The sequence below is a fragment of the Sylvia atricapilla genome, chromosome 7, assembly GCF_009819655.1.
Source record: "Sylvia atricapilla isolate bSylAtr1 chromosome 7, bSylAtr1.pri, whole genome shotgun sequence".
NCBI classification, from domain to species: Eukaryota; Metazoa; Chordata; class Aves; order Passeriformes; family Sylviidae; genus Sylvia; species Sylvia atricapilla.
This window is the reverse complement of record NC_089146.1, coordinates 20,210,142-20,281,017: the sequence shown is the minus strand read 5'-3', so window position 1 is coordinate 20,281,017 and position 70,876 is coordinate 20,210,142. Positions and strand designations below refer to the sequence as shown.

Genomic DNA, 70,876 nt, shown 5'->3' with positions numbered 1-70,876 from the left:
GAAATTAATCATTCTGTACTTAATGCATGTTTGGGAAGATACACTGCAAAGAAGGTTTGGGACCAAAATGCTGACAGAGGACAATTTAAAGAAACATTAAATAACTATATTCATGCTCTTCAGTTCAAATTCTGATTTGCAACTCTATCTCTTTTATTTTTGCTTCTGAACCTACTATCGTTCCTTTTCTGACCCTTACCTCCAACTGAAGTTTGGCTGCTTCCTCTTTCTGCCTCTGGCTGGTTTGAGACCAGCAGAAGGGCTTTGCTTCCACTCTTGCTTTCAGTGTTGGGTGCCTCAGCAGTTCTCGGTATTAACTGCGCTGAAGGGGCTGCTAATGTAGAAACACAGCCAACACATGGCAGCACTCAAAGTATTTATTACAAGCTGCTAAGAAGCTTTTTCTGAGCATATCTAGAAATTATTTTAGAGAAGTGTTGAATGGCCAGATTTCAATAAATTTAAACGGGAGCAACAAGACTGAAACTCATATATTGCCTGAGCAGTCTACTCAACACAATCCAGAATAAACAGATTGTAGCAAAAGTTCTGAAAAAAACTGGCTGGAAATACATTTTAATGCTGCAGTATTACCACCGTGTATATTAAATGAACACAAAACCAGTTTTTGATTGTCCTATTAAAAAACCCAACAACATATATTAATTATCCTTGCCTGTTGTTTTTTAAACTTGTAGATTAGGGAAATAATACTGTCAAACTTTTTCCAATAAGCAGACCAAAAATGTACTTTTTTTATTAAATGGTGAGGTTTTTGTTGTTATAAGCATTCAAACTGAAAGAGGATACATGAATCTACATTGTGAAATTGATATTTTCTTTCTAATTTAATTGAAAGAAATATCTCACCATTTATTGTGCCATTAAAGAAATACATCAAGTCTCAACAATTAATATTTGGCAAAGCTGAAAGCATTATGAAGTGATTCACATGATGTAAATATTAAGCAAACAAAACTCCATCATCTGTCACTTTATGTTGTTCATACTGTAAGGGAAAAAAAATTAAAAATAAAAAAATTAGCAATAACTTATTTTTATGCCTCTCAAGCTAAGTTCAGTGATTGTTCTATGTGAAGTTTTCTTAGACTTTGTATAATTGTGATACTACTTGCTGCTTCATTCTTTGCTTGGTTTCCACTGATTTTGGCCAGATGAATTGTTGTAATGCTAGTTGGTTCTCACCATCTTCCTGGAGATCCTCACATGTGGTTGCCATTATGCATTAAAAATACAAACTTCCTTCACCAAGAAAAAGGCTCATGTCCAATAAGATAATGATTGCTCTATGCAGAGTACAGCTACCTGCACAAACTGATAACAAATAGCATGAACAGGTGCACAATTTAAGATGATGGATATCCAGGTTTGGAACATAGAGCAAGTGGTCTTCTAATGTGGCCTTACCACATGAGAGGGGGTGCCTGGGTTTTATGTGGTGCTCATTGCCTGGTCTTAAATGGAGTTGTAACATACAGCTTTTGAGTAATTCAGATGTCAAACCACCTGCTCTAGCCAAAATATTGGGTACTGTTCAACACTGCAGTAAAAAGCAGGATGGCAGCAGGTCCAGCCAGCCCTTAGCTTAGCACTTTGATTTCAAAGGCAGCATTTGTAGTATATAGAACTGTATACACCTACCTGATTATTTTGGCCTGCTAACTTCTGACTCCATAGCTTCTGGACACTGATACTGAGCTAACTTAGTTAAAGCTGAAATTTTTCCCCATCTACTGCTGTCATTCCTCTCACAGCAGGATCAGTGTTGCTTTAGTTGAATTATTACCTGCAGGTTTTTAGAGTAGGGCAGAAACAGTTTTCCTATCTGAATGAGAGGTAATTATAAATAAGGTCTTTTTCTATATTATCTTCACCACATCTCACCATCCTCTGTGTAACTGCAAAATCCTCTACAGACTTTGACCCCAATGTAGTTTTGTTTGATGATAAATGTAAATGACTCACTCTGAAATTAGGAGTCTGACTCAAGTTCTCTAAAGCAATACACTGTGTTCTAAACTCACCCGTTTATCTCAGTATGGTAACAGAGCCATTAGGAGCTGGATGCTATACATGTATACAAAAGACAGATACATGCAAAAATATTTGAAAGTCTGTGATCTCAAGAAAAAGCAGTGTCCAGAGTTTAATGAATCACAAGCTGTGGGGGGCAAGGTTAGAAACAAATGTCCTTTGCCTAGACACTGGGATCTGAATTTGCTGTTTAAAACTGAGTTCCATAAACAGGTGCCAGCACCCACGTATCTAAACAAACCATGAGCTTATAGGTAAGTGTATGGCAAAATTCTAAATGAACTCTATAATGAAACAAGACTCTGCCCAGAATAGTTGAAATTTAACGTCCTATCTCCAAGTATGCTAATTATATTTTGTGTATAAGTAAACATTTGTACCAAAGGCAAACCAGTGGAAAATCCTGCTTATTGGGCCACAAGGCAAGTTTTGTTAGATGAGTCTTCCCTCCTGGAAGTCTCTGGCAAAGTTATTTTAACTGGCACTGTAGCATGCAAGGTTGTATCCAAAGAGTTTAACAGGTGTATTTGTGAGCGTGTGAGCTCCATGTGTTTTCTCTCTGCTGAAAGTCAATAATGCAACCATGGAAACTAAAAGATAAGTACTGACACCAGGCAGGAGGAAAAAATCTTCCATCTGTAGTGGTGTTAACCTGAAAGCAGACATGGGGCAAACACTGCACGATTGTTTGCAGATTGAGACTTTGGTGATGGCTGCACAAACACCCTGTGCAAATGCATTCACACAGGTTAGATTTTTCAGTGTAGAGGCTGGTTTCCATTTTGTACAATGAGAAGCATCACAAAATTGTTGACAGTAAACAGCCTCCCAAGTATCACAATAATACTACTGAAAAGTTCTCATACTGAAGCAATGAGAATATGCTTTGAAAATACTGGGGGACAGGTTGAGCTCTACTTTCATTTGGCTTCTGGAAAGTAGTAATAGATGAAATGGAAGGCACAGAATTTTACTCTCAGAAGTAATGGGAAGATGGAAACCTTTAGAGTTATTAAGAAAGTCAATTAGATTAGAAAGAAATAGACTGTAAATGTTACTGGGCCACACTTAAAAGTGTCACTTTTCAACAGAATAACATTTTATATCTTGAAAACAGTTTGCTTTTGTAGTTGTGTTGGCTAAGCATATGCAATAGTCATAACATTTTCAAGACTTATTGTTTCAAATAATTTTATGATATTTTCAATTAGAGTTAACATTTAAAGTGCTTCACAGCTTTTACATTTGTGACCATAAAAAGATATTTGTGCACTTGCCAGATGAAATTTTTTTTAATATCATGATCTTTGATGTGAAGCAGAGATTTGGCCCTTTAAGCCAAGCTGAAGGCAGGCTCCTCTCACACAGAGAAATCTGGTATTTAACTCCACTAGTATTCTTCAGGGGGAAAAAAAGTGAACACAAGCCTCAGGGAATGATGATGGTGATGACTTTTAATGTTATATGGGATACTTGGGTGTTATTACTCATGCTGATATCTTGCTCTGTGGAGTGGCAGAGGCTGGGAACTCTGGAGAACTGTTCTCCATTGCTGGGAAAGGGATGATATAGCTTTTCTCAGTATTGACCTCACTTCCAAATTAGTTCATGAATTCACACATTCTCAAAATAATCTGTCCTTAGTGAGAAAGATGAAGAATATGATGCAGAAATGGAGTGAGCTGGTGAGGTGGTATAAATATTGTGAGGATGGGCAAACGGCTCTGGAATTGTGGTAAGAAGAGGAAATATCTGGGAATCTAGAGAAGACTGACTGACGGGCAAGAAACAGTCAAATGTAGGGTAGGGGAGAGAGAAATTTTAGAAGGGTATTCAAATTGAGTTTATATGAAAAAAAGGAGTTGAATACATTGTAAAGGAAATATTGACAAGGGTATCCATGTTTCTGTATGGAAGCAAGCAGTGTGGCATGCACCGCTCCTGTCAGAAAACGTCCTTGCAGTGGTACAGCTCCAAGTTGCAAGTGATGCTGTGAGCAAGGAATGCTTCTAAGAACTCTTTAGGGAGCTCCTGTATTCCCTCTAATCAGAACCTGTTTTGCTGGCTCAAACGTAGTGGGAATGGAAAAACCCTCCTGAGGAGGTTTTCAACATCTGCTCTGTTGTTTTATTCACATGTACCAACAAATGGAAATGGAGTATATAAAAAACCTGTACACTTAGAAAATTATTCTGAACTGGAAAAAAATTATCAAACTCCACTGAACAAATTTCAGTTCCAAATAGTCCAGTTACAATTGGCTAAAGTTGTATTTTAGCCTAGAATTTGTAGATTGCCTTCAGCAATCCTTCTTTTTCCCATAGTTATAAAATATTATAATGAACAAGCCTCCACTTTTTTTAAGTTACCTTGAAACTTAATCTGCATTTTTAAACAAAGTGACTGAACTTTAAAGCTTTTAATTGTTTTCTACTTGTTATGAAAACAATCAGGAACTATAAAATTTAGTTTGGGGCAGATATATGATGCAAGTATTCAGCTTTCCATTTCTGGCACATTTCCATACTTCTATGCCACTTCTCCTTTTTTTCCTAACACCACTACCCATGAAAGTGATGTCCACGTATGAAACTCTGTACCCATGTTATTGCAATAATACTTTGGCATAAGGTAACTTACTAAGGGTTTCTTATTAATTTGGTGTGCTTCAGCTGAGACTCTTTTTAAATCAGGGGACTGGTATAATCCACACTGGGCAGAATGTCAGAATAAACACTCATAACCATCTCCTCTGATCCTAGACTATGAATTTGCATTGTTCCCTCAGGCCTTTCAAGTTTCTTGATGGAACAGTGGTACTACCTTCCTGCTCTTACTTAGCTGTATGTGTCAGCCATAGGCACTTTGTCCCTTAAGATAAATTGATCCATAAAGATGTTTTCATAGTGTTCAAAATATTCTCAGTTTATGTCTTAATATGACGGGTTTGGAGGACACTATAAAAGGCAAACAGAAACTGGGCCTGGCAAACTGTTTCAGGATTTTTTTAATGGCATTTCTATTTAATTGTGGGCCAATTAACTACTCTGTTTCCTTTCAGATCAAACAAAATCTTCTAAATTTAATAGAGACTTGTTTAATGCTTTCTAATGTTATATATCTGACTGAGCTTTTCATTACCCAGGGAAACAAACATGCTGGTCAGGTCACCAGGGAACAGTGATGATATTTGCTCTCTGCCTTTGCACGGGATGTGGAGAGGATGAAGGTGCAGCCCTAACGTTCTAACAGTTCCTGTATGATGGTCTGGGAAATCCTATATATCCATTTGGCTGTGTTCTGCACAAATCACCAACCATATTACTCATCATAGGATCTAATTTCGTGCTGTTTGGTTTAATTTTTCCCTTTTGGTTGCCAAATTTTGAATATACATCCAGCCTTATGTGTCTCCCACTGGTGACATCTTCATTTAAAATACATAGTTACTCAACTGTAGAGATGTCTGTAGTGTGAAGCTTTGGACACTTGGCAGAACTGTAATACATAATGCATATTAAAATTACAGTCATTAATACATATTGTTGAATACTAAAACAGGAATATTCAATTCTCCCCATCTCTGTCAAAGTGTATGAACCCATATAATTTCATATGTCATTCTGAGTCCCAAACCACATGCAGTCCTGTTTCCTAAAACACAAAATAGGATCAATGGTAATAGGTACAAAATACGTGGCTGATATTTAGTAAGGAGGTATGGAAGTAAGAGGATCCACTAAATATTTCACACCTAAAAAATCACATTAAAAGTATGCTAGTAAGAGGCAGAATCAAGTCAAACAATCAATCAATCGGTTGTGGAACACTGAATTCAGGCTGTCTTTACATTCTAGAAATCACACATATGATTTGTAGTCACCTGTGAAAACAGTGGTTTGAGCAAACTGCCTGCCATCAGGCAGTACTGAGTACTCATCTCTTGCCCCTTTTAGTCAGTCCAGAGAGACAGGCACTTCTAGGGCACAACTTGTCTCCTCTTAAGGTAGATATCTGAAATAGTCAGAAGAATTGCCCTCTACAGGATTTGTTTTTCTCCAGAAATATGAAAGGTTTAGATGCAGATGGCAATAGATACAGGCATTTGATGCCAGAGAAGGGAAACCCTACTTGTGGCATGGCCAGTTGTCCAAGACAGCATACAGACCTTGCATGAAGGACACATAGTTATCATCCTTCATTGCCCCTTCCCACTAGTCACTACTTTTGATCCCTGTGCAGCACCAACGAATCAAAGAAGTCTCCAAAACAAGTCTCACTGCTTTTAAGAGCTCATCCATATTGCATGCTACATCAGGCAGTGAATATTGCATTACAGTATCTACTGACAAATGCACCAAAACTAAAGCAGATCTCAAGTCTATGCTGTCATTTCAGTCCTTCTTCCTACAGTAATAGGTACTTTTTATTGGAGTGTTTGTATACAATTTTAGAGAGACAACATTGATACATATACAAATGAGTTATTATATATTTACACACACTTCACAGAGCTCTTGTCACATTTAAAAACTCCTTTTCCCATCTTTTTGTCCATCCTTCCAGTTAATTCCAGTCCAGTTATCTCGTTATCTCAGGTTTTTATTCTCTCTCTTGCCCATTCATCCCAAGCTTTTTGCTATCTCCTGTCTCTGCTTGCTCCATTATACTGCCTCCCCTGCTTGTTCCACTGCACTGCCTTCCCTTTTCCTTGATTGTTCCCCAGCCTGGTCTCCTTTGATTTCAAATTGATAAACTTAGACGAATTTTTTGATCATAATAATCTACAAGTCTTTGAGTTTTTAATGTCTCTCCAACCAGCCTGCAGGACTACTGCAGCCAGTTTTGAGACAGTTGCTTTATCCAGGCAGACAGTTCTTACATGTATCATTTCCCTGGAGGTTTCTTATGCTGCCGGTCTTCAGTCTGAGATATGTCTCCATTTTTTTCTAAATGCCTCCTTTTCCTTCTATATTTCCTTCTGGGTTTTTAATTTTTTGGGAGTTTTTTTCCCTCTTGTTTGGTTTGCTTTCTTTAATAACCAACATACAGAACTATTTAGAACAAAAAGATGAAAACATTTCCAGTCCTAGGTCAGCAGAGTCCACAATGACAGACTTCAGTTGAAGGAAAATCCCCTCTGATAGACAATGAAACAACAGAAAAATGCATTGTCTCTGCAATTCATACTTTAAATTTCTGGGGTGTTCTTTCAAATATATGCAAACTAATTTTTCAAAATTTTTCAACTCTAGACAAGTATTATAGATACCATTCCAAAAGAAAAAGTCCCAAATTCAGAATGTGACTTATTCATGCTTTTAAAATTAGCAGCTATAAAATTTTAAGGGTAAATACATATACGTAGCCTTTTTCACAGAAATAGTTTCATTTGAGTTGACGCTTCTGTCCAAAAATTGGTCTGAGGCAAAACTGTAAAATTTTAGCCCCAGCACTTCAAGTTTGGCATAACTGAGTAAGGGGGGGGGGGGGGGGGGGGGGGGGGGGGGGGGGGGGGGGGGGGGGGGAAATAAAAGGAAAACTGGAGAGATCAGTGTCAAGTATCTCAGTAATAAATAGCACCGTCAGCCCCATCTGTAATTAGCATGAGACATCACAACCTGTAACTAGTAGCTGGCTTGGACCCATCTGCACTCTGTCCCTAAGGATATAGCAAGAACTGCAAACCATAAACTGTCATAAGACTAAAAGAATATTTTAAAGTAAATATGGGACCTCATCTGTGACTTAATTTACAGAATCACTGAAACCACTTTGCTTCTGGTTTATTTGAAGTGGCATTTTACTGAAACAAAGCCAACTCTTCCATTCCAGTGCCAAAATGGAATCTGGTGGGGACTATGTATGAGAAAGGAAGTTGTGCTGTAGTTGTGCTTTTTTGTAGTCATGCTGTAGTTGTGCTTTTTTGTGTGTGTGATTCCATCTCCTTTAGAGACTCTGATATGTTTCCAGGTGCAGCTACATAGTAGGGGCATGAGTAGTGCTTATGAGGAAACATTTTGTGGCATCCTGCCCTTGAAGGTTGATAGATATCCAGGGAGTTAATGCTTCTTTCAAGCTGCATTAACTCCTGCAGGATCCCCTTGGCAGCTGGTGCTGTGCAGCTGCAGGGAGCCTGTCAGCGTCAGTACAGTTCCCGGGGGGGAAATTCTCATCTGTTATCCATGGAGATATTTGTTTCCCCATGTGGGATGGTCCTCATGCTTTCTGTGCCTATTGTGTTTTGGGTTTGGAAGTTTCTCAAGTTGTGTTAGTCACTAGTCAGCTATCTTTGAAAATGCAAGCTTATTTAGAAAATTCTCCGTTTATATCCAGGTTTTCTTTGTTTATTTTGCAAAGTTACAAACTGGACAGGTACCCCCTCATGTCCTCTCACATATACCGAGTCAAAACTCTGGGGTTTTGGCATGTAGTGGATGCAGTTAATTTGTTTTTTTATTTATTTTTTTATAAAAAATATACCAACAGCTTGAAATGAGTGGAGATGATGTAAAAAAAAGTGTCGCAGCACCCCACTCTCCAGGACCGTTTCTATGGTTTTACAGTCACCGTTTCCTATTTAAAAAAGCCCCACAACACACCCGCCCACCCGGAGCAGGGGAATTGGCTGGCTGCAGGCAGTAGGCAGCATGGCTGACTGTATCCAACACAGACGGTACAGAAATTCAGCTGAAGGAGGGATGGTGATCCCCCCGGTTTCTTCCCGCCCTGATGGTAAAGCCCGAATTTGGCTCCATCGCTGCTCAGCTCTTGGGGGACAGCAAGGGCGGGATGTCGCCAGGCGGGGCTCCGCTGTCCCTCGCTGCGGGCTCTGAAGGGCGGGTTCTCCTCAGCAACCCCCTCCACTTCTGCCTCTCCTGCCGCTATCTGCCCCAAACACCTGCTCCTTCCCTGCGGAATCTCCCGTGTGACCGGGCCCGGCTGAAGCTGCCGGGGGCAGCTGTCCCGCTGTCGCAGGCCGTGTGTCAGAGGGGCTTTGCGGGAGTCTCCGGGGCGCGGGCGGCGGCGCTCCCCCTGCGCAGCGCGCTGCCGCAGCCGCCGGACCGGTTGCTTGGCAACCTCCCCTGGGCGCCGCGCCATTGCGGAGCCGGCGGCTCCCGGCCGCCTCCCCGGCCGCCTTTTCGCTCGGGCTCGCCGCTCCGGGCGACGCCGCGCTCCCGCCTTCCCTCGCTGCGGCAGCCGGGGGTGCCGAGGCTCAGGGCGGCGGCCGCACCTGCGGCGGGGCGGTGGCGCCCGGCGGGCTCCGCCCTGCTTCCCCTGCCTTCGCCTGCCTTCCCCCGCCTTCCCCCGGGCCTTCCCCGCCGCCTGCTCCCGGCTCGCCGCAGCGCCCGGCGTGTCGGCCTGGCGCAGCCAGGTTACAAGGAGCGGGTGGAAATGTTTTGCGTGGCAGTGAAAGCTGCTCGCAGCAGTTCATGGAGCTGGAGGACTCGGTCCGTGGCCCTTCGTCCCTGGCTCGAGGGAAGCTTCGCCCGGCTTCCCTCTTAGAGCCTGACCTGGGCTTACGTAAGCGATAACTGAAAAGGCACAGCCTTATTCATATGTTGTGTTTGCAACAGAAGACAGTAAGAGGCTATAAAAGTGGAATCACAGATACTTCCCACAGTAATTTGACAGTAAGTTCGGAATCATGATTTATGTTGTTCATTCAAAACTTCTAGACAGACGTTTGGGGGATGTTAGAATCTCCCATCTACCTGGTGCCTTGTATCCAGAAGGATGTAAATTATATATGAGTTTTCTGTAACCATGCTGTAGTTAAGATTAATTGGAGATTTCATTCTAAACATCTTTGCATAATGCCCATACTGGGAATGCTAAATTCTGAGTTCTGGTTTGTCAGGAAAGAAATCATAGCATGTTTTATTAACAGCATAAGTAATCAGCACATTCTCCTATTCAGGCATCTGGAAATATCTAGCTCATCCCATATATATGGCACTTCTGTTATCATTGCATCTTTGAATTGTATATTCACTCTCCCCACACAAACACACTAAAAATGGATATATCTCTAGCCTGACACTTACACAAGACTCTACTTGTGGGGATAGTTTCTTGCAATGTGTGTCAGGGCAAAGATTGATTTGAAGAAGAGCCCACTGCAGCTAGATAGCTGAAACGGCCGTAATCACTTAATCAGATTCATTAGGGATTTGGTGAATACTCTTGCATTGTCTTCCCACACTGCTGTTTGATTTGGAGACAGTATTTCTCTTTTTGTCAAGGGAACTTGAACTGTTGTTTTGAACCTTTCTTAGATTTAAATCAGCCTTGTTTTTTTTCCTGTGGTGAAGGAGCACTGGAGGAGATCATTAAAGTCTGACAGAAAGTTTATCTCACTGTATTAAAGAAGTTAAGAATGTATTTTCATCAAGTGGCGAATCCAAATTGTCTAATACTAGAACAAAGAATTGAAGGGCCTCTTATCTGGAAAGACAAGTAGCCTTTTTGTTCATGCACTGACATGGTTGAAAATCAGCAATTTTCCAAAGGCCATTTCTGATAAAAAAGGAAAATGGATTAACTTTAACAAATGCAAGTCATTGCCAATTATTAGTTAACAGGAAGTAAAGATAACAATTATCTGTTTTTTACCAATGTGTTTTTCATACTTGTTTGGAGTACATCTTGCCAGAGACTTATGGGTAGTTTCCTGAAATAAGTTTTAAAGAGAGTAAGAAAATTGATTTGAAGGAACCCCAAACTTTTCCAATATGGGTCTTTGTATATGTTTGTTTTCACATTATATGATCCTTGCTGCACATTTTTCTCAAAATGCTATCCTGCTGTCCATGTTGAAAGGAAACAGGTGATCCTGGTCACCTTCTGGTCTTGGAAGAGCAATCCTGAGGCTGCTGTAACTGAAGGGTAGCCTAATTTGATCCTTGCATTTGCTAGCATTTAGGCATTTTAATAACCCTTTTTGCAGTTTAATTCTACATATACTGGATTCTACACCAAGTACAGGATCTTTGCCAACAATTGTTGACTACACTTGTTAGAGCCCTGTTTTGCTCCATTGTTCAAGCTCTGGAGATCCATTTGTTTGTACTCTGGTGCCTTAAGCCTTTTGAGCTTGCACTTAGGTGAAGCACTGCAATTTGGAAGACACTGAAGGTAGTCAACTAGTCTTTTTCACTCTGAAGTGAAAGGACATCTTGAGATATTAAGACTCGTAATTTCTTAGGTGTGATGGATCAGCTTTTTGATCTTTCTGAAATCTACCGAGTTATTTACCGTTTTCAGCTAGATTAGTGAGCTGAGCTGGCTAAAATGCAGAAATGCTCAGACCAACACAGTGGGAAATGAGCAGGGTGGGAGTGGGTGGAAAATGCGTCTGTCCTTTCTGACAGAACGATTTCATATTGGCTTAAGGCTTCAAGTAACTGCATTTTCAAAGGTGACTTGCTAGTTATATATCCATCTAAAATGTTGGAAAATGTGTAGGAAGCTGTATTTTTATATAACTTCTCTAGGAGCCATTTGGAAAGATTTGTTTTGCAGGAACACCTACTGTTCAAAGTGCACGATTTAGTACATCGATATTGTATGAAGGGACCTCTGTCTCAGCTATGGCTACTGAACAGACAGTGTAGTATTGTATGAAACACACAAACCCCAAGCACAGGAAAAACGATGTTTATTTGCTGTGTAATTTCAGCAGTGGAGCAGTGAAAACAAATCTTGGCAGAGTACTGCACCAGCTCTAAACCTTACATCTTCCAACAGGGCAATCCCATGTTACATAATCTTTCTTGCAGTTCCGTGGAGTGCTAACAGCTTCCTTGAGGCCTGGGAAGAAACATAACAGATGAAGCAGCACAAAACAATGAGAAGCCTACACTTATTAAGACCCTCAAACAATGAAGGCCTGTTACAAGTAGTTTCTTGATTCTCATCCGGATCATTTTTGCTATGAAACTCACGCTCGCCACTGATCTTTTTCTTCCAAGGTCTAGCTTTTCTTAAAGTCCTTGTAAGATTGTCATGTGTCTACTCTGTTAATTGCCTTTCTTCACTGGTAAAAAGTTTTCCTAACAAACCATCATGCTGCAGTTTAATGCCACAACCTGTTTATCTGTATGCCAGATAAAAAGAAAACAAATTCCTTTGCTTCCTTGGAAGAACTTTTTGGACATATAAAGACAGTCATTGTGTCTTCAATCAATCTTTTCAATGAAAAATTAAGGTAGAAAGAGCTCAAATCCTACATCTCCTTGGAAGCTTTCAAATGTAGGATATCTTGAATCCTATGTTTCTTTGGATGTTTTATTTCTGTGGTCTGAATTATTTCCATGTGGTCTAAGTATAAAATGTAGAACTTGCATATCTTGAATTGCATCACTTTTTGAGCCTGTTTTGTTTTTTTGTCAGGACATTTTAAATTCTAATACTGTCCTCCTGTTTACTTGTTGCTGTCCCAATTTCATGTCATCTCAAAGCTAGCAAACATGTTTTTCAGTCACCTAGATTACCATGATTATTTAGTAGTATAGAAAGTATTGTAGGTATCATGGGGGGAAGAGATGACAGGAATTCTTTTGATTCCATGTATTTGATTAAATGGATACTATTTATAAGAAGAAAAAGCTCCACTTAGGTCTCTTTTCCCCTTTCAATTAAAATAGTATTTCATTTTAGAGTATAAACTTAATGTTGGGGGGGGTTAAGATTAAGGGTCTTAGAGTAGTATTAACATATTTTTCAAACTACAGCAAGTAACACAGTAACCTACACTTTGGTCAAAGTTACTTGCCACTCTTTTAATTTTGACAGATTTTATTTAAAGTTTAATTTATTGTTTCAGCAAAGAAATGGAAATATGCCAATGTAATTTGCTCCTATCACAAAGTCATAAGGCATTGTCAAAGACTGAGCAAGCTATTATACAGAAAGGACTAGATGAGCTTGATGACTGGTGTTACTGGAACGAGATGAAATTCACAACTATAAATGAAAAGTCCTGCAATTAGGGACAATCTAATATAGTACAGGGACACACAGCTGGAGAATAAAATGATCACAGAACCACAGAGAATGATGGCAGGTTGCCAGTTGTGCATTTTATTGCTTTACTTTGCCATTGAACAAAGACGGTTTTTACACATTTCTGAGAAAACCTGGTAATCTATTTTCCTTCTAATTTTATTAATCAGGAGTGTCTGTAAATAAGGGCTGCTAGGAGGCCAGGAAAAGATTTTGAGTTTTCTCTTGGATCTGTCTGGTCAAAAATCATTCATCCTCATGCAGAATAGGACACTGAACACTTCTTCATCTCTACCCTCTCTGTGGGCCTTGTGTTTTACCAGATGATTAAATGACAAGGTCCACTTCAAGCATTTTCACGCATGCTACTGTAGAGGGAAGATGGATACCATCAGCGATAAAACTGTTTGTAAAATGTCCCCATGGCTGTAGGTGGGAAACTAGGCAGCAGTTGGAATGACTTATTTCCAGAACTGCCATTCTTATTTTATGTTTTGGGTAAGTTTTTACCATGTTTACACAATTGTTCTTAAACACAGGCCATGTTGGATTGGGTTTTCATTGATACTTTCCATTTGATTTAATAATTTTCACTTTCTGTCTCTAATAATTTAATCTGTTACATTTACTGTAGCTATGTGTAGTGTCTAATATATTTTAAGGATTGTTAAACGCTTCTCTAGATGTATTACTGTTGTTTCCTCTTTAGAAGTTTATATATTTCTCTTTTAGACTGCAAAGCTGATATTGTATTTCCAGTCTAGTCTGTCTCTCTAAAATACTTGTTCATTTTTCCTTACAGCCTAGTTAGACCGTAGACCCAAGCCTCTAAGGCAGTGGGAGGCAACGTTCGCTGGCTACTTCCTTTTTGTCTTTTCTTTTCACTGTCCTTCCTAGCACTGTGCATGTAGATTGTATGGCACTGGTGGAAATCAAAATGAGATCTCTGGTAATTTCAGACCCTTACAATAAGAAACAAATCAGATGTTTTAACTTATTATACTGTTAATTAAGGAATGAAGCTCCTTTTCCATGTTGTGTGGATGAGCCCAGCTTTTCAGGTACTTGATTTACTGTAACTTTCATCTATAAGCAGTTGCTTATCCATACAAATAAATAATCAAAATGCTTTAGTAATTAGAAGCTCCTCTACTCCTCATGTGGATCTGTGCTGTCTCACAATCCTTTTATTTTGAGACTTCAGAACAGCCCCAAGTAAACTGTAGTCCTAATTAGAGCCAGCCAGAAGTTTTCATCCAAAGCTTTTTAACCAAGAAGATTGGTTACATGGAATTATTTGTAAACTTTTTGTTGATTTCTTTGAATCATCTGTGAAAACAGAAAATCCTATCAAATTAAACACTTTCCTAAAAAGGCTTTTAACATTATTTTAAAATACTATGTAATGTTTAAATCAATCAAAACTAAATTGATATTTTTGATGTGGTTCAATTATAGTTCTCATTTGGCACATTTTTTCTTAGTTGCTGAAAATTTAAAAAAACTTATCTTGATCAAGTCAAACTCTTCATTCTCTCACCACAATTGCAAAAGGAAAAAAAATTATCAATATTTTCCCCTCATTTCACAATGACACAATGACATTTCTTCAGCCACTCTATTAATTCCTTCTCTAACATCTCTCACTTTAGACTGACCTTTTGCTTTCTGTAACTTTTCGCACCTTTTTCTTTTTTTCCTCTTCGTGGCTGAAGGAAAGGAGATGGCAGAGAGTAAATGGCTGCCAGGAGATCTGAATGTAGAGATACAGCAATATGTCTTGCTTGAAAACTTTGGAAGAGATTTGTGCATGTGTGAAAGAAGGAGGGAAGGGCAGAAGGTTGATGGTGAGGTAGGAGAGAGATAAAAAAGTGTTATTGGTGCAGCAGGAGGAAAAAGCACAAAAATCGGTAAGCATGGAAAATACAGAGCAAGAAAGAAGTAGGATGGTGTTTTGGTGGAGTAGTGCCTGAAGTGAGTGTTTTGCTGATTTGCCCCAGAGAGTGGCTTCCAGTGCTCCCAACCACCTGCTGCAGGAAGGAGCAAGAGCAGATGACTCCTGTACAGGAACTCGCTGCTGCAGTGAACACTCAGAAGTGCCCTCCTTCCCTCCCATTGCTGGCCGATCTGCATTTAGAGAGAATGCACAGTGAACATATTTATACATTTATTTTAGAATATTTACACAACCTATAGTTTGAAATAATCCAGATTGCTGATAATACAGTTTCAGCACTTGCTTAGGTTGTACTCTGCCTATGTAACCTCCATTTTTTGATTTCTGTTACTTTGCTATCTCTCCTACTTTCTTTTTATTTCACCTTCACAGTCTTAACAGCTATAGTCACATCAGCATGAGCTGCCATGTATTCAGAAGAATTTTTGAGAACCTTGAGACTTGACTGGTTATATAAAATCATGTATTTTAGTCCAAGAGTCTCAGTTTAAGCAAGTGTTCAAGCACGCAAAAATTCTTTACCATTTCTGAGAAGAATTTATGAGTATATATCAGTACCATCTACTGGCAATAAGAGTTACAGCACTTAGTAGGCTTACACAGGAAATGCCAGACCTTACTTCAATAACCAGGATCCTTCAGCAGGAAGTTAGGTGTGGTCTGTAAAAGCAGAATAAAAAAAAAAAAAAAAAAAAGAAAAAAAAAAAAAAAAGGCACAATTTTGTGGATGATGGAATTTTTAACTGCAGTCTTCCCTGATGCCATTCCAAACCCACATAACTGGAAGATTCTTCACTGGTAATGAATTTTTAATTGTTTCCTGCAGTATTAAAACAGAAGTGTGCTTTTTTTTTTTCCCCGATTGTAATTAGAAATGAAATCTAACGGGATTCTGCTGCAGGACCACTTTCATTTTCCTAATGAACCCTTCTGCTGCTGGTAGTCAGTGCAGCTTCCAGCAGCAGTTTGGAACAGACCGTCCATGACAGAATGCACCAGGTGCATTTGCCTGCAGTGGAAGAGCATGCTCACAGGGAAACCTGCAGGAGTTGGGATGTGCATGGATGTTTGTGTAGGTGTAAGGGGATGTATGCATATGGTTGAAAAGGAGGATAAAGCATCATGTTGCAGCTTATTTAACAGCCTTCAAAAATATTAATTTGTTGCGGCTGTGCTGGAGAATGTGTGCTAAGCAAGACTGTAAAATAGGATCAGGCTGATTGTATTCAAACTGTTGTATCATTTTAATCTGATAATTGTTTCTGGGTGTATTGTCTTACTCAGAATTCGTTACTTTATTGCATTTGCTATATTTTTAATGGGTTTACTCAGAAGGACGCTTGAGAAAAATTCTTGTAGACTACAGCAGATAACATGTTTGCAATTTCAGATCAAAGTATTTGCATTGGGAATATTTTCCACTTGTTCTTTTTAGCTGAACTGCTTGAAGACATTAAGAAGAGATGGTCCTGCTCTTTCTAGTGAAATTTGTGAAATATATATACAATTGTTGTATCAGACATAAAAGATCTAAGTGCAGTATGTAATGATTAAAAATCAGTTTTGTTTAATTCAGCAGTTCTTCCAGTGCACAGTGTGTTGCCAGGCAGGGGATCTGAATACAGGTGCTTATGCCTGATCCTTGTTTCCTGAGCTGGCAGTTTGGCGAAGGCAGCATATTTGTGCTTAAAAGAGAAGGATCATCTTGTATTGCTTTCAACCGACCCTTCTGGCCTTACAAGGCAACTGTGGATTCTAAGAGTCATTTCTGGTCCATATAGCTAGAAGGAGGACTGGTCCAAGATGCAGCTTTCAGGATAATAAGAAGCTGCATTGTCTGGAGTCTCACTCCTCAACACTGAACCAAATACTTCAGAACTGTTGATTGCTCACACTGAATGTAGTAGAAAATATCTCCTACTTTATTAATGGGAATGGATAACATTACCCTTGATAAAGGCAAAAAATGTTATTGTATTGTATGTGACTTTTTTTTATCAGCCTGTAGAATTGACAATCCACTGGTGCAAACACTAAATAAATTTTAAACTAAATGTTTTAAGAATTTAAACCTCTGAGACAACTCTAGGAGGCAAGTTGCAAAGGAAAACGGTTTGTCTTGAAATAAAAAACAAATTTAAAAATTCATTTCATGGCAGCATCCTCTTGGATGATAATTAATGAATTTAACAAGATGTCCCACACAAAATTCTGTGATGGTTTATTACTTTGCATTGTTTGTAACTGTGTTGCTCTAAATTTCTTTCTGTGTTTTTTTAATATTTTTAGCACTTTTTTTATGAGAGAGGCTAAACAGTAATTAAGAGGTGCAGGATGAAAAGATGGCACAATCAGTGCTGGTACCACCAGGACCCGACAGCTTCCGCTATTTCACACGAGAGTCACTCGCAGCTATCGAACAGCGTATCAATGAAGAGAAAGCTAAAAAATCCAAACAAGAACGCAAAGATGATGATGATGAAGATGGCCCGAAGCCAAACAGTGACTTGGAGGCAGGAAAGACACTGCCATTTATTTACGGCGACATACCTCCAGGAATGGTGTCCGAGCCCTTGGAAGACCTGGACCCATATTATATCAATAAAAAAGTGAGTGTGTTGTATATTTCCATCAGACTTCAAGAAGAATAAATAACAAAGAACCCTTCAAAGGCATAGTATTTCTATTATTTTTGACCTTGAGCTTCCATATAATAATTCCCCAACAGCTGATGTGATTGGCAGAAATCCCCACTCTAAGAACAGAAATTAGTAATACAAGTTTGTAGGACCTTCTAGATCAGTAGAGATGGACTTGATTTTATTTTTTTTTATAAACCTGGCATGTTATTAAAACCTATAATTTTCAGTCTTTTACACACAGGAGAACAAAAGTAGTAGCACAGGGGTTGTCTTTAGAATAATTACTAATTGCTGTATTATAGTTGTGAAAGGAGCAGGTGTTCAATATGAAATCCATCCCAAAGGTAGCTACACATCTTCTTACTAGATTTCTTTACTGTTGTTAAAAGTTTAGGATGCATTCTCTTGTCACTGCAAAGGATAGGGAAGTATGTAAAGGTAATTTCTCAGGATGTGGTAATGATCATTCTGATCCATATTTACTCTGTAGAGGCATCATATATCCAAGTTAGTCTGGGTGAAAAATTTTTTTTATCCAGTTCTATTTTGTTCTATGATTGTTTTCAAAGAGGAGGTATTTAAAAGAGGGACATAAATAAAGAGGAGGTAGCAATAGCACTTGGAGTGTTGACAGAATGTTACATAATTTAAAAATATTTTATGGAGATGTTAATGTAAAAAAAAAAAAATCCACGTATTTGCTTTGATTTAAAATAACAACAACTGCTGTGGCCAGTGCAAAAGTGTTGAACTTTAGACTACTGTCCAGATGGCCTTGGGTTTCCTCCAGATTTTCAGTCCCTTTGATTTTGGCATAATATATATTGCAGTCTCATTATTCTACTGGTAAAGAAGAAACAATTTTTTTTCTGTTTTCATAATTTTTTTCTCCTGCTTTCTTTTTTTTCCTGTGGAAACTAGCTAGCTATCAAAAACAAGTGAATTAAAAAACAAAACCCCATGAAAGTGAAGAAACTGCTTCAAAGAAAAATGAAGAAAAACTCCAAGAATTGTTATGATTCAAACTCAGACTAAGAGAAAAAAAAATGCAAATGAAGATATTTCCTGCAGGAATTAGGGGTATGCCTCATCAGTAATATGTTGAAACAGTAGCAATATAGGCATACCATGAAGAACTAAGCAGAAGAAAATCAGTTGTACCTTTAAATGTTCATTGCAGAATTTCTAAAACTGAATTCATGCATGGAGAATCATGAGTTAAATTTGAAAACAAGGTTTTCAATTAATTATCAAGTTTTGCTCCCTTTATTCAAGTGATTTACCCTGTTGAAGTCTGAAAGGCAAATAGAATTTGGGTCAAAGTACCAATTCCTTTCTGCATTCTGTAGTAGTAAAAATCTAAATTCAGTGCCATAAATCCTCAAGTTAGAGCTTTTACCATCATGCCCTGGAAACCAGAAGAGTAATTCTGCAATTAAGTGTGGACGTGAAGTAAAATCCTGCTGAATTGCTTGTTTCTGATTGAGAAATGCATGGCAGTTGTCATGATCTTTTCCAAAAGCATTGTGGTTTCCAGTACGAGAAGCAAGACTTCAAGCTGCATGTTACTATCATAATTTCTCCTATTATTTTTCTTAGCATTCTTTCCATATTTTTGAGCATTATTTTTGGGGTCAGGCTCCATTTTCATTTTTTAATGTAACTTGATGAGTCAGCATAGCACAAATACTATTTCATCAGAGGTTTTGTCAGAGTAAAGGGAACAGAAAACAAAAGAACTCTGATTATTAGAAGTCATATTTTCATTAACTCCAGGACTAATAGTAAGAGAGTTGAAAAATCTTCATAGAAAAGAGCATGTTACAGACTCCTGTACAATAAAAGATCAAAGTGCAGTTTGAGAATCACTAAGAATGAGAGAATGCAAACATGTTAAGTTTGGAAGCACTGATTTTTATAATCTATAATTTATTGTTTCAGGCAGGGAGAGGCATTGTGGTTTCAGCTGCTCTATTTGCCACACCTGCTTAGAAAGTAAAGCATAATCTTGACACATGCTGCCCTCTGTTTTCATCTGAGGCAGATCATGGCTGCTGGCAGTGTTCCAGGTCTGCATGGCTTATGTGCCCTTTGGGCTTCCTAGGACTGCCACAACACTGTCTAGATACACTTCCTTTCAAAAAGCATGAACTTTCATCCATGTGTAGAAAGAAGAGATGATGGAATTCCCCAGATGTGTGGGAATCAACATAATTTTTAAAAAACTCTTATGGGTTTTATTCTTTATTTCTTGGATTTTCAAAACATTGTTGCATTTAAAAATGCTTTTTAAGATTTGGTAATATATGTGAGTAATTTCTCAAACTCTGGAGAGGCAGTGAAAATACCTGCATATTATGAATAGAGTTATTCTGTATTAGGTGAAAGTAAAGTATGACAAGGAAAATAGATTTGCAGGTACAGAACTACCACAAGCAATAGTTGAGAAGGGCGGTAATACATTACTCTCAGAGTACAGCAAAAATTGAGAAAATTAGTGTTATGTTAAAAAATAGTTATTGAACACTCTTGTTTTTCATATTTTCATGATCACTTGAACCTTAGATCACTTTGAGTTACTTTTGTCTTGTACTTTGATTTGATAATTTATGCTGATTATTTGATTTAGGGATTGAAGTTGAAGTTTTAATCGCTCTCATTTTGGATACAATTACACACCTCAGTGTATATATTATACCTTACAAAAAGTATACTAATTCTTTAAATATTGCCTACATTACTTTTATACTTGTCTATGTTTACTAGCTAGCAATGTCAGGATTACTTGTGATTTCTAAATAGATCCATTTAAGTGTTCATTTAATTGTATTTATAGTAATTTGGCTGGACTCCACAATGTGTGAACTGGACAAGGGGATTTTGTCAATGAAAAAAGAGCATATTGAACAAATATGATTAATGACTAAATGAAAATGATTCAGGGTTTGTAACTTGATATCATCTAAATGCTATTTTTCATTCTGTTTTTCTTTTTTCAGACCTTTATAGTATTGAATAAAGGGAAGGCAATATTCCGATTCAGTGCCACCTCTGCCCTGTACATGTTAACTCCTTTCAATCCTCTTAGAAAAATAGCTATTAAGATTTTGGTACATTCATATCCTTTTCAAGTGGTTAGTCTAAAACTGTAATGAATGAGATGTTACTTAGTATTTAAATCATTCTCTGGCAGATGTCCCAGGATCAATATGATCTGTAATGCTTTGTCCCTCTTCTCTCTACTATTTCTGTCTTCTGTTCTTTTTCTTATTCTCCTTTTACATTTCTGTTCATTGCTGGATCCTAATATAGTAATACCAGAAGCCAGACAACCAGTCATCGTCCTTTACAATTTCTGTGTCTTCTTTCTTCCCCCACATAATTTTCCTTCTTATTTTTTCTGTAATCATCACATCTTTTTTTCATCTTTTCCCCTCCTCCACATTTTTCATAAACTGCAGATATATTGCTCAAAATACTTTCAGTTCTTCCCTTCTTAAAATGAAATCTTTGATCCCAGGTCTGTGCTTGTATGAGTATTTAGTGAAAATTTGGTTTCATTATTCCTTTTTATTTTCTGATTCAGATAATGCTTACAGAAAGATAGATTCATTAAACAGCTTAGGTTTCTTGTTTTGTTATACATTCTCAGTCCTGTATGTGTCCTACCCGTCTGTTTTATTTCTTGATCATTATTGCATTATATACTTGTAAGCCTATTGATGTTTCAATTTCAGTCTTCAAAAAGGTCATGAGATTTCCACATTCCAGGTAGAAATTTGAAAAGCTAAATTATAATTACTTTGCCATTATTTTGTCTAGTTTCAGTGTTTTAATAGCTGTCTGTAGTAGGCATCCCACTTGTCTGATCCCAAATACCAATTTGAGCAATGAGGGAATTGACTTCAGAAAGCCTGCTTAATAATAGGGAACAAATACAAATGTCTGCACACATGTATTTACAGAAGTCTAACATAAGCACACTGAAAGTAGTTTTGTGTTAGCATTCCATAAAGGGATCCTAACATTATGTAGACTAAATCTTGAAACGTCTTTTTTCTGTCTTGGTATACTGGAAGACTGATAACTGCAGTGGTTGGTATGTGTTAGATGTGGTTATCAATGGCTAGCCTACAAATGACTTCCAAAACTATCATGATACTGCATAGCCTGTTTTCAATTTTCTTGCTACAGGTGCTACTACAAATAATTATTTTTCAATTATATGATGCTCTTTACCATATTCTGGAGCATTATTGAGTTATGGGGAATAATGAAAGATTGTGAGACTGAGGTGGTGGTGAAGAGATAAGTCACCAAAGTCAGATTGCTTAAACACACTGTTTAAATTTATGGTAAGGTATATTATAGAGATTTTTCTACTAACAAAAGCATAATGAGGATTTATATGAATTACATAAAGAGAAGCTAGGTTCTCGGTAAAGGATTTTAAGTATATTCATTGCACAGAAAACCCAAAGAATTGTTGAATATATTGCCACAGTTTTTGACAGCTCAGGAGGTAGAGGTATCATTATCACTTGAAGGTTTTTTAATTAACATAGACAGGCAAAGAAAAGTTTTCAAGGGGAACTTCGCAGTACATCTCACCCCATTATATTTGGATTTCTATTTAGGAGCACCACATGAACCTGCAGCTGTTCTCAAACTCGAGCTTTGTCCTCTCTGTAGCTTTAGGTGTTGGTGCCATCATGTGGGCGTTCCGTGGTTCATCTGTATGGTTTTCATTTTGGTTTGTATTTTTTTTGTATCTTATGTTAGCAGTTCTGAGAGTAAAAGGTTGTAGCTTTAGAGTGGTTCTGGACAAATATATGAAATTATTTATGACTTGGACCTGTTCTGGAATTCTATTTGGATTTCTTTTTTTGAGAATCACATGTGCCTTCCCCTCCCAAATGCATTTATATTACAAAAGTCATATATAAAACAAACAGCAATGAAATACTTTCCTCACTAAGATTTCCCTATGTTTTCTCCTACTATGTGGCAGCTGGCTTTCAGTGTATCATAGTTATAAGGAAAAATGTTAATACATGCCTAACTTTATGATAAAACACTAAAGTAAAAAATAGCCTTTTTCATTGCTTTGCATGCATGACAGCAGATCAGAGTTATCTAGATCATCTAAAAGAAATACTTCTTGTGGTACTCCATGAAATTAGAAGCTAATACTTCAAATTTTGGCATTTTTGTTCAATAAGCAAAAATAATTTTGAGTTGGGGCACTTTTCAGAATACCTTTCAGATATTCTAAATTTTTAGTGTATGATTGTTTTCTTTTAGCTACAAAGCAGTGAATGAAAGCTTTAACATATTCAGGGCGTTTTCCTGGCTATTAAAAGAGCAGTGGAGGGATAGATAGCTCCTGATGATGAAAATCTACCAAAGCAGTGTGCTATTTGATACTCTTTTTATGAGATTTTGTGGCTTACATTCCTTAACTCTTAGCCTACATTATTCAGCATGCTTATCATGTGCACTATTTTGACCAACTGCGTGTTTATGACCATGAGTAACCCTCCAGACTGGACAAAGAATGTAGAGTAAGTTAAATGGATTTTCTCTGAATAATATCCAGTAATCAGAAATAAACTACTGTAAATCATATTAGGATGGCTTCCACTGGCAGCAGCTACCTTGTTGGGACATCCTATCAATAGCTATTCTGATGCTGTTTCCTTTGCTGTAACATTAAATACATATCATTGTCTCATGACAAGTTCTTTAATGTCCTTCTTCTGATTGCAGTGCTAGATGGAAAAAGTAAGAAAAGCTTTTCTTATGATCATACAGAAAAAGTCAATTATAAATATTTTTGACTGCGTTCTGTCACATCTGTAAGAATGCAGGGAAACACAGTCTTTCATCTCTGTTGCAATAACGGTTACAGATAAAGGAAACATCTTATGGATGGCTGTGTTGATCACAGTGTAGCTTTCTCTTACCAAAACCAATCTAACAATGGAAAACTTGTATGCAAAATAAGCTCTTAAAATGTATTTAAATGGTTAGCTAATCATTGGTGCAATATGATGTCAGCTTGGCTAATTGGTCCAGTACGATGTCAGCTGCAAGATACACAATGACATTTCCAAAGCTGCAGGCCACAGTGCGAAACACTGTTCTTGGTGCTTCCTTTCTGCTGTTTCTTCATTCCTTACTGCTTGGCCTGATTCATACTTGTTTAATCTTCAGAAATCAAAAGTGTAATCGTAGGGCTATTAAGGTTAACAAAGACATTCCCATTTTGAGTTCAATGTGAGCATCTATGTATTCAGGATATCTAGCATGTAGTAAATATTTATGATAAAGTTTCATTGCTTGAATATTTCTTCATGTCTGTGTATTGTGCCATTTAGAGTTACAACCATGTCCTCATCTGTGGAGTAAAGTTCTGCTGGAAATAAAATTTTTAGTAATTGAATGGAAAACTTTCATATATGAATACTGTTTTCAGGTTAGCTGAGTTAGAATAAGTTTTTTAAGCAGTTTAATTTGAATTCGTTTTCATTAAAGATATAAACTAAACTAGAATTCAAGATGACATCACTTGGACACAAAGGATTGAATTTACTCAGAGTGCCAGAATTAAATATTTTTTCAGTTCAGATTTCAGCCACATTTTTTAGTCAAAATGAATACCTGAATTTTATTGGCATTTGTAAATAATTTTTGTTGTTCTTGCATTTGATTCCAGCACTACATCTGTCTTGCTGAAGGTGAAGTACTGGGTATACCTACTCTGTAACACAGTTACAGAGGAATGAGGACTGATGAGGGTTGGTGCTTGGGACTAAGCAACATTTCGGCATAAAAATAACATTGAATAAAGCGATTTTTAGCCTGAAAGTAACTTTTAAAATCCTAACATAATCCATCTGTGTGTTTTGTTATGACATGGATTAAGACTGGTCATAAACATGCACCAATGAAGTAACTGGGAATTTTGCATCTGTCTTATTGCATAGATTAGAGAAGTTGAATTCAAGATGTGACTTATCGGTCTTCTAAGCCTAATTTCATTTCTCTTTCCTTATGATATAAATTATGCAGATATTAAAGTTGGTTGTAACTGACATTATTTCTTATGCCACTTAAAAAGATGAAAATGAGAATAAAACAACCAGAGAGCATAACCTGTAAAAATAACGTGATCCATAAACTCTGTCTTGCATATTTTCCTCAGATACACATTCACTGGAATTTATACCTTTGAATCACTTATTAAAATTCTTGCAAGGGGCTTCTGTTTAGAAGATTTTACGTTTCTGCGAGACCCATGGAATTGGCTAGATTTCACTGTCATTACATTTGCGTAAGTCTTCTTATTTTTTTAATAAAAATTCTTTCTGGTAGCATGAGATTAGTGACTAAAAATTGCCTCATATCTTGTCAGCCAGAATATTTGGAGCCTGGACTTCCTGCAGTTTCAATATGTTTCTTCTACCTCTTTTACACATTTTAGTATTTCTAGCCAAGCATGTGCTGCGGAGGCCAGCATGGTGTACCAGCCCATTAGGATTGTGAATGCCATCACCCTGAACTGTTCATATCCTGTCTCCTTTCTGCATACCAGAATAAAAGGAATCCTTTTGACTTTCTGCTAATAGCTGACCAGATTAGTTTTCAAACATCAAGTCAATGTGGTTTTTTGTGATAAAACTTAATTTAATTTTATGGCCAGAAGCATATTTATAACACAGGCAAAATACAGTGAACGGTGAAAAGGTCTTGCTCAAAGACCCAAGCAAATAGAATAAAATCTGCCTCAATTCTGAGTAATTGTGATTTAATCCTACAGGTATGTAACAGAATTTGTAAACCTAGGCAATGTTTCAGCTCTTCGAACTTTCAGAGTATTGAGAGCTTTGAAAACTATTTCTGTAATTCCAGGTAAGAAGTAGTTGGTGTAAGGTGTTAGGCCCCTCGTATCTCCAACTGTTATTTGTGTGCTGTCATTGTGTTTGTGTGTGAACTCCCCTATTACAGATATGTGACAGAGTTTGTGGACCTGGGCAATGTCTCAGCGTTGAGAACATTCAGAGTTCTCCGAGCTTTGAAAACAATATCAGTCATTCCAGGTGAGAGCAAGGTTAAACACCGAGGCTGACTTTTGTTCTACAAAGGCTGTACTCACATTTTCAAAGCATAAGCCTTGTTTGCTACACATTATCAACAAACCAAAAAAGCAGGAATCAAGACATGTAATTTCATTTAAATTGATTCATGCTTGTATTAGTTGTATTTTCTTCTAAAAAAAAATTCAGCCTTTGAGTTTAACAAATTCTTGCATGAGATATTTGCAGTAAACAGCCTATGTGATTTGCATCTTATAACATCAAGCTTTCCTTTACATGTTTTAAATATAAGTTAATTTTAAGCTTTCATACTGATGCAAATTTTCTCATTTATTGAAGGCACTTGATACAGCAACTTAATTCAGTTTTAAGTTATGTCAAAAAATTTAAACTCTAAAGGATAGCATGGGCCGTGCATGGGGTATCGTTCTAAAGATGTCTTTCTTCTCCAAACCATCACCCCTCAAATACTGTAACAAGATTATTATGATATCATTTCAATGTGCACGTATAATGTCTTTACAATGGGGTTACATTATTATGGAATACATTGGAAAAGTTCATAAGAGAAAGGTTTGGGCAAGAAGCATCAACAAAAGCAAAAAAAGCTATTCTATGCAGGGTTGAGATATAGCATGAATAATAAAATCACTTGTTTTGGCATAAGCAATGTGTTTGGTATTATTTACTTCTTATTTTCGTACACTATAAAATAAGTAAAAACTTACGTATTTTCATTCATCTTCCCAAATAATAAGGCTTTTCCTTAAAATTATTGTGTCACAAATTACTAGTCTTTTTGCATGAAATCTTTATCAGAAAAAATGTCACTATTTTTGTGTGTGTGTGTGTTTAGTATCTATTTAACATCATAATGAAAATCTTATCTCTTTGCAGGCCTGAAGACTATAGTGGGAGCCCTAATTCAGTCTGTGAAGAAGCTCTCAGATGTGATGATCCTGACTGTGTTTTGTCTGAGTGTATTTGCACTGATAGGGCTGCAGCTGTTCATGGGCAACCTGAGGAATAAATGCCTGCAGTGGCCTCCAGACAATTCTACTTTCGAAACAACTGTTATTTCCATCTTTAATAGCTCTGTAGGTGAAAATGGTACATTTATTAATGCAACAATGACAATATTTAACTGGGATGAATACATCGAAGACAAAAGTAAGAGTTAATTATATCATCTACTGCATTGATTATATCATCTACTGATTGATTTAAACACATTTGAGGACATCAGTATCTTTCCCTTGCCTTTAAAAGTGTGTAATATGGCCAAGAAACATAAAAGCACTCATTTTTCTCTAGTAAATGAAAGCACAGCCATTATATAATTTAACACTTATAATATTATACTGGGTAGAAAAACATCTTTTTCTTTCACTGAATATGACTTTTTGAGTAAAATCACATTGCAGCATGAAACAGGAATTGCAGTGCTAGCTTCAAGCCTCCTGAAATAGTGTGACAGCCTTAACATGGGATCTGAAATGTAATAGCTAGGTCAGTGGAAGATAGTATAATACCATAAGCCCACATCTGAACATCAACTGGCCCAAGAATCCTGCCAGAGCATGTAATCATGGCTACATTGTTCCTCCTGGAGTTGAGTGAGTGGCTTTGCACCACATACCTTGCACAGCGCAGACACACCTTTAAGAGAATACTGGTGATTTACCCCAAGATTCCTTCTTGCAAAATAAGAACTAGATTCCATGTTTCTGTATTTTAATTTGTTTCTTGTCTTTGGAAAATCAAGAAATAAGAACTTTTTTCTCTTTTGTACCTCATAATACAAGATTTCCGCCATTTTAGGTAGTTAATGTTAGTACTGTGTTAACAAAACTTGTTTAAAAATTCAGATAGAGCAGCTCTGAGCATATCTATAGTACCTTGCTATTCTGTCTTCCATATTGTTAGTCTCTCCCATTTCTCTGTTCAGCCCTTTCTATTTATTTTACTGTATTTAGTATATTTAGTGTAATCATAATTAGGTGTAATAGGTTTTTATAAATTCTGTATATATATTTTAACTGGTGACTATATCAATGAAAGTTAGGAAACCTCAGTTTCCAGAACTAAATGCTTTTGGATTCAAGTCTCATTGCCTTATAATCTTTTAATATACTTATCATCTCAGCATGCTTGAATACATACAAATGTCATGCAGAAATTTTGGATGATAACCTATTCTTAAAGCCGTCTGAAGAACAGATTCCATTCCCCTTTAGTTGTTTTTGGTACTATGACACAAATAGAAAGGATTTTTTCTAAATATCTGACCTACCTTTTCCTAATTTCTGATTGAATATATTACTACATCTACTGTGGACTTAAAAATAAGATAATCATAGACTACTTTACATTAGTCTTTGTACAGTTTAAAAACTCTTATCCTCTGCATTTCTGGTCTTTCCTAAGCCAAGCAATCCTATTTTCTGTTTTGCATTTTCTATACCTATTTTCTTTTTTTTTTTTTTTTTTTTTTTCCCTTTTTCAATATTTCCAGTTATTCTGGCATTTTTTTATTGTTTTTGTTTTTATTTTGCCTTTTTTTGGTTACAGTTTTTGTTTGCGTGGGTTTTTTATGAGATCCTAAGATTGGATGCTAACTTCTCTAGCAATTACTTTTAATTTGTATCTTTACCTTGTGCCATATATCTGCAAAATTTCTATTAAAACATTTCAAAATTACCTCATTTTTATGTCAGCACTGTATTGTTGGTTCACAGTCAGTTTGTATTTTGCGGCAGTTATTGCAGTTATTGTGGCTGCAGCCGCATCCTGATATTTTGTGATGAATTGACATTGCATCACTAGCAACTGCTCTCCGAGAACTTGTTTCAAGCATTTTGTGCTATTTCCAGCCAGAACATATCTCCTTTATTTGCATCTAGGAGTGTCATGTAGGACTTGTACCCATGGCTGTTCTGTTATTAAGTTGGCAGGATACAGGAATAGTTTTGTATACTGCATATTTTCTACAAATTCATATTTACTATTGTTATTACTTTATCATTATTAATTTTGTATTTAATTTTTTCCCCAAAGTAGTGGACTGAAAGTGGAGCTGTGCCACATAAGAATCTGAATTAGGCCCACAGGGTTTTGCAAGTTTTGCTTGGAGCCTATCTGCATCTTTAAACTTCTTTTTAAGTAGGGTCAGATGTTTCACAGGGTCTGACTCTGTGATCACCAGAATGTCTGAAAATGCACTGATTTCTTATACCTGAGGCTAAAATTGCAGGTATATAAATTATGGCAAATATTTCTCTCTCTCTCTCTCTCTTTAAAATAAGCATATTTTATGCTGTCTGTATTCTATACTGGTGGTGACAGAGTAGAAGCAGTCATTAGGAACTGGTTGCAATTCCCTGCTTGTCTGTTTAGCATTAGCCCTCAGTTAGTTCATGCCAGCTAAGCTAGTCCATGCCAGCTGGCAGTGAATCTCATGGAACCATCTGCTTCCTGAGAACAGCCAGAACATACCTAGTTCTGGCAACTTTAGCTTAATGTGCCACCTGACCCAAAAGTCTCCATTAGAGATTCCCATTTTACCCAAAGAGTCGCAAACTAGGAATTGATGGCAAAATGTGTTTTGCTGCAAAGAAATAAAAATAAAATAAAATAGAAGAGTGTGTAGAAGAAGGTTTTTAGGCCTCCTGTCTCTTTAAATTATATTTTACTTCATCTTAATAGTTAGCCTAAAAGTTTAAGTACATTCTCCTGCTACAGAATCTTGTATACTGGTTTTGTATAAGGGACAATAAATGCTTGGTTTCTCCCCAAGCTGCTCAAATTAAGATCCAATTAGAAATTTCTTGAGCATGTTGTATTATCACAGACTCAATGGAGTTGGAAAAGATCTTTGAGATCATCTAGACCAACCTATTACCTAACACCACCTTGTTAACTTGACCATGGCACTGAGTGCCACATCCAGTCTTTCCTTAAACACCTCCAATGAAGATGACTCCACCACCTCCCTGGGCAGCCCATTCCAATGCCCAGTCACCCTTTCTGTGAAGAAATTGTTCCTTATGTTCAACCTAAACCTCCCCTGGCACAGCTTAAGGCTGTGTCCTCTCATCCTGTCACTGGGTCCCTGGGAGAAGAGGCTGACCCCCACCTGGCTACAGCCTCCTTCCAGGGAATTGTAGAGAGTGATAAGGCCTCCCCTGGTCCTTCTGTTCTCTAGGCTAAACACCCCCCGCTCCCTCAGCTGCTCCTCGTAGGACTTGTTGTGTTCCACAGCCTTCACCAACCTTGTTGCCCTTCTCTGGACACAGTCCAGCACCTCAGTGTCCTTTCTGAACTGAGGGGCTCAGAACTGGATGCAGCACTTAGGGTGTGACACCACCAGTGCTGAGTACAGGAAAAAAAATCTCATTTTTTAGGGATATCTCATCCCTAATATCTCGTGTTTTTTCAAGGAATACTTGGATAAAATAATATATAATTGATAATTATGAATGAATAGTACTAAATGTTATGTATCAGTATACATGAATGAAGGCACAGAATTGCCCTCATCCTTTGCCTCATTTTCCTGGTATTTTTTTGATTTGCTAACATACATCATTTGGTATTCCACCCCTTGTATCTTATAATTTGGGTAGATTGCTAAGAATTCACTGCATAATTAACTTTCTATTTTCTAAAGAAAGGCTAACTTGAAGATTCTGTAGAAAGTCATTTTCCTGTCAAAACAATACTTTCCATGCTTTTTTCATTCCTAACCATCATATATTGCAGTTGAACAGTTTGTTAGGTCTGCTAATTTCTTTCAAGTGTAAAAGTCTATATAATTGCTCAATTTTCATTAGGCATAAATATTATCTTTCTCATCACCTTTTTGATTTTTTTTTTTTAAACAGGTCACTTCTACTTCTTGGAAGGACAAAATGATGCACTGCTGTGTGGCAATAGCTCAGATGCAGGGTAAGAAAATGATGATAATTTTTCATTATGCATCAAAGAAAAATAAATAGCTACTTAGAATAGCTCAGGTAGTCAACTTTAATACGGAATGTACTGTAGAGTTGCAAATTACCGATGTTTTGCATTTGAATCTATGCCTAAATACAACCATCTCTGTGATTTGAATTTAAACAGGAACTTCCATCAGCCTCTTAGGCTACTTTTGTAAAGGTAACCACATAAATGGTCTGTGTATAAATGTTGCTGCCAGCTTACTAACAACTGTTTATCAGCCATGCTACTTGACATTCTTCTCTTGTCCTGATGGAGATGTGTTATGACAAATTGTGGGGAAGGGTAGAATGCTATTAGTTGTGCTATTAAAGCATTCAAATATTATTAGGAAGTGGAATTAAAAAGTTAAAAATAGTAAGTTATATATTTTTATCTTAGTTATGTGAAATAACATTTTACTTGTTCATAATTTCATTAGCAACTGGTACTCCTGAACAATTTTGTTTTACTACAGCATATCGTAATGTAGAGTAGTTGTTAAAACCAGCATTTCCTCTTCTTTTGTAGTCAATGCCCAGAAGGATATATATGTGTGAAAGCTGGTAGAAACCCCAACTATGGCTACACAAGTTTTGATACATTCAGTTGGGCATTCTTGTCACTGTTTCGATTGATGACTCAGGACTTTTGGGAGAATCTTTACCAGCTGGTGAGGACTTACTAAAATAAACAGCACCATCACCAATACCATTACTACATAGTACTTGCATAGTTATCTTCATTCACTTGTTCCTAAGGCCTTTTGAACAGAAATCATCTTTAATTTCATATATGTAAACTGGTGTCTAAAACAATAAGGCCCTTATTAATGATTTGGGCTCCCATGAGCTCCTTAAATACATTATAAGGAATAGCTGTTATTTTATGAAGATGGTTATGCATTACTTTTTGTTTACCTAAATGAATAAATAAATTTAAATTGTTAAAGTTTCTTATCCAAATAGATGTTATGTTAAATTAATTTGCAGTCTAGTAAAAAATGTTTTGTTTGAAAAGGTTACATCTTGTCCCTGAACTACACATATCCTTACCTGAAGGACTGTACAATTTTCTCCACTGTAACATTTTGTATAATGCACTATTTCTATTGCAGTGTAGTTTGGGATTGATGAGACAGGAAGGTAAGATGCTGATCAGTGGCCCCACCTACTGTTAAATTTAAAGGCTGTAATGTAGATGTATAGATTCTTATTGGTATAAGTTCTGAACTATTCAGAATTGGATTTACCTTGACAAGAGCAGACACAAAACTTTTTCATATGTATTCAGGATATAATATTATTTCTATAAGGAAAAAGTAACTAAATAATCTTGTGCTAACATAAATCAATCTTTTAACATATTTCTAAATCATAACACAGAGACTAACTTATTATGCAACAGTAGTTAAAGTCTGTTAAAAAATGTATTATCTTTTTTTTTTCCAGACTCTGCGTGCTGCTGGGAAGACATACATGATATTTTTTGTTTTGGTAATTTTCTTGGGCTCTTTCTACCTGATCAATTTGATCCTGGCTGTGGTCGCCATGGCCTACGAAGAACAGAATCAAGCAACAATGGAAGAAGCAGAGCAGAAAGAAGCAGAATTTCAGCAAATGCTGGAACAACTGAAAAAGCAACAGGAAGAAGCTCAGGTATCCCCGTAAAGTAAAATTTCTTCTTTCATTCTTGACTGTAAACAGATGCTTTATATCCACATATGAGAATACTTTTACTCCCCTACTCCTAATAACATATTACTTTTTCTCATAAACTCCTTCATATTGTAAACAATCGCTAACATTTTCCATTGCACTTTTTTGGCAAGTTTGAGTGAACCTGTTATTTTGTGACAAAAATAATACCCAACAAGCTAAAGCACTGGATTTTCAAATTGGAGGTGGAAATATATTCTTTACTGGAGCACTTGAACAAGTTGCCCAGAGTGCTTGTGGAGATAATCAAAAGCCATCTGGATGTGGTACTTGGGCAACCTCCTTTAGGTGACCCTGTCTGCTGGAGAGATGGACACTATGACCTCCAGAGGTTCCCTTCCAACCTCTACCATTCTGTGGTTGTCTGAAATGGAGGTGGAAATGTAGAAAAAATTCCAAAGATGAATTGTGCTTATATAAGTAAAGGAAGCAAAACTATTGTAGGTGATAGTGCTTCATCAATATTTGGCTTTTTCTACTCCCTGCCCATCTCTCACAGCAGAAAGCCATAGCTTTCCAGTTTGAAAGAGAATTGGAAAAAGTAGAGAAACCAAAGAAAACCCTTTTGTGGTACAAATGTAATGATTACGTACTGTTTTGAAATTATTTTTCATTTTTTTTGGAAGGCTCTCAAATCTTTAATAGAAAAATTTATGTCTGCTTGGCATGTAGCCACATAGAACAGTTGAACCATGTCTTCCATATAAGCACATGACTAAAGTCAGCACTGTTTTTTGTTTCATTGGTCAATTGCTATCTATTGGAGGGGAATTGTGGGATTTTTTGTTGTTGTTGTTATTGTTTTGTTGGGGGTTTTTTAACCACAGCTTGTAAATAAATGTTAATAAAATGCTCCACATGTTTTGAAAATCAAACAGGAACAAGTATGTAATAGTGTGTAGTTTAACACAAATCTCTAATTATTATTTGCAAAATAGATTTCAATGTTACACAGGATCTTTAATAGAGTGGGGAGTATTCAAAACCCATCAAAATGTAAGAAAGTGTTGCTTCCAGTAAAGAGGGATTTTGCCACTTGTTTGAGCCTTGATTCTTTATTTTTACATAGTACTTCAGACGAAAAATTCATTGCAACATATTGCTTCAATCTGAAACAGATGCTTTGTAACTTGTTTTTTTGTCAGCACAGTTTTCCCTTGGGATACTCTTGCTCCTGGTTTATGGAGTAGTGGCAAATTATGGTTCCTGTGGTATTTCACAGATTATACTTCTTATGGTATGCTGGGCTTGGTGAAGTGGAAACATTGCTTTTGTTTCAAAACAGCAATTTTTTTAAGAGTGGCAATAAATTTGAAATAGTGAGTGGTGTATGTATTTGTATAAATGCTGTAAATTGCACATGTGCTTGTATGTATAGGCGGCGGCAGCAGCTGCAGCAGCTGACTCAAGAGATTATAGCGGAGTAGGTGGAATAGGTGGATTCTCCGAAAGTTCTTCTGAGGCATCTAAACTGAGCTCAAAGAGTGCTAAAGAGAGAAGGAATAGAAGAAAGAAAAAAAAGCAGAAAGAACAGTCTGAAGGCGAGGAGAAGGATGGGGAAGAATTTCACAAATCTGAATCAGAGGACAGCATCAAAAAGAAAGGTTTCCGATTTTCCATTGAGGGGAATAGATTGACGTACGAAAAGAGATTCTCTTCCCCACACCAGGTACCACAGTATTATTACCTCTTAAACACCTCTTTTGTCTACTCATCATATAAAGAAAGCCATGTATTATAGTTTGGTTAATTCTTGCAAGATACCAGATTCTTTAATATCCTAAATCAAAGACTAACCAAGTGAAAACTTGCAGCCAAATATAAAACTGTAAGAATTTGAGAGATCGTTGTTTTACTCTCAATTCCTGTGTGAAAAATCAAAATTACATATATTAATTATTGTGAGCTGTATTTCAAGCTTCTTAATTAGAATGGACCTATCTCCCCACCAAGTTGGATGTATTCAGCATGATGAGTAGCTTCAAAACATGGTGCATACATACAAAATGTAATGTTTCAAATGAGAAGACTATTAAAATTTGGGATGCAAAAACCTAAATAGAAATTGCATTAATGCTCATTAATTGTGTTATTTTAAAGACGGTGGAAATGTGTGTGGTAATGTGTCTTTTGCATGTGTTCTCTTACATTGAAACACCAGTGACTCAGAGTGCCATCTGCATCTCTCATCCAGACATTTATTTCATTTGATGGTTTTGTAATGTTATCTCCTACAGTTTCAAAGCTGCTCTTCATTTGCCCACTTCTCACTCTCCCCTTAGCACTGCAAATCCAGATCTCACATACATTCTCTCCTTTTTCTGCCCCTTTTTGTGCCTCAATATGCTTCTTCCTTTTATCCCACCTTCTCAATTTTCCCTGGTTTTTATGACTTGCTTTCTCCCTCTTTTTAGTCATTATTACTAAACTCATTCTTGCCTTTTGAATCCTCTTCTATTTCTGGAAAGCCTGTTTCATCCCTTAATAAATCATGAGTGTTCGTACCCTCTTCATGTATTGTTTTCTCTGGCCTCCCATTCTCAAAGAAGCTCAGACCTCTTCATCCAATATTTTCTTACTAAGGACTGTCCTCCTTGGATCAGACTGTGGTGGGAATATAATGTTTCTGACTTTCTGTTTCTGCCACTCTTTCCACTCACTTCCTAATGTATTTCCTTTATCAATGGTAATGCATCCTTTCCCCCACCCCACCTCCTTGGTCTGCCACTGTTTTATGTTGTTAACTGTCTAACTAATCTCCATGAGGCTTCATTGCTGAATTTAGTTCATGATTCATTCTGTTCCTTATACAAATTTTCACACATGTCAATTGACTTCAACTTCATGTTGAAGATCCATCTGATCTTGGTGCATATTCTTGCCTATCTCTTCATTGAAACTGCAGCCTTATTCAACTGCAGCTCAATTCATCCATCTTGTAAGAAATTAAGCATTCCTCATACAACTTGTTCTCCTAACATCTTCATCTCCAAGTTCATTTACAGTTGTTTGACTATGACAGACTAGAAATCACCTCCCTTCTGGTTTTCCAACCCTAGTTCCTTTTCACTCTGGATTCTAGCCACTAAACAGAAGTTCCATCACCAGTTATTAATGCCATTTCCCTAGAGAAAACTCAGGCTTATATATCATCTTTGACTTTTTCCTTGGCATTTCATTTTCTTTCGATGTAAATGACCATTTGATTCCTCTTGAAATCTTATTCTTCCTAACATTGATAACTTTGTCTCTTCTCGATTCTCCTGGTATAGTTGTGCTTTAGAAGATTCTTTTACCCCTTTGACACTTTTCCAAGGGATTTCCACAAGGCCTTTTGCTATATCCCTTTTCTCTCTCTTTTCATTTTTTTTTTTATTTAACTCTATTCTGGACCCACAACTGTGAATCATTTTTGACTTGGACCTCCTTATTGCTGTATCCATCAAGAATGTTGTTGCAAAGAGCACTAACCTATCCCATTGCTTTTCTCTAATCTGCTAGTAAATATATTTACCTATTTTTTTTTTAATATCATAAAACATAATGTACCTAAAGTTCCTCCCAACCCACCTTGTCTACTTACAGTAAACAAGTCCCAGCTTTGACTGACCCAACACAGAATTCATAACCTCCTGTTAAATTTTCAAACTAATTCCTTTGAGCTCCCTCTGGTATGCTGCCCTTCATGCTTGGAAGAAGCTCCCATGAGTTTTCACAGAACACTTCATTGCTTTCCTCAAATCCCTCTTTAAAACTCTCTTTTACCATGCTGCCTACAGAAAGCTTGACAGGGAAGTGACTTCAGGTGAGCTAAGATGACTGTTTATCATACTCATCAATTTTGCCTCTGTGTATTCCCTCTCTTTTTGTATCCATCTGTTGTGTTAACATTTAAATGATAAGTTCTTTGCAGAGTGCCTTTTTGTTCTGCATTTTGCAGTCCCTAGTACAGTGGGGCTCAGGTCCACAAAGATAAGTTGTAGAAGAGAAACTGTCACTGCTTTGTTATGTATCATCTCTGCTGTTCATACAGGTCTTGGGTGAAATCAGGTGCTAATACTTACCCACCAAGTCAAGGCAATTACTGATATGAATTAAAATTAAGAACACGTATAAATAATTGTAAGATTAGAGCATTTTCTAATACTAGAAATCCTCCAATACCAGAACATTTACTCCAATGAGTAAACTGATGAAGATTAGCAAACCTGTTCATACAAAATTACAGGCAAATGGTTGCATATTCAGGATAGCTGACTTAAAAAAAATAAAATAGAGAAACCTATTATGGCCTACTTGGCTAATATCTGAAAAGATACGTATGTTTTTTAAGCTAGGCAGTAGGGGAACTACTTCTGTGTGCAGACTGAGTCCCAGAAAATTTGCCTAAAATTTTATTTATTCAGCCTGTCATACTAATGCCAGCCTGAGATGAGAGTGTCTAGATATACTTATTCAGTTTATGAACAATTGGCAATAACATAGGCAAAATAGCAGAGGAAACAATTCTGTCAAGCAGTTTCTTTTACTCTAATTAAACTGATTGATTTCATATATCCAAAGCAGTAAAATAACTAGTCTTTGTCTGTCACTTATGTGCTCTTTGTTTATTACCCAAAAGGGAGTGTATTAGGGGGGGACTGTACCAGTTCATTTCTTTGTAGATGACCTTACCCTTTAAGACATTGTGGATTTTTCCTCTGTATGAAAATGTTGTATTTTAAAGGAATTTCATCTGATAATAATTGTTTTTATTTACCTGCAGTCTTTGCTGAGCATTCGTGGCTCCCTGTTTTCCCCAAGGCGCAACAGCAGAACAAGTCTTTTCAGCTTCAGAGGTCGAGCAAAAGATGTAGGATCAGAAAATGACTTTGCTGATGATGAGCACAGCACTTTCGAAGACAATGAGAGCAGAAGAGATTCTCTCTTTGTTCCTCATAGACACGGTGAACGGCGCAACAGTAACATTAGCCAGGCCAGTAGGTCATCCAGAACAGTACCTGCACTTCCAGCAAATGGGAAGATGCACAGCACTGTGGATTGCAATGGAGTGGTGTCTTTAGTTGGTGGGCCGCCAGCTTTGACATCGCCTACGGGACAGCTTCTGCCAGAGGTGATGATTGATAAAGCAGCCACTGCTAGCAATGTAAGAAAGTCTGCAATAGCTCAGGCATGATGTTCTCTCCCTGTGTGATCAGTCACTCTTTCCACAAAATGTAGTCACATGGCAATGATGAGCTTTCTGGCTAAGTTGTGAATGCTCCTTTTATGTATTCCAGCCATTAGCTAAAGGAGAAAATGAAATTCTCCAGCTCTCATTATTAAATATGTGAAAAAGCAAGTGAATTGACTGGGAATTAACAGAATAGCATAGTAAACCACTGAATAAATTTAGTTTGTGTAGTCTTACACTCATTGATTTATTATGCTTAGACTTAACAGAGTGGCTCTGTACTTGTATATCAGAAAGGATATCAAAATGAAAAAAAAATTACATTTACGTAATGGAATATTTTAAATGAGTATTTATCTTCTGCTGTCCATACATGAAACTTTTGATGTTACCCTTGTAGTACAACTAACGAGGGTTGTGATAGTGTTCCTGTAATATAGCTAATTTTTCTATGGGTTTTTAATGTCAATATTACTAAATATTTTTTTCATTTGTTTGAAAAATGTGCTAGGAAATTCATCATTTATTCTAAAGTAAGAGTTATCTTAAGAAAATCCATTTACGCTTAGTTCCTGTACTGCTAGCTGTGTGGGCTGTGCATTTTCGTGTTTAGAAAAAGACTTTGCTGCCTAAATAGAAAGATATTTACAGTACAGCTCATTGATAAGCATTGTGGAACATTTTTCAGTCTGAAATTTACTTCAATATCTCAGCCCTGTTTCAGCAAAATACTTCAAAACATATTCTTCATGTTTGACTATTCGTTCTGTACAGAGTCAGGCACACTGTAGTCTGTTGTGAAGCCTCAGTATAACTGGAGCATGGTGTGGGGCAGCACTGTTCTAAAACAGCAGAGCTCTACAGTAACTTACAATGTTATTAAATGTACAATCAATTAGCTATTTCATCAATGTTTTATTTTCAGGGCACTACTACAGAAACTGACTTAAGAAAGAGACATTCTAGTTCCTACCATGTTCCTATGGACTACCTAACAGACCCTAGTGCAAGGCAAAGAGCAATGAGTATAGCCAGCATGCTCACAAACACAATGGAAGGTATGTAACACAATTTTTTGTTGTTGTTGTTGTATGACAGTGCCTTAAAAGTGCTATTAAATATGTGATGCATTAAGTAGTAGTGATGTTTTAAGGCAGCTATTTTGGCCTAGAGGGTACAGACAAGAAGAGATTTCCGTATGGAGTTAGGGGAGGGATTCTTTGGTGGTGTTTTTTTGTTTTGTTTTGCTTTGGTTTGTTTTGTTTTGTTTTAATAGATTATTTTAAATTGTAGTTTCTTTTAATTTAAAGCAGTCTTAGTTTCAAAATATCAGTACAGTTTATCAACAGTACCTTGGAAAACAGCATTTAGGCTTCAAGGAAATATCCGTGTGATTCTGGAATCGAGAAATATGTTTAAAATGTTATTTTCATTTTTCTCTCTAGAACTGGAAGAATCCAGACAGAAATGTCCACCATGCTGGTATAAATTTGCTAATACTTGCTTGATTTGGGACTGCTGTACTCCCTGGCTGAAAGTCAAACATATTGTAAATTTGATTGTGATGGACCCATTTGTTGATCTGGCCATTACCATCTGCATCGTCCTCAACACCCTGTTCATGGCCATGGAGCACTACCCAATGACAGAACAGTTTAGTGGTGTGCTTTCAGTAGGAAACCTAGTAAGTCTTTTCTGATGGGCCATGCATGTAAAATACATTTTTCTTTAATTCTTTTGTTACTTCTGCACATTCATGTAAAAGAAAAAAGTTGACTGTTTGGAGATCTGGGATTGTTGAACTTAAATTTAAGTTGACGCTTGTAAATTTCACCACTCTTACTTTACAGAATAAAGATCTACTGAGTCAATATGCATTTTGATTGTTAAAATCCTCATCTTCTCTCACTGAGGCTCATTAAAGGTGTTTTGTTTTTTTTTTTTTTCTTGATGGATAGTTACAAATCCTAAGAACTTTCAGTTCCATTCTCACACCCATTCTACTCCTCACTAGCACCTCCTAAGGATCTGGGTGTTCAAGGAATTTCAGAATTTCAGAGGGGAAGGACCCACTAAGCATGACATAAAGAAATGATGATGTGCAATGGCAGTGTCTTCCACAGGCCATCCTGAAGAAGAACAGTTCTGCTCAACTGATAATTTTTTTCTTAATAAAATAGGCTTATGATAGGAACAATTATCTCTAGCCCTAGAAGTAAAAAGGTGGTCAAAGGGCAAAGATGAGCTCTAAGGAGATAAAAATGAGCATTAAAATCAGATTATATTCTGGGTATTGGCATATATGCATATTAGCAGGCTGGATAAAAACCATGTTTTCCCATTTGCCTCTTTTTCTTTGGAACCCAAACACTGTGGTGCATATGTAAGCTTCAAATATGAATTTTTCTCCTAACCCCAGTGTATGGAAATATAGAGAAGATACTCAGATTTATCATTAATTTCTAGCTGAAAATATAACTTAGCACATGCTGATACCATTAGTTTTGCTTTTTAAATATTTTCTTCCTAAACTGGAGTAAGAAAATGTATTTTCCTTGCAGGTGTTTACTGGAATTTTCACAGCAGAAATGTTTCTCAAGATAATTGCCATGGATCCTTATTATTATTTCCAAGAGGGCTGGAATATTTTTGATGGTTTTATTGTGAGTCTTAGTTTAATGGAACTTGGCCTTGCAAATGTAGAGGGATTATCTGTCCTTCGATCATTCAGATTGGTAAATATACTATTTAAAATATGCTTCTATATTACATTTTTGTATTTGTACATATGTATTTTGTGCATTTTTCACTTACAAATTAAATATTTGGCTGAGACAGAAGATCTTTTTGGAACTTACAAAATCCTAAATTGCATACTCATTAAATGGCATGTATATATTATGTCAAGTTTGTTTTGCATATTATCTTAGTAGTATCTATTTCTCCTCCAAGATATTGTCAACATCAATTATATTCTTGCTGAAAGTATGCTTAAAGGATTAACTTTTATAATAGAAATATTTCTTAGAGTCTTCTCCTTGGATGAGGGAGTGAAAAAACGCAATAACCACAGGGCCCTCACTACCTGTGACTGAAGATTAGTGAATTGCTTAGTAAATAATCGGTTAATTAATAAAAGCTTCTTCACAATTTTAGCTTATAGACTTCAATTACCAACTGCCTTTCTTGGTTAGTTTTAAAAGAGAGTAAAGATTTTTCATTGTCCAGAGCTTTTCATCCCTACCAGCCTTCTCTGTACCATCCTCTGCAAGGGTCTATCTACTGTCTAACAGCTTTTCTGTTCAGAAGTCACTACAGTGTCTCTGTCTGTTATTAGATATATCTCTTTCAGCAACAGGGATTTGAAAAACCTTGGTCTTGCTGCAGACTAGGCTAGCATGCAATTCAGTGTCCAAGCACTCTTCTGAAAAGACCTACACAGTGAGAGACATGAAGCTAGAGTTCCTGGTCATCAAGCTCAACTTCTATTTAACTTGAAATGAAAGTTAAATACATTCCCTTTAAAAAAGGAGGAGTTTTAAATAAGTGTTTTCTGGTTCTTTGCATAGCATTATACTGTACTTTGCCTAAAGTCTAAATCTGTCTGGATTGAATTCCCTCTCAGTGGTAGATTTTCATTTTAACATGATGTTTATATAAGTGTTCTCTTTACAAAATATAAAATCATCACATGAAATAATGTTTACTATTATATTCATTTTATTATTCTCCTCTTTCAATTATCTGCACAATTACTCTATCTTTCCAATAATTTCTTTTTTGTCTGTTTCGTGTTGTACTTATTAATATATTAATTTCCTTTGTTTTTCTCAATGTTGTATGACAAGCTTTCTAAAACACATTCCATTTATTTGAAACGACAGAAAATATATTGGTAAAGATACTTGCAAGTCACCTGTATATCTGTCATTAACAACTCTAGCTTGTTTCTCTTTTTAGGAAAACCATTTCCTCGGTCTCTCTACCTGTTAAGATGAAAGAATCAGGAAGTGACTATACACTTATGGTCCTGTTAAACTGATCACATTTCATTCACGCTCACTTATTTTTAGCAATATTGTCTCAGATTTAACAGGAGAAAGACTGTTTTGTCCAACTTCTTTAACAAATACAACTTCTTTATAAATACCTAAAGTAACCAAAAGAGTCAAAGTGTGAACTGTAGTCTTTGTGATAATTTCAATCTAATTGAATTGAGCACAGAGACATTATTTTTTATCACTTGAATCAGGACTTAACACTGCTGATGTGTATTATTGTACAAAGAACTGGAAACAGAAATTTGTAACTAAAACTTGTAAAGATTACAAGATATATGATATAGACACAGGGTAACTTGAATATGAAATGCATAGCTGTAATTTCATTGCAATTAGATAACGAGAAACCATATACCATTCTTCTGTTTTGCAGCTTCGAGTTTTCAAATTGGCGAAATCTTGGCCAACCCTAAATATGCTGATTAAGATTATTGGCAACTCCGTGGGGGCTCTGGGGAATCTGACCCTGGTGCTGGCCATCATTGTGTTCATTTTTGCTGTGGTTGGGATGCAGCTGTTTGGGAAAAGCTACAAAGAATGTGTCTGCAAGATCTCCAGTGACTGTGAACTTCCTCGCTGGCACATGCATGACTTTTTCCACTCTTTCCTGATTGTATTCCGAGTGCTGTGTGGAGAATGGATAGAAACCATGTGGGACTGCATGGAGGTTGCTGGCCAAACCATGTGCCTTACAGTCTTCATGATGGTCATGGTGATTGGAAATCTAGTGGTATGTAATCAGTGAGGATTTTTTAACACTCTTAGGACTATCTCCTGTTTTTCATGATTTAGAAATCTGAAATGAAGACTAGAGAAGGACTTCAGGAAATCATGTAGTTCACTTGCCCTTTCTGTACACCAGGTTCAAATATACCTTGATTATCTATGAAAAATGTTCGTCTACTTTTTCTTCTAATTCTCAGTAAGTTTGTAACCTCTTTAGTAAGCTCAGTGCTGAATTATGCTTCCAGGTAAGAGTATCTTTTCAAAAAATCTAATTTAAATCACCTTCTACTGCCAAATTGTCTCAATATTGATGGAAAAGTGTTGGTCTTTATGACAACATTTATAATACTTAAAAGCTTACTGTTTCCACTTTCATTCATTTCTCTGTGAAACAAAAAACCCCAACTCTTCATTTTTTTCCTATAAGTGATGATTTCTTAATGGCTTATCTCTTTTCCTACTGGCTTCTGAACTCCTCCCAAGCAACATTTTGAATAATGACATAAGTACTGAATAATTTGGAATAATAATATTTTTATTTCTTAAATTCAGCATTCCTTGTAGTACATCCCCAAATGACACATGAAATTTCTGCACCAGCATTGCTTTCCTGATGCAGCCTCTATGCCCCTTTCTGCAGTGCTTCCACGTTGCCAGTTTTCATGGTTTCTGTTGTATATACTTTTAATTTTTCTTAACAATCCTTTCTACAACAGTACTTCAGAATTAAACACTGTATTGATTTTGAAACATTTCACCAATTTGCCATAAACCATGGATATGTTTAATTATAGTTCTTTCTCCTTGAGTGCTGGCATCCTTTCTCTCTTTAGTATGACCAGAAATTTTATAAATATGCTTATCTACAGTCATCACTACCAAGTCTCACCAGACTAGTGTGAGTCCTGTGGCATATCATATAATATCTGCAAGTTTGAACAGGAAGAACTTACAATTATAATTTAACTGATTTTTAATTACATTATTTTCCATCAATTTTGCACATGATCTGTCATGGTTAAATGCATTCCAAATTTCACTTGTATTGTTTGTAAAGTGTCATGCAAGAAAGTCTGAAAGAGCTTCTTGAAATTGAGGTGAAATAGTTTTTTGAAATTGAGATGTATCATATCTATGGACTCGCTCTCTTAGCTAGTGTTCCTGCCCAGAACTAAGATAGACTCATTTATACTTTCCAAGTACAAATTTTCTCTGTGTTCTGACTTAGAGTTACTTGAGCTGTGGTCTGTTGAACTGTAGAAGACTGGCATTTTCCTACATTCCCCATGCCTATGAACACTACAGTCAGTGCATGTAGCTTGTGTAAATCACTACATTATGTTGTACTCTCCCACGTTATGGTATTCTCCATTTTGAGGAGCAGATCTGCATGACTGCAGATTGTGGAGGAGACAGTTAAGGAAGGAACAGCTCAAATTTTAACCTGTATTAGTGAAGTTAAACCAGCTAAAACTGCTTTTGGCAAGATAACAAAATGTTTGGGACAGGGATTATGAACTGAAAAGAATAACAGGAAGGTACATAGAAATAAAGTGTTACATGTGAAATAAAAATCATCTCATATTGAAAAACTCATAATGACATTGCTTTTATGACTTAAAAATAGGAGTAATTTTTTTCCTTACTTTCTTTTAGGTACTCAACCTTTTTCTGGCCTTGCTGCTGAGCTCATTTAGTTCAGACAACCTTGCTGCTACAGATGATGATAATGAAATGAACAATCTGCAGATTGCTGTGGCAAGGATTCAGAAAGGCATAGATTATGTGAAGAGAAAAGTGCGTGAATTCATCCAAAAAGCCTTTGTTAGAAAACAGAAAGTTTTAGATGAAATCAAACCTCTTGAAGACCTAAACAATAAAAAAGACAGCTGTATTTCCAACCACACAATAGTAGACATAGGTAAAAACCTTGCCTATCTCAAAGACGGGAATGGAACTACCAGTGGCATAGGCAGCAGTGTGGAAAAATATGTTGTTGATGAAAGTGATTACATGTCATTCATAAACAACCCAAGTCTCACTGTGACAGTGCCCATTGCTGTTGGAGAATCAGATTTTGAAAATTTAAACACAGAGGAATTCAGCAGTGAATCAGACCTGGAAGAAAGCAAAGAGGTAATCTTGTTTCAAATTTTTAAATACTCTGATGTCTTTCTTTTTTTTTGATGAGGTTACTAGTGTTGAATTAAAATCTTTCTTTAATTCCTTTACAACAGCATATACAAACTCATAATGTTATTTAAGGTAAATTGACGGAAGGTTGTGAGTTTTGAAAGATGATGATACAATATTGCATTTACTGTAACAAGCAAGATGCATAAGAAAAGGTTTTAGAAATAATTTTGCTATTTTTTATTTAGTTAAATCCCTAACAAGCAAAGAAACCAGTTTAATAGTCCCGGATACCAGAAGTCATACAAAATGTATATGCCTGGTGCAAATTTCTCCATGCATAATTCATTAGGGCAGTTTATATTTTAATCTCTTTTATACATTTAATTCTGATGTTTTTAAACTTTTTCATATAGTGAATATACATATACATCATAGGTACATTTGAATACTGGACTAGCATCACTAAACAATGTCATATAAATCACTAATAATCCATCTGATGGTAGCAGAACCACTGAAGTGAAGTAATGACTTTACATTAAAAAAGTTACAAAGCTTAATATCCCAGTATAAGATCCTTTCATTTGACTACCCGTCATTATTTTCAAGGCTTTAAGATATTTGGATCTGTTACCTACTGTGACTAATAAAACGTACCTCTTTCTGGCACAATGTGGTGCCAAGTGGATAAAATCCAAGCTAGCACTGAGTTATAGTGGATGCCAAGGCATTATTTTTGTGTGTGTATTATTAACCCACTGCTTTGTCCTGCACAACTGAAAGTGATGGAGGCACATCAGCTCAAGTGGAGTAAGTTTGTGCAATGCTTAGTACTGATGCTGGTTCATTCAGCATTGGCATGGGTATTTTTGAAAAGTATTGCATGCTGTGGGGTAGACATAAACTAACATAAAGGCTTTCATTAGTGGTTTTCCCTTACTCGAATCTGAGGGTTGAATAAATGTGGGTAAGATTCTAGTAATTTTCCACCTGAGATCCTTTTTTGTACCAACTGCATTACACATTTAGGCATATTTTCTAGTTTCTTATCACAAATGTCTTCATTGTTCTTATAAAAATATTTCCCTTTTATTTTCAGATTGATTGCGTTACTATTTATCTTACTCTTCAAAACCAGTACTTGGGTGTAGAACAAATCAGTTGTAGTTTAACCTTCAGTTGTTCTGTTCTTCACTGCACAAGAGCACTATGTCAGTAGGAGAGGTGGAGGATGAGTTTTATACAAACCTCTGTGCTGGTGGTTTGCAGGGCTGAGTATGACAATGGTGCATCTCTTACTTCACTGTAGAACTGGATGATGTGACTGCTGACTGTTTTCATTAGCCAAATCTTTCTTTTCTTCCCACGGAAGGACCCTCATTGGGTTATTCTACAAGGTGACAAAAATACTGACGTCCTATGGGAAAAGTTTTAAGGTGGATTATCCCACATTTGAGGCATTGAACTCCAGTCATTAAGCTTCCACCATAAAAGAAAGGCTTTCTACTCCATCTACCATATTTCAAAGAAAACAGTGTCTTCATTGCATTCTTGGAGGCACTTAATGCTGTTGTGCTTCTGGAACTGCAAATTGATCAGGTGATAAGACAAAGAAATGCATTTAAAGTCAGGGATGAGCTAGTGCCAAGCAGTTTTGACTGGCCAAGTCTGAAACTCTGCCGAGCATATTTGGGGCCAAAATTCTTACTAATGCAGATGCTAAAGGTGAAAAACTGAAGGGAACATTTATCAGTTTCAGAGATTTGCAAGAGAGACACAGAAGTAAGCAAAGGTTGTGAGCATATTTCTTATAAAAGTGCCTAAATTTCAAGTAGATTTGAGTCACAGAGGTGTGACACAAAAGCATTAAAATCTTAATCCTAGTTCCTACTCTTCATTAGATACTCTTAACCACCATGTTTTTTTGATATAGTGGAGTGTTGGCTTATTAGTCAGATGACTAATCATCAACACTCTTGTAATGAAAATGATCCATAGGAAAAGAAGGCAATTTTAAAATTAAAAATTTGAATACAAATGGCTTTTTTACATGGCTTCCTCCTTTTTGCCATGTTATAATGTGCCTTGCATTTCTGGTCTCTCATGTTTTCCTAGTCATATGACACTGCTGTTGTCAAGTTGATCTGCCAGTGTCTTCATTGCTTGCACCACAAATGAAAAAATCTAAGTTAGGAACTGCCATCAAACTGTGTTCAATTAGCAGATTTGCAGATGAAAGGCAGCTGAGGCATCCAGGTGCTGTGAGGACACTGCACAAGATAGCCAGATGCTGATGAGTGTGTGCTTCTGCATGCTTCTGTGTCTACAACCAAGTACATGTATTCACCATTGTATAGGACAATAAGCTGAATTCCAACAAAGTAATTATTATTTATTAGCAAGTTTTAATTAAGCATGTTAATGTTTTGTGAATTCTTTATTATAGCGCATGTATCTTCCAGTAGTTTGATAAAAATGTTAACTAGATTATGCATTTGTAGAAACAATACATATAATGTTGTACATGCTTAGTAGGTGTGAATTAATGAGGAATTTTCTAGAAAGTTACTGAAACCTAAAATAAATTTAATTGTAAAAACACTGTGTCTATAAGAATGTCAGCGGGTGGATACAGGAAATAATACAGGAATAAGGAAATTAAAGAACGTATACTAAATAAAACTTTATCATGGAAATAGGCCATTAATAATTGTGGGACTACTGTGGTGAGTCCATTGTCCAATAAATAAAGATCTGTGGATCTAAGCTGCAGTACTGCAATTTAGTGTAGAAACGATAAATAATTTTTTTTCCATTTTAGGTTCTTAAGTACTATGAGGATGGTTTATATGAAAAATTTTGTAGTACATGTATGATTGTGTAATAAGTAGTTAAAATAATCATAATAGCAGGTAATAATTAATTTATGTTAAATGTAACTTATAGGCTAATAATAACACCAAGATATACCAATGAGAAAATATTTTTCAATGCTTTGAACAAAATGGGATCTCCTAATGCTGTTGCAGACACATTAATAATGTATATTTTACTTTAAGCAATATTCAGAGCAAAAATCCAGAGGTGCTGTGTCCTGAACTTCATTTCCTACCGTTCTTACTTCTCACAGGAGTAGAACCAAGCTGGATCAGTCAAGCGGGCAGCTCTGGTGCCTTTTAGCGAGGCAGAGCATCGTGTCACCAGTTTTACACAGGTTACCTAAGCAAGTTATACATTTCTCCATATCCTATTTAATCACCTTCTAGCAGATATTGACTGGCCTGCATGCTCTTCAGCTATGATCCTGTCCCATTCATTGCAATAAGTACCGACATGCACAGCTGCTCCCTGCTGAGCCACGGGACTCGCATCACAGCATGGTCAGGCAAGAGCGGCAGCCCCAAGATTTCTGTGGCTCCAATATTCCCCATAATATTTTAGTAGTATTTTGCAGTGCATGCTATGTACCTTTTCCAATTTTTATGATATAGAATTTGGGATTCTATAAGAGTTTTGAAGAGTTTCCTTTTGTTTTGAGGGAAGTCAGGATATGTAACACATACGCCACATTTCTCATCAGAAGCTTATGTTTATGTATAAGTCCATCTGTAAATTGTGTTGATAGTAAAAAGCTGCTAGCTGTTTTAGAAAACTTTCATACTATTGTATTTTACCTTATAATGGAGGTAACCTGCAAACTCATCAATGTCATGAGGGGTTTTTTTTACATATTTTTACAAGTGCTTTTCTTTAGAACTTGGATAAGCATTTAGTTATTTTGGAGATCAATATGCAGTACTTGGAGCACCATTAAGCATGAAATTAATTTAATTTCTGCAGTCAAAGCATGTGACCATAATTTGGTTGAAAGAATTCATACAAAACTGTTATTTGGCTGGTTAAACATTCAGAGATCAGTTCTGCTGTTACTTACATTTAGGTGTAGAGGTGCAAAGAGAACACTGATTGCAAGATGTGGCCCAGTTCAATCTTACTATAGCTCTTTAATTTATGGTCAAAAAACGATTACCTCCCAAACATCTAAAATTGTCTGCCTTGAGAAACTTATTCTCATCTCATCAATAATAAATAAAGTTAAGCATTCAAGTAAGTAAGCTACTGAGTTTGGATTAAAATGTCTGGAAGTTCCCCAGCTTCAGTGTGAGTTACATCTCACCTATTAAACAATGCCATAATATTTACAACACCACAGTTGCTGCTTTCAGTTTTGTAAATCAGTGGAATTAAAATATACTTGCTCCAGAGCTTTTCCTCTTGTATTTTGTAAAGAATAATTATTCTGATAAGATGTATATTGATTTTAAAATACTCATAATTTAAAATCCCTTGATACTCTGAAGAATTTAGGCTTTGTAATGTGAATTGGTCATATTGTATTGGCATATTGTGATTTGCTGTGGATGATATTAAATTCTTAATGTTAAACAAGTTTAACTTGTTTGCTTAATTAATATTTGCAAACAGCAGTCCCTTATTGTGTTTCAGAATTATCCTGTCACTATTGCTTGTATGAATTAAAGAGCCTTTTTAAGTAGGTTTTGGTGGGAGAGCTTTTTCCCACTGGAGCATATTTCCACTGCTACTTAAAACACTTTTGCTTTCATACAACGTTTTTTGCAAATATTTTCATTTAATAAAGTCTCATGAATAAGTAGATCAAAGGAATTATGAATATCAATAAAGTCCAGAATGGACTATAATTTAGGGATACCGCATTTCTGCAGTATTTGCAACCAAAAATCACCACAAAATGGTTTTGCTTTGATTTAGTGTTCTGGATTGTTGTTCTCACACAGTTATTCTGCCTAACTATATAAGCATTAAAAAGAATGACATCCAGATTCCACTAAATTAAGCCAGTGGAATCATGATATCTACCACTTTAGAGATTTTATAGGTGATTAGCCATACCAAAAACGACTGGATAGTTTGCATATATATCACAGAACATTTTCATACTGACATCCACACAGCACTGAGAAAATAAAGCGAATTTAATTTCCATTATTTAGCATATTCACAGGTATTTGGGAGGAAAGGAAATTGAAAGCAAAATCAAATGGTGGTTTCTCTTGGTGCCATCTTCCTGCTTATGTCTTTCCTGCTCTTTGCTCCTTCAGTACCTTAAATTATGATTTCAACATCTATTAGTGGCATCCTGGCCAATCATGAAATTTCAGGCCATGTTAAAAATGTTAAGCTAAGAGCTGTCCAGCTACTCTTAGATAATGATCTTTGGAAAAACAAAAAAAAGTTAGAAGTTAAAAGTCCCTGGCTGTAAGTGAAGCAGAATTGTATGAATCTATGCGATGTTGTTCAGAAAGTAATTATGTCATAAACTTCCTGACCTAATCTTGGCTGCTGCTTTTTGCAATGCTCCTCTGATAGGCAAGCTGCTTTCCTATCCTGAAAGCTAAACTAAAATCTGTACTTCATACTGTTCTGTATTGCTGACTAAAGCATGACTGGCAAGGCTGTTAGTACATGTGATGTAAAAGATATTTAGATCTCTATGATAATCAGTATACTGCTGCTTTAGAAACATGTAACTACTTTTGTCCCCTTACTGTTTTCTTCAAAAAGGAGGTGGAGTATGTACATTCTAAAGTTTTGCAAAACTGATTTCTCTGAGAATAATTTTCTTAGCATACTATTCAGAAAATTCCTATCTTTGTAACTCTCAAAGAGTGTCTAATGCTTGATCCTGATAAATCTCTTATAATCTGCATGACTGAATCCTTTTGAAATTTAGAATCGTGGTATAACAAAAAGCTTAAAATGGACTTACTATTAGATCAAGGCTAATGCTTGGGTTTGATGATTATCTTGATTCTATAGGTTCATTTTTTTTTTTAAAATTATATACGTGTTAAGTAAATAGCCTAAATCCAGTTTTTCTAATGCTGGTAAGCAGAGAGCAATTTACCAGGTGCAAAGGTAACTTAACTTTCAGATATGTTTAGGTAAAGAACTGGGATATATGCTACATACCTAACATATCAGGGTCTGCAGCCAGCTGGATTCCGCATGTTTGTACACTGGCAAACCACAGTAAGTGCTAGAAAAAGTCTTCCTATGTATTAAGGCATGGGCAAACATAATAGCAATAACATGGTCCACTCCCAGGTCATGTTGTCTTGAATACGCAGAAATCAGTACAAAGTCCCTGGGTCAGTTGCATTATACCAGAGTATAAGTTTGCTGTGGAAATATGTAAATGATGCTGAAAAGTTTTCCTGGCATACTGAACTTAATTGATTTGATAAAATCTTGTGATGTTGTTTCATAAAATTTTCCTCTCTGTTTCTAATCCATAGTAAATTTTATAAATTTTGTACGTAATGCTATACAACAACTTCAATTTTAAAAATAACAAAGAGAAATTTAAAAATAAATTATACTGTTGAAAATGTCTATTTTTTGTTCTTTCCCAAATTATGCTAAATTCTTACAGACTGAATTTATTGAATAATTTTTATTACATTCTTCTTTAAATATTGATCTGGTTGTGGCCAAATTCAGGTATAACAGAGCAGAATGCTAAGGAAATATTCTGTTACATCGACAGAAGAATAACTGAATTCTCAGTGGGATAAGGCATTTATTTGTTGCATTTCAAGCATCAGCTGCTGTTGATTCAGTTTTGGATTTTTCTGTTCAGTTTAACCCCTGTGATTGTTGTTACAGCTCTGTAAATGAAGCATACCAGATTTTTAGTGAGAAGAGACTTGAAAGATACATCTAATGATACACAGTGCCCCACATAAATAGAGTTGTCTTTTAGATGTTCCTGATAATTGACAGTTCTATTGATAATTTTTTACCTTTCTATCTGATATTTGTGGTCTCTCCTTATAGTGACTATATCTAATCTTGCATGTTGAGTTAACTGTTAGTCTTAAGCAATTTCAGTGATAGGAATTCATTACCCTTTTGTGCTTATTAAACTAACTGCATAATATCTGAATCACTGAACTCATTTTCCTGTAAAAGAATGGACAGTAGGTCTTTCAAACTTACGGTTCAGCCAGTTCATAATTTTTGTTTGCTCTGCTACAACTACAGCATTCTGCTAGAAATGCTCTCCAGATTGGAATGATGCAAGCAACATTTTAAGAAAACACTATGTAATAAAAACAGTCACTTCTCAGTTTAAAAATTATTTACTGTATTGTATTAATAAATGGTAATTTTTAGCATCATATATAATTTTTTTTAATGTACCTTGCATTTATGGTATTTCTGGCCTTTCCTCAAACTGATGATTGACTTCCACTGATGTTTAAATACTGTGGTCCTTCCTTGAGAACTACAGTATTTATCCCATACTTTCCCATTTCTTCATTTTAGAGGCAGTATTCCACAATGACCAAACTGCCATGTATTATCTATAATTCAAACATACTGCAATGTGAAATTCATCAGTCATAATCTGCAGAAAAGTATGCATCCATCTTTTTGTACATTGGACCTGACCTCAATAGATGTTAAAACTCATGCAGAAATATGAGACATGAATATCTTAGCTGGGATTTTCAAAAAAGCATAGATGAAATGGGTGTGTAGATATCACTGAAACTAGGTGCATAATACACCCTCCAATAGATGTTTCCATTTGTTCGGTCTTCCTCTGAAATGTGCTCTGTAGTGAACTGTGGTACACAAAAATCAAAGTTAAGCTTCTGTCAGAATCACAACACAATATGTTGTCAGTGTGATTCAGTAGAATCGGAATGGGGGAGAAAGGAATGGATCTTTTTTTTGTTTGAAGAACATACTGAAACCTACTGTTGCTCTGTAAAATTCCATTAATGTCTCAAGTTACTTTCTGTATCCACAGACTAATACTGCTTACATTTCCTTTACAAAAAACTGTATAGAATTTGAAGCTACTTCAAAATGTTTTAAAGGAATAATGCCTCTAACTTCAGATTTAAGTGTCAGCAAAAATATATATCTTTAATATTATCATAGAACATCTCTGTCTAATATTAATTCCCTATAGACTCTTTTCTAAATCTGCTTACATCATTCCCTTTATAAGATTAGCTACTTATCAATGCAGCAATTTTACTGATGTTATACTCCATATAGTGATAACATTAGAAGAGTCATAGAATGCTGTAATCAAACTACTTTTACTTATTATAGTACTCATATTTGTCTGTTGCCAACATCATATGATGATGTGAAAGAATAATTTTTAAGGTTTGGATTATAATATTGCTCTGATTTATTGGTGCAGTACTATTTTATTAGAGTATTGTTTTAAAAGCATTTGTTTTCAGTTTAGTCATTAAATTTTTTTTTTGCCTTTTATAGTAATTGGACATCTATGTGTACTGTAGCAAAGTAATAAGTAGTTTCAAAATGCACAGTAAATTCAGAAAATGCATTCGCAAGTGAATATGCAAAATATCAGCTACTGCTCCTAAAGTAATGTGCTGCTCTTTCAGAAACAAAGATAATTGAATTATCCTATAAGACTCCTAAAATGTGTTTTCATGTCAATAATGGAAAAATTATATTCTAACTTCTTAGATTTAGCTTTTTACAGACTTGCTAGAATAATATTTACTTGAGACATGAAAATACATCTGTGCAGCTTGCTGTTGGTTTGATCATGATGTTGGAAATTTATCTGTATTAACACATGCTATCTGAAGTGTAACCTAAAGTGCAGCCACATGATTGGAATAATTAAACAGTATCAAATGTGGAAAGCACTCATTCTTAACCTACTGAAATTTCACTTCAAAATTCTCATGTGTGGCTCAGAATAATACTGAAATAATTTCAGCAATTCCTTGTATGAAAATATCAAAATATTTTCAATAGGGAAAATGCATATTGTGTAGTTTCTAATCGTGTGACTTCACCTGTAGTAGAGCAATTTGGCATTATAGATTGTAGATAAAAAGGTTTTTTATTATCACAGCACTGAATACATTCAAAATACTTTAATATACATTTCCAACATTAATTTATCTTCAAAATAATAAAACTGGGAAAAAAAATTATTTGGGATTTCGTTCACAGAAATTGAATGCATCCAGTTCATCAGAAGGCAGCACAGTTGATATTGGACTACCTCCAGAAGGTGAACAGCCAGAAGCAGAACCTGAAGAAGTTCTAGAGCCAGAAGCTTGTTTTACAGAAGGTAGGCAAAGCAAAATAAAGGCAAGATAAATAGACCTAATTAAACAAAAATGCTCAATGAGGAATTATAACGATCTAATGCAGTAGCACTGAAATAAGTCAAATAATTGCCATTCATTGTGATTCTTAATAAATATTTACTTTATTCTGACATTTCAAAATTTATTATTACATTTAGGGTGTGTACGGAGATTCAAATGCTGTCAAGTCAGTGTAGAAGAAGGAAAGGGGAAAATCTGGTGGAATCTTAGGAAAACCTGCTATAAGATTGTTGAACACAACTGGTTTGAGACCTTCATAGTCTTCATGATTCTTCTCAGCAGCGGTGCACTGGTAAATTAAATGCGGAACTATTGTGACTATTGTGATTTTAAACATCAAGCATTTAAAATAACAGTTAATCACATAGCTACAGGTAACAAATTAGAATTTGATATCCAATGAATTAATGTTTTAATATAAACATATATATGCATGTATTTGGCATTTATTTTAGGACATCTAAGAATTTGCTTGTGAGATGTGAAACAAATTGTTTGGCAAGTTCAAAATGTAGTGTTAATGGAAATAAGAAATTAGTTTTATCAGACTGGTGTTCACATGTCTTAATATTAATGATAATAGCTATTTTTTAATACACTTTTAAATGAAAACACAGTTGAGCTATGAACTTACCAGCAGCAACTTGAATTGTCAGACTGAGGAGGAAGATGCCAACAGAATTCCATCAGATATTTTACAGATTGGTGTTAAATCAGGTGCACTGAGTAGGTATTGAAGTAATTAGTTTCTCATAGCAGGGGCAGAATATAATCTTCTTGCTACACTTGGCTCAATGCACAGTGATTCATCGTCAATGTATGCATTTTCTTTTGACAAGACAGTTCTCTCTATTTAGTATTGCTTTGTGGAATTATGTGCTTAGTTTGGTTTCAATTATTCCTCAAAAATACTGTATCACAGAGTAAATTTTAAATCCCTCTGCAGGGCGGTTCCTCTCACTCCACTCTTCTCTGCCTGCAATTCCCCCTGTGCAGTACTTTTTTTCCCCTTCTTAAATATATTGTCACAGAGGTGTTATTATCATTCCTGATTGGCTTGGCCTTGGCCAGTGGTGGGTCTGTCCTGGAGCCATGTGGCATTGGCTCTGCTGAACATGGAGGAAGCTTCTAGGAGCTTCCCACAGAAGCCACAGCTCTAGCTCCCCCCACTACCAAAAGCTGGCCACAAAAACATTAACCATGGAAACAAAACCAAGTTTCAGGATCGGTCTTAGAGTAAGTTTTGTGTATTACTGTTCAGCTCAGCTGAAAGATGAATATTGTTTGGACCCAGCTTTATGAAAAGTATTAAGTGAAAGCCAAAGTTATACTTGAGGGAAAGATACATGCCTTATCATCCTGTATATTTTTTCAATTCAATTTTTTTCCTGGCAATTCCTAAATGACACTGCAAATTGTGAAGACATTTAGTTATATCTTCAAAAACCTTTTTCACAGGCATTTGAAGATATCTACATAGAGCAACGTAAAACTATCAAGACCATGCTGGAATATGCTGACAAAGTTTTCACCTATATCTTCATTCTGGAAATGCTTTTAAAATGGGTTGCTTATGGCTTTCAAACCTATTTCACTAATGCATGGTGCTGGCTGGACTTCCTGATCGTTGATGTATGTATTATTTTTCATGTTCTGTACAACATGCTTTAAAAAATCACATTATTACATTTTCAGGATAAGATTTCTGTTCTATTCAACAAAAACTCTATTTTAACTGCGATGGTATGTTTTATTTTCCATTATTTTCCATTTTTTTCAGAATGGAAAAAATATTTCTATATACTTATTTCTCTAGAGATGTTTTGTTGAAATTTTCTACTTTTATGAAGTCGTAATTCTTTCTTGAAATGATGTTTTATAGTATCTTTTTTTTGGTGGTATAGAAAAGACGCTGCTCATCCTCTTCAGTTGTTTTGTATATGGAAGCAATTTCTCAAACTGTTTCTAATATTCTAATCAATTACTGTAAGTGTCCTGTCACTTACTTTGTGCGATATGAAAGGAAAATACTGCTAGGAATTTTCAGTTCCATTGTGCCATTCAGTACCCTTGCACTTTTCACTGTATGATGGGGGTGACCTCAAAGAGATACCTCAGAGCACCATAGATGAGCCCCTTAGAATGGGCTCCCACAGGTTTTTCCAAAGGTTGCACTATCAAGGAGCAGATACACATTGTCTGAAAGAGATATAGTGAGAAGTGCATTGTAATTTCAAGTCTACATGCTCAGCAATGTGTGTAAAGTACTGGGTAGCATAAATGGAAGACTACAGATCTTTGACCGTATAGCAGATACTTGTTTCCCTTCCATCCCCAATAGCCTGACTTACCTCTGTTTGTGTTAATAGGCATCTCTTAGTTCCACAGATGTAATTCTCATGGAATGCAAGTTAAGAATATGTTTTAAGCCACCTATTTGTACAATACCAAAAGCACCAGAAATCTATAGAAATCACTAAATATCTCCCTAAAACTACAGTGATAGATCATGAGGTCTTTACTACACAGAGCCTGGAAAACACTGTACCTTGTAAATCCAGACCACCATTGCAAATCCTCTGATAAGACATGAACTATATACTCATACAATATTTTATGATTGAGTCTGTACCTTTGTAAAACATGCATTGGCTCATCACCCAATGTGTAAATTGCCATGACCAGTAGAGCTTGTATTTATCAACAAATATTTAATTCTTATTTGATAATCTGTGGTTTAGTTACTTCTGTGACCCTTATAAATAGCTTTATTAGTTTTCCATGTCAACCTTACCTTGGTGCAATTTTTTAAAATAAAAAAAAATGAATATCTGAAGCATTCTTTTTAATCTTTAGTCAGGGGATTGACATTAAAAAAACAAAAAGAGCAGTTAGGAGATGAAGGAATTGAGAGAACAGGAAGGATGGAAGGGAAATGGTTGGAAATAGAAGGTGATTTGTTTTATTTTTGATTTATTAGGGCCACTCATTCCCAATGGCTATTAGAAATACATTTCCAAGGATTATTGATGAAAGATAATTGTATTATTTATTTTACAGCTATTCTAGTTTATTTACTCATCTGCCTGCAGACCAGACCAGCGTTATGCAAGCCAGAATTGATGAAGTGGTTAAAGGAGTCACAGGGAATGTAATGAAGTGTGGATATACCTAACAGTGAAGCTTCTACCATTGTCTAACAAACAGTTGGTTCTCAGTCTTGATTAGTCTGGTTAAATATGAACAGCACTGGTAGCTATGGCTGTTGAATAAGATTTTTCTGGACACTAGAAATTTACATTTGACCAAAAGCAAGGTCTGGATGTGGTTTTTGAGAGCTTTTACTTTCTCATCAAGTTCTGAAGATACCATGGGAAGTCCTGACCTAAATTGTCCATTCCAATTCACCCAGCTTTTGGGTGTTTTGTTTTTGCATGTGACTTCATTTTTCTTTAAATTCCAACAAATGTTGACTGGTTTATGTGAATATAGAAGGCACTTTTTTATACCATTCTACCAACATGATTTCATCAACAGGTACCTAGAATATATTTTATTCTACTTTGTCTGACATAAAAAAAAATTTCTGCATTGTAGAGGGTTTCCTGGAGAAAGAGGTCCAGCCTTGAATCTTCTTGAGAAGTTCAGGGCACACATCACTCCCACCATATGTATCGGAAGGATATAAAGATGAATGAGCAATATTGCCTTTCTGTTTTTGTGTAGGTCTCTTTGGTTAGCTTAACAGCTAATGCCTTGGGCTACTCAGAACTTGGTGCGATTAAATCCCTTAGGACACTAAGAGCTTTGAGACCTCTGAGAGCCTTGTCGCGATTTGAAGGGATGAGGGTAAGACAACGTGAAAGAATCTGAAATAATGCATGCATCCACGGAAACAATGCATGCAGAATAATCAATGACCAATCCATGCAGAAATGCTACACTACCATCCTATATATTTCACATTTATCACTAACATATAAGCAAAAGGCTTCACTGCTTATATGAATTCATGTGTTATTGCACATATTGTTATATTTAATGAGGGTCCTTGGCCTTTCACCATTTTTCATATTTTCATGGAGGGCCCAAGGATTTATCAACTGCATGGATCTATGCAATATTACTGAATTTATCCTATAGAAACACATCCTGCTCTAGTCAGAAGAGTTTAAAAAAACCTCCAATACTTCCTCTTAAAAGTGTGCACATACACCCATGTATGCATGCACATGTATATTTTATGCCAGTTTAGACTATCATACATAGTCTCTATCTTTTAACATAGTATTCTGTATATATAAATTGGGAATGTCTTCTATAACCAAGAGTTTTCTAATTAATTTGTATGTTAATAAGTAAATTGGCACTATTAAAATACCTTCTCTCTTTCATATTAGAAAAATTACATTGTATTTAAGAAAATTTTTCTAGCATATCAGAGATCAAGTTGGTTGTATGATTTCTGGTTGCTTACTGCTTTCCATATTGATTGTAAAATGTTGATTATCATCTATAAAGCACTAAGCAGCCTGAAAACATATTAGACCTTTGCTGGTATATTTGAGAAGTCCTCCTCTATTTGTTATCACTGTATAGTTACCACAGCTGAGACCCTCAGCTGCCCAGCAGGGCACATTCAGTCTGTCTCAGTGCAAAGTCAAAGTGGCCAGTTTAAATCACTTCTTTAGTGCACTGAAATGGACAAAGACCATGACGTACTCTGCTATGACTTGAAAGCTCTAGAAATGTTTCTCTCAGAGGTAGTAGTGAACAACCAGATATGGGAGATATTTCTAGCTCCAACCACAGGAAGATGTCTGGCTTACACCTTCAGGGTCCATCTTTCTCTCTTGGACATACTGCCACAGTGGGCATCAGCAGATGCACCTGAACTGGAACCCTGCTGCCATAATTAAAAGGGGTCCTTGTGTGAGCTCCCTGCTGCAATCACGATTCTTTGGCACCCCAGGTGATAAGCTGATTAGCTAATTTGTAAGTCAACTCCAAAGTGGTAAGCTTCTGAAGAAAATGTCATGCCTCTGTGTGTGGAAAGTAAGAGAAGACTTCAATCACAAAATAAATGGGCTTTGATGAAATATTATAAATTCAAACAGGAATGAGCATATCTTTGCCTCCAAAAAATTCTGGACCTTTACTAAAGCAAACTGAAAATTTGTGATGTTTATATCAGAGGTAAGGCCTGTCTAAAGCATCAGTATTATCTCACTAAAACCACTGTTGGGGTTTTTTTTATGACAACAATTAGCAAAACAAAAACCCAAAATAAAAATATTTCAAATTGCTTAAAAATGCTTAAGTGAAAATTTGTTGCAAGGAAAAAACCAATAACCTTGTCATGAAGGTTTATGAGTAATTGTAAATCCCATAACTTCCATGTTGGTGTAAACTTCACCTGCGGATTTGATCCTGATCTGCCAACTGTATTTCTTTGTACAATACCCAGCTGAGGAGAAGATTTATAAGTTTAGAAAAAAATACAATAAAAAGTAGTAGATGAAGTTAGATTTGTTAAGGCTAGAAATGTGACCTATAATTTAATTAGTTAGGCCATTAACCACTGAAATATTCCAATGGATGTAATGAATTTTGCCTTATTTGAAGTAATTAATTCCAAGTTTATTACCTTTAAAGATACAGTTGCTCAAGTTGATGAAGAGATTAGTATGAAAACATTTTAAGAGCTGATACATAAAAATTCAAGTTGTGTGTTCATAACATAATCATTCCATTGGTGTTTATCATGTATGAGGTGAAAATATGACGATACAGTACAATGCATATATTTGCATAGATGCTTAAATTTACTTCCATTGAGCATTATACTTCCCATATACCAGCAGGAAATTCTGTTCAATACATATAAAATTTTTAACTCACTGTACTATTCTCTAGGATTTGGACTTGTGCCTGCTCAAACTAGTAATTAATAGGAAAAAATTGCCCCTATGAAAAACATCATTTTTTTCCCTGGCATCTTTCCACCACTGTTATTGCTAGGAAAGTTATACTTTATTTGCATTTGGTACTTCATTAAAATAGCCTATGGAAATATAATTAATCAGCCCATGGTCTGTCCCAGTCAGTATCACTCACTGCTATATGGTGCTAGGCACTAAAACCTTTTTCTTTCAGCTAGAAAACGAGAGGTTTGATGTCTTTCTTATGCTTCCCCTGCTTTCATCTGCTGTCAGGTCTAGCCTCCTTTTCTCACACCCTTACTATCAGTGGAAGCTGGAAGGTGTTGGGATCAGTGTTTTCAGTGATGCTCAACCATATGTTTTTAGTGTCTTCAAATGATTTGTATCACAAGCTGGTTCTCTATAGCTTCAGGACTCAGACTGATACCAGAGAAAGTAGGTCAGCTGTAGAAACCCAGCAATTAATGAAAGAACATGACTGGACCTGCAGCTGCAGCTGAAAGAGGAACAAAATTCTTGGGTGTACTGAGACTTAAAGCTCGAGGACAAATATTTTCACTTCATTAACTATCCCTTTATATCTCAAGAATGGTTCCTGATGGATGATATTATTACATTTAAGAAATCTACTTATATTTTTGAGTAGAAGAATTGAGATAATTTTCAATTTAAAAAACCCTGTCTATTGGAAAAAATATATTTGACAAATATTCCCAAATTGGGAAAAAATGATCTTGCCATTTATTATTCCAGTCAAATTGCTGTAAAAATAAGTGAGTTCATGATTTTCCAATTTAAACTCATTCAGCATTTTAATTATACTGTTCATTTGCTTAGGTCAAACAACGTCTTATGGCCTTCCACAGTCAGGTGGTTCACAGTGCTGAGTACAAGCTTGTCAACATAAGACAGCACTGTTGAAATAGTCAGAAGAGATTTATCCATTAGTTAGGGAATCCTTTCTACCCAGCTGCTGACTTATAAAATCCTATATTACTTTTGCTTATTAATTTATAATAGGTGCTGGTAAAGGGATTTTTAGTATTATTAAGAAAATATTCTAATTTGTTTTAAATTTCCCAACTAGAAATAACCACTTATTGAAACACTTAATTTACAATATGTGGATAAAAAGGTACAAACAAACAAAAAAACATGGAAGATTTGGACTTCATGCACCATTTATAGAGTCATGGAGTAGTTTACATTGAAAGAAACTTCATTTGATCCTGTTCCTAAATTTAAATATAGCAATTTTCACTGAAGTCCTATAGGTGCTCAAATGTTGTCCAAAGTATGTATCACCCAAAATAGGTAGTGTTTTGGCAGGAATGGGGCCCTGAAAGTAAAACAGGAATTCCTCCTCTCCTTCAGCCCAATTCTACTTTATAGTAAACATGATGGTGGTTCATCGCCTATATGATATTTAAAGAATTTATTTTCTGTTCTATAAAAGGTCAAGGAATGAAAGCTCATCTACCTGGATGACTAATTTTATAATTCATTGATTCTGTGGAGGGTATTAGTTGCAGATATAACTGTAATGCCAAAATACTTCATAGACCTTCATTACATATTTATATTTCAAACAAAAACAGTAAGTTTATTATGCTAGAGAATCTACCCTAGTACTTACATCATATAAACTAAATTAGTTATACAAAAAGCCCATCAAAGTAATAGCTAGTGTTTTGCATTAAAATAAAAATAAAAATAAAAATTAAAAAAGCAAACTTCACTAAGTTTTAAGGGTCTGATTAAGTTGTTTTGGCGAAGTTGGCAGCAGTGCTCTATACTCAACAAATTTTATAGTCTTAGATTTATTTATAGAGAGATTTAAAATAGGAATTAACTAATTTAGCATCATTGATTCCATCATTAAATTAATAATTCTCATTCATAATGGACCTACTTTCTCCCAAATTTTGTTTTCCTTAGTGATTTATTTTCATTCTGGCATGTTTTTAATCACTGCTCATTGTCACACATTAACTCATTTTCACATTTTTCTTTCCTGAAGCCTGATACTTCCCAAAATTCAGTTGGGAATTAAATCATGTCTCTTTTTCAAGTTTTATCTGCCAGTTGCCTGAACGGCAACAGCTCTGGTGTGTTCAGATACTCAGTAGCTTTCCTGGTTTGAACATTTCTACTTTTCTGATTCTCTATGTAAACATACAAAGGAACATGCTTACATCACTGGATTTTATTTTTAAAAAGACTCAAAGTTCATTTCAATTAGAAATTTGCTCAGTTATAGCTTTGAACTTACTTGGGTTTGTTTATCCAGTAAACATGTAATATTAAAATTTTGGCTTGTTTGATTCAATCAGTGATTATAATTATTATGGCTTTGCAGACATACATTAAGTAAATATTCTGAAAAGTACTGATAAATACTTCTTTTTCCCTATTTTTTTAAACTGGTTCTTATTTTACCTATTATTTAAAACTACCATTTGTTACTATTTGTATTTTTTCCTTCTAATTAAGTTTGGCATTTTATCTTTTCTCTATACTACTTTTCTGACTTGTTATTCTCAACAATTGAAGTATAACACAGGTATTAGAATTATAATAGCATGTTACATTTGAGAGAGGCTGATAAAGCATTTGTAAGATTGTGGTGCCTATGTTCTTAACAGTGTCTCTCTTTGGTTCCATTTGTGCTCCAGGTTGTGGTGAATGCCCTGTTAGGAGCAATTCCATCCATTATGAATGTGCTTCTTGTTTGCCTTATATTCTGGCTGATATTTAGTATCATGGGTGTAAATCTATTTGCTGGAAAGTTTTACTACTGTGTTAACACTACAACCGATGAGAGATTTGATATCAGCCAAATTAACAACTTTAGTCAATGTGAGGAGCTCATACAAAACAATGAAACTGCCCGGTGGAAGAATGTGAAGGTTAACTTTGACAACGTAGGCCTTGGTTACCTTTCTCTGCTCCAAGTGGTAAGTCACCTGTCCTTAATTTCTATTTCAACAACTCTGTTGTTTACTTGTAACAGTAAAAAGGTTTTGTTTTTTGTTTTTTTATTTAGAAATTTTGTCTCTCAATTCTTGGTTTGAATTATGAAGTGTGGGATAAATCCATGACTCTACAGAAATAGAACAAAGCCTAGAGGATATACTGACTATTAGAAAAAATATGTAATTCAAACCTAATGCACATTAGCTGCATTGAATCTGTATCAGCCTCTAATGCTCATGCACAGAAAAAATAACTTTTACATCAGGTATTATTCAAAATAGACAAAAGTTCTTAATAGGTGCTGTGTTCTCTATACTCAGATACCAGAATTGCCTTGCAATTTTTGTACATGAATAAAACATACAATAGAAGGCAAGAGTCAGCTATTAGGATTGCACTCTGCTGGTTTTTATGATGAGTACTAAAGACAGTCTTCAGCTCCTAAAAATGCTTCTGAAAAGCCACTTTCAGAAAAGTGTGACTTAAAAACCTTTGTTCTTTTTATAGGCTACATTTAAAGGATGGATGGATATCATGTATGCAGCTGTGGATTCTCGTAATGTGAGTTTAGTCCCTTGACTCCATTTATTTTGATTGTATGAGCTCTAAGATTTGAGAATTTAATTTTGACATCTTTCAGAAATTACAGTAAACATGAAAGAACAAAGAGTTGTTATAATTTTGTAGTTAAAGAAAATGGAAACCATGGGAAAAATACAAGAATTGAGGAAAGCATGGGAAAAATACAAGAACTGAGGAAAGCAGAGGAGCAGCCCTAAAGGATTACATGCTCTCTATGGTACACTTGCATCACAATTCCTCAGTCCTACAACACACATACCTATTAACATGAAATACCTTTTCCTCCTCTCATTATGCATTCTTTATATTTGGAAACAGACACCGATACAGAGAGGAGGTTGTTTTGCAATACTGATCTTATTTATAGTTAAGATTTCATTGTGCACTGCAAGCTGCCTGACTCCTTTCTTCAGGACACGGTGCTTATTTTTAATTAGACCTGTATATTTTCTTACCCTTTGGCCTGTCCCTTGCTCCTTTGGTGCAAGTTTTCCTCTAGTGCTAAGTAGACAATTGAATAAAGTATACTGGTAAAGCTCCATCTTTTTTTTTGGTAAGCTGCGCTCACAGCAGGAGGCCTGTTGTAGTGTAGTGAAAGTGCATAGCTATACTAAGAAAATATGTTTAGTCTAAACATGGCTTGGATGCCTCTCTTCCATAATCCTGTGCAGTTTCTTATGTGCCCATAGAGGTGAAATCTCCACAAGCCCACAACATCAGCCCTCCCACAAGATTTACAAAAAGTTCTGCAGATGTAAAACTTGATGTTTCTTGTTGTCCGTACCCTCAGACAGCTGGAACTTTGCTAGTTTAAACCAACTGTGTTTTCAGTATTTGTTCTACAGGCCAGTTACGTTCAAACAGGCCAGTTACATTTTTTAAATGAAATATCAGGTTTGATAGCAAAGTCCTTTTTTAAGACTGTAACTTCTTGTAGATTGAAGACGACTGGAATATATGTCAGGATTTGACCATAAGAACCAAAGGTCACAATGATAGAGCCCTAAATTCTGTCCATCTGTGTTCACTGTTAAACTAATTCATAGTTTCTCTGCCTTTTTTGCAGGTTTTGGATCAGCCGAAGTATGAAGATAATCTGTACATGTATCTTTACTTTGTCATCTTTATCATCTTTGGATCATTTTTTACCCTGAACCTTTTTATTGGTGTCATTATAGACAATTTCAACCAGCAGAAAAAGAAGATAAGTATTTAATTGTTATTCTGGAAAGAACATTAAAAAAATTCTTATTTTTGGTCCACTGACTACAACTTTATTAATAATTTTTAAAATGATAAATTAGTTAAGAGCACTGCATAGTAAATACATTACATTATTAAAGCCTATGGTTTGGCTTGATGAGGGTTTGATGGACAAGTGACAGACTGTGACTCTCCATGGTTAGTGAAATACTCAATGTCATCTTTGTAAAGGTATGGATTTGAGACTGAAGCCTTAATTGACTCATAAAAAAGCTAAATTGAAATAGCTAAATATAGCTATAAAAACTCTGCTTTGCTACCTTCATGTCACAAAAGGTAGTATACTCAGCAGTATAAATTTCTGAACTTTGATAATAAACCCTGTATTATCTTCATTAGTACTCTCTTTAGTCTTTGTGTTTTGTAAACACTGCCTGGAAAGGTATCAGTGTTCCAGCTGCCAAACTCAACACTTTCTGTAGCTTAATACTTAATATAAAAATCATAAAACATAAAAGAGCATTTTTATGTTTGTCCTAAATTTTCCCACAAATGAGGAAGTGAACAAGAGTGATCATTAGTATTATTTTTAAGTAATCAATAAAGATACATGATTGTAACCAGTTTTTGTCTCTTGGGTTTACTTTGGAGGTCAAGATATTTTTATGACAGAAGAACAGAAGAAATACTACAATGCAATGAAAAAATTGGGTTCAAAGAAACCACAAAAGCCTATACCTCGACCAGCAGTAAGAATAAAAATATTTTTCTGTTATTTTTACATTTATTTAAAAATTGGATTTTTTTTCTATCATGCCTTAGGCTAAAATGATTTGTAAGCTAAAAAATATATGTGATATAAGAAAAGCCTCATTAATCTGAAATATCTTTTATTTTCTCTTTTTTTCTGCTACAACAGAATAAATTCCAAGGCATGGTCTTTGATTTCGTAACAAAACAAGCATTTGATATTAGCATCATGATACTTATCTGCCTTAACATGGTCACAATGATGGTAGAAACAGATGATCAGAGTGAAGACATGGAAAACATTTTATATTGGATTAACCTGGTGTTTATCGTACTTTTCACTGGAGAATTTGTCCTGAAATTGATTTCACTTCGTCATTACTACTTCACTATAGGTTGGAATATATTTGATTTTGTGGTTGTCATTCTCTCCATAGTAGGTAAGAGCAATTCATTTTTATGAAATGTCTTATTCTGGGGAAATGGAAATATTTTTGGCATTTAAAATCTATTTATATTGTGGTTCAACTTTGTCACTAGAAAGTCTTATACATAGGATAACTGAAAAGTATGCTAAGAATTTTTTCAGCAAGAGATTTCACAAACTCCTACTTTTTAACTGGTTGAAATTAGATCTTTATTCTAAAATCAGCAGAGATTCCTACGCATACATGAAAGGCAATTTTGATATAAACTAACAGTGACAGTTGCAGGTGAGAAAGTCCAGCCATCCAAAATCCAAGAGCAAACTCTGTGTGGGACTACTATGAGGGTAGAATGCATGCACTCAGAAAGCAGGGTAAAACACTTTGCTTACTTCAGTTTTGTTTGATCCTGAGAGGCTTTGTGCCTGAGCTAGAGTGAGCACTGGAGAAGCAGAGCTGAAGTGGAAGTGGTAGCAAATAATGGCTCCACTGATCTTTGTTTTATCTAGAGCAGCAAACTTGAGTTGAGAAAAGAACTTGAGAAAGAACTTGAGTAAAAATTGTGTTATTTTAACTTTTAAGTAGTCCTTAATATGCAAATCAGTTTTGCTATTTTTGTATCAAAAAAGTTATTTTTGTGCTTTGAGGCAAATAATATAATGCTCAATTATTTTAATCATCTGTGAATTATAACAAACCTTTTAATGATTTTGTTTATATTTTGAAACCTAACTTGATTACATGGAATTTTAATACTACAGTACATATGATCTTTCTTCAGATTAACTGAGATTATTTTTGTTACAATTTAAGAAAAGGGGATTCTTCTGATCTCAGCATTTGATAATATACATACACTAGTTAATCAGTTTGTCCTAAAAAAGTATACCAAACACAAAGATTTTGTAAAAAAACCTGAATGGCTAATTCCTAAAAATCTATTTAAGTATCCTACTCTTCTTAAAGTTCTACAATCCTTCTAGAATATATCTTTAGCAGTGGTTTTTAAATGTAATAATACTCTTCACTGATTTAACTTTTTTGCTTTCCTAGGTATGTTCTTAGCTGAGATGATTGAGAAGTACTTCGTATCTCCCACACTATTCAGAGTCATCCGGCTTGCCAGAATCGGTCGAATCCTGCGCCTCATTAAAGGCGCCAAGGGAATCCGCACTCTGCTTTTTGCTTTGATGATGTCTCTTCCTGCTTTGTTCAACATTGGGCTGCTGCTCTTCCTGGTCATGTTCATCTATGCCATATTTGGCATGTCCAACTTTGCCTATGTCAAGAGGGAAGTTGGGATCGATGACATGTTCAACTTTGAAACCTTTGGCAACAGCATGATCTGCCTGTTTCAGATCACCACGTCTGCTGGCTGGGACGGTTTGCTCGCCCCAATTCTCAACAGTGGGGAGCCAGACTGTGACCCCCATAAAGATCATCCGGGGAGCTCTGTGAAAGGTGACTGTGGCAACCCTTCTGTTGGGATTTTCTTCTTTGTCAGTTACATTATCATATCCTTTCTGGTGGTGGTGAACATGTACATTGCTGTGATTTTGGAGAACTTCAGTGTTGCTACTGAAGAAAGTGCTGAACCTTTGAGCGAGGATGACTTTGAGATGTTCTATGAAGTCTGGGAGAAGTTCGATCCTGATGCAACACAATTCATAGAGTTCAGTAAATTATCAGATTTTGCAGCCTCATTAGATCCACCTCTTCTCATAGCAAAACCAAACAAAGTCCAGCTTATTGCAATGGATCTGCCCATGGTGAGCGGTGACAGAATTCACTGCCTTGACATCTTGTTTGCTTTCACAAAGCGTGTATTGGGGGAAAGTGGGGAGATGGATGCCCTCAGAATACAGATGGAAGATCGTTTTATGGCAGCCAATCCCTCTAAAGTCTCCTATGAACCAATTACAACCACACTGAAACGAAAGCAGGAGGAGGTGTCTGCTGTCATCATTCAGCGTGCTTACAGACGTCACCTTTTAAGGCAAAAAGTCAAAAAAGTATCATGTATATTTAGTCAGGATAAAGGTAAAGAGGAAGATGATCTGCCCATGAAAGAAGATATGATTATGGATAAACTAAATGAGAACTCCACCCCAGAAAAAACAGATATGACCCCATCCACAACCTCCCCACCCTCTTATGACAGTGTAACAAAGCCAGACAAGGATAAATATGAAAAAGACAAATCAGAAAAAGAAGATAAAGGTAAAGACAGCAGGGAAAGTAAAAAGTAACAAAGAAAGCTGTTTGTAATAAACTGTTTACAGCCTGAAAAAGTATGTTTTTGTGTCAACAGGACTCCTGTTGGAGGTACATGCCAAACTGTCAGTTTTTACATATATAGATATATATATAATTATATATATATAAGGTCAGTGCCTATAGCAAGACAGTGACCCCTCGTCATCAAACTGCAACTCTGTAAAACAGGGTAACATCTTGACAGGAGGTTGTTGTTTTTCGTACCAGCTGACACTGCTGAAGAGATGATAAAATGGCCAACCAGACTGTAGGGACCAGTTAAAAAAAAAAAAGGTGCGAACCTATGAATCTCTGTGTTTAACATGAAACACACAGTACAAAAATTGTATCCACTGTTAGCATTTCAACAGTCACATTTGCCATATTTTTACAAAAATCAGTGTTGGTGAACTTATCATTTTTTAATTCACAGGTTGTTTACTATTATATGTGACTATTTTTGTAAATGGGTTTTATGTTGGGGAAGGGGGTACGAGGACCAGGTGTTCTACTCTCGGATTCTCTATAATGTACAGACAGAAGTGATTTGCATGAAGGCATGCTGCACTTGTAGTTCATGCATGGGAAAACATGACGTCGCACAAAGCAGCAGTCTGATTACTTCCATGTTTCAGGGTGGCTCTGTATGTTGAGGTGCTTAATAACAGTATCCATCTAGTATCTCATCCAGACAAATCTTAATGTGCCTGTAAAGTCCCATAGAGTCTACAATAATAGAACAGATGTTTTATTTTTTCATAAGTCATTTAACAATAGTTGAACAATCTCTGCATAAAAATCTACCAAGGGACATAGAGTCCACTTCTAAGTATTATTCTGCGGAAAAGAGTTTACCTGACCTCGGGAAATCGAGTTTACCAAAAACTTAAGGATTATGAAGTTGTTCTGCTTCACCCTGCAGTATCATTTAGCCATCTTCTGCTCTCAGCAAGGTTGACATTGTATGTGTTGATTAAAAAAGTACCCTCTATGTAAATAGTTATTTTATCCCGTGGTGCATGTTTGAGCAAACAAATAATGACATGTGCACAATATTTATTGCATCAAATATGTACCACAGTAAGTGTAATTTGCAAGCTCTCAACAGCTAATATGAAGTATTCTGTACCATTATAGATAGTTTGGAAGCTATCACTGATGCATGTTTATCTTGCCTTTGCTGCTGTAATTTTACTCCTTCCACTGTTAAGAGTCTAATATGGGAAGCCATAGCTCAGTGGTTAAGTGAAATAAATTGTTCAATTGGTCATCATTCTTTCACAACATCAAGCAATAGTTTGCAGTTATTTAAGAGCTTCTTGCTTTGCATTCTAAAATTTTAAGTGACAACTGTACGGTGCATAGTCAGACTGTACAGGATATGTTGCAAACTGCTTAATCTGTTGAAAACTACATGGATAGAATTTTCTAAGAAAATATAAATACTGTAAAAAATACCATTTTATTTTATTTTTCAGCGTTTTGTACATAAAATAAGAAATGAGATTATCTTCAGGTTGATGTTACTGTCACTTTTATTACTTTCTATCCATAGCACTTTTTAATTCAAGAACTTCACAAAATAAGAAACAAAGGAAAGAATGGGGTAGCTTTAGGTTTCTGCTTTTTTATTAGTACTGTATTTTTGCACACATTTTAATGTGAAATAAGTTTCAAACTGAGTCCAAAATGCACTTGCTTCCAAATAGATATAACTTGTAATTGAAAATGTGGTGGGGAGGATTTGTTTAAAATTCTAGCACTGCCTGCATCAGAAGTTTCAAGGTAGTCTTTTTATTCATGAAATCTTTACCAGTGTTTGTTTACATAACTATTCTTATTCTTGTTGATTCATGCTGCACTAGAACTGTTCTGAATATAATATGGGATCCACAATGGTTTTTTTCCACAGGAATTAAATAGAAAACTTGTATAATTGATCACATCAGGACATTTTGTGTTTCTTACACAAGCAAAAATTCAATGTTGACTCCTCCTTTTACAAAAATATTGACTTGTGTGTCGGTGAACTGCATGCAGGAAAATGCTATTACCATAAAGAACAGTAAACCACATTACAGTTGAGCCAAAAGAATAAAGACTTCATTTTTTATTGTATTTACTGGTTTTGTCTTTGTTGTTTTTCTTCCCACTAAAAACAATTGGATATCAAGAGGCGCTATGAAAATAAAATATGAATATATAAAGTGTTTGAAATAGATTTGTGAAAAGTAAAAACAAAAAATTGAAGCAGTATGCTTTCTGAAAGATCTTAAACATGATTTGCATTTACACTCTTGAGGTTATTAATCCTATTCAGGATCCTAGTAGAATAACATCTAAGAGCTCATGATGCTTCAATCCCTTTTTCATATCAGGTATTCTGAGACAACTCAAAAAACAGATATTAAAGAAAGTATCTAGCTACCATGGCTGCAATGTGTGTATGATTTCAATTATATTTTACATTTGAAGTGAAGAATTATCTTTGTCTTATAAGGAGAAAATTATTTATCTCGTTATTTTCTACATATAATTTATGAATTTGAGCTAAGGCGTGAGAGCCAAATTTTTAGATAGTTGAGTGTTATTTCTAAAAAGAACTTTTCCCTGTTGTAAATTTAAAGTAATGCCATGAAGGTTACACAGAACAAATTAAAAGCACAAACTCTAATAATAATCACAGATGTGCAGATATGCCCTCTATATCAGATCCTCTGACCAGTGTTGGGAAAACCAGATGTACCCAGGGATCTATGTGATGTGGAACTCAGACTTTTGGGAACCCAGGAGAAACACTTGCAAATGGAGCTGTAGGGTGGCGTGTGCCTTTCATCGGTTCTGTCCACGATTTTCAACCACTGATGGTCCCTTGAGGCTGTTTACTCTAAAAATGAGTACTGCTACTCTCGTGTAGCGAGCTCTTAGGCTGCAGTGTTTCAGTTAGATTTTTCACCTCAGCTGTAAAAA

The 70,876-nt window shown here is 35.8% G+C and overlaps 1 protein-coding gene across 1 annotated transcript; it reads left to right on the top strand.

Annotated features, from left to right (window-relative positions):
• Nucleotides 1–15,756: 15,756 nt before the first annotated feature.
• SCN2A (sodium voltage-gated channel alpha subunit 2) lies at nucleotides 15,757–70,024 on the top strand. The gene is made up of 27 exons (XM_066322875.1): nucleotides 15,757–15,817; nucleotides 17,309–17,628; nucleotides 20,661–20,779; nucleotides 23,136–23,225; nucleotides 24,869–24,997; nucleotides 25,672–25,763; nucleotides 26,658–26,930; nucleotides 30,644–30,707; nucleotides 31,269–31,410; nucleotides 32,189–32,395; nucleotides 33,834–34,124; nucleotides 37,221–37,601; nucleotides 38,554–38,686; nucleotides 39,074–39,312; nucleotides 40,190–40,363; nucleotides 42,063–42,419; nucleotides 44,072–44,551; nucleotides 53,612–53,732; nucleotides 53,910–54,064; nucleotides 55,231–55,404; nucleotides 57,499–57,621; nucleotides 62,390–62,671; nucleotides 63,198–63,251; nucleotides 64,339–64,476; nucleotides 65,120–65,224; nucleotides 65,395–65,665; nucleotides 66,704–70,024. The coding sequence occupies exons 2-27, from the start codon at nucleotides 17,362–17,364 to the stop codon at nucleotides 67,897–67,899; spliced, it is 6,057 nt and encodes a 2,018-aa protein (XP_066178972.1). The 5' UTR covers nucleotides 15,757–15,817; nucleotides 17,309–17,361; the 3' UTR covers nucleotides 67,900–70,024.
• Nucleotides 70,025–70,876: the final 852 nt, after the last annotated feature.

Excerpts from the sequence above, each read along its gene's own strand:
- SCN2A (XM_066322875.1), top strand. The coding sequence starts at position 17,362 with ATGGCACAATCAGTGCTGGTACCACCAGGACCCGACAGCTTCCGCTAT. Across the intron at positions 55,405-57,498 it reads TGGACTTCCTGATCGTTGAT|GTCTCTTTGGTTAGCTTAAC; the intron begins GTATGTATTATT and ends GTTTTTGTGTAG. Across the intron at positions 63,252-64,338 it reads CAGCTGTGGATTCTCGTAAT|GTTTTGGATCAGCCGAAGTA; the intron begins GTGAGTTTAGTC and ends CCTTTTTTGCAG.